This window comes from Sarcophilus harrisii, chromosome 3 (genome assembly GCF_902635505.1).
Source record: "Sarcophilus harrisii chromosome 3, mSarHar1.11, whole genome shotgun sequence".
NCBI lineage: Eukaryota > Metazoa > Chordata > Mammalia > Dasyuromorphia > Dasyuridae > Sarcophilus > Sarcophilus harrisii.
Window position 1 is genome coordinate 434,236,215 of NC_045428.1, and position 72,089 is coordinate 434,308,303.

The following is a 72,089-nucleotide window of genomic DNA, read 5'->3' on the forward strand; positions in this document are numbered from 1 at the left end:
TATCAACAAGCAAGATACATACCAACTTTTCTGCCTCTACAAAATCTTTTAAAAAAAATAACCTTTTATCTATGGAATACACATTTGAAGGGCAACTAGGACTTGCAGTGGATAGAGTGCCAGGCCTGCAGTTGGTAGGACTCATTTTCATAAATTCAAATCTGGTCTTAGACATTTACTGGCTGTGTGACCCTGGGCAGATCATTTAACCCTATGTTTCCTCATCTATAAAATGAGCTGGGAAAGTAAATAGCGAATCACTCCAGTATTTTTGCCAAGAAATCTTAAATGGTGTCCCTACACACCATTTTGTGTACAAAAAGTCACAACTGAACAACAACATGAAGTACATCTGTAATGAGAAAGGAAGGGTATAGGCCTTTTCAGGGGGTCTAATACCTCTCAAGTGAGAGCTTACTGAGACTTTTTTTGACCTGATCATCCATTTTTGGTGTTCACCTCTCACTCAACTCTTACTTGTGGCTCCAAGAAGCTATAGTATGCACACCTGCACTGCCTCTCAGCAGACAGACTAAAGCAGGTTGAGGGTAACCAATAGACTTCAAACCCATCAGTGAATTAAGGAGATGTCTATATGAAGATTTCCCCCAGTAGAGAGCAAATGAGAACAATCCTGTTCCAACAGCCATGAAAGTGGTGGGAACACGTACTCAAAAAGGGTTTATAGCTTGGTCAGATACTAAAGATGCAAAAGTCATCCACTGCATTACGGGCCATTTCCAGCAATGTTCTGACTTTTGACCTGTCACTGGACTTTGATGACTCTGGAAGAACAAGACTGACAATTTTATGCATGTCTGCCTTGCTTAAATCCAATTCACAAGCCATGATGTCATTAGTTCATTCCAAAAAATGAAGGTTGAACAATGAGAAGGAGACAGACACGTTTTTGCAAAAGATATCACATAATGGACTTGGTTCTTTTCAACAATAAGTGATTCAAGCCAATTCCAATAGACTATGATGGAAAGAGCCATCTGTGTCCGAAAAAAGGACTAGGGAAGTTAAATGTGGATTACAACATAGTATTTTCACCTTTTTTGTTGTGGTTTGCCTGCTTTTTTTTCTTTTTCAATTTTTTTCCTTTTTTATCTGATTTTTTTGTGCAGCATACTAAATGTGGAAATTAGAAGAATTGCACATGTTTAACCTATATTGGATTACTTGCTATCTAGAAGAGGGAGGTAGGGGAAGGGAGGGATAAAAACACAAGGTTTTGCAGGGATGAATATTGAAAACTATCTTTGCATGTAATTTGAAAATAAAAGGCTATTATCAAAAAACCAAAAGATATCACATAGCAAATTACATCATTCCAGTCACACAACTAGTTGAAAGATGTAGAAAATAGGAAACCCATTGGTTAAATTATTGATTATAAAAAAAAAGTATTTCATTCAGTTAAGTAAAAAGATTACTAGAAATGTTGTTATTCAGTTGTTTCAGTCATGTACAATTCTTTTTTACCCTATTTGAGATTTTCTTGGCAAAGATACTAGAGTGGTTTGCCATTTCCTTATCCAGCTCATTTTATAGATGAAGAACTGAGCCAAACAAGGTAAGGGACTTGCTCAGGGTCACACAACTAATAAATGTTGAGACTAGATTTGAACACAGGAAGATGAGTCATCCAACTCTGAGGTAACATTTCACTTTCAGACTGGCTAAGATGACAGGAAAAGATGATGATAAATGTTGGAGGGAATGTAGGAAAACTGGGACACTAATGCACTGTTGGTGGAGTTGTGAACTGATCCAACCATTCTGGAGAGCAACTTGGAACTATGCCCAAAAGGCTATCAGAACTGTGCATACCCTTTGATCCAGAAATGTCATTATTGGGTTTGTATCCCAAAGAGATCATTAAAGAGGGGAAAAGGACCCACATGTGCAAAAATGTTTGTAGCAGCTTTTTTTGTAGTGGCAAGGAACTGGAAATAAGCAGATGTTCATCAGTTGGAGAATGGCTGAATAAGTTATGGGATATAATGGTAATGGAGCAGTCTGATTTCAGAAAAGCCTAGAAAGACCTACATTAACTGATGCTGAGCGAAGTAAGTAGAATCAGGAAAACATAGTACACAATAACAGCAAGATTGCGATTATTAACTATGATAGACTTGGCTCCTCTCAGAAATTCAGTGACTCAAAACAATTGCAATAGACTTGTGATGGAAAGTGACATCCAGATCCAGAGAGAGAACTATGGAGATCGAATATGAATCAAAGCAAGTATTTTCACCTTTATTTTTTGCTTGTTTTTTTTTTCTTTCTGGTCTGATTTTTCTTGCATGATATGACAAATATGGAAATATGTTTAAAAGGATTGAACATATTTAACCTAATCAGATTGCTTGTTCTTGGGGAGGGGGAAAGCAAAGGAGAGAAGGAGAAAAAATTGTAACACAAAGTATTACAAAAATGAATGTTGAAAACTATCTTTACATGTAATTGGAAAAAATAAAATATTATTGAGAAAAAAAGAAGATGAGTCTTTCTGACTCCAGGCCTGGTACTCTGTTCCACCTGGCTGTCCACTATAACTATTATCATCCAATAAAGAGTCCCCCATGAATATGATGAAATCATACTAACCCTTAAAAGATGTAAGAACCAAAATAATTTTATTAATTAGTAACATCAAGTCAATATTCAACTTAGAGGACTGATCCACTAGTAAATATACCTTAGACAGTTGTTATAGATGGACAATAAAAATGCACCCAGAGGTAAATAGGAGACAGAGAGTAGGTTGGATTGTCTTTGGGAAATTATGCTTTTAATGTCTTTTAATCACCTTAAGACTCTTCCTGAAGCAAAAGTCCATCTTTTCAACATTGCTATTCTTCTAGTGTTGTTCTTTGGTTTCACATCCATGTAATGTCAAAATCTAAAAGAGTTAAAGTGACAGATCACCCAAAAGACATTGGAGAATGGCATGGTGGCTATGAGTCACTGTCATGTCTTACCACAAAGGATTTAACAAGAAAAGAGGTATAAAGCAATAGTTTTAACTCGAGACCAAGTGATACATAAGGATTTCTGCTGGCTACATATTAACTTAGAAAACCACACATTGGCATTATTTATGTTTTATCATATTTTTTATTTATTTTGTTAGATATTTCCCAATTATACTTAGGAGTGTTGTCAGCTTTAGTTTGATATCTCTCATGAAAAGAACAGTGGTTTAGGAATTGGAAGACTATTTAACTAATTGCATCATTAGCAGCTGACAGGCTGACATAGAGAAATTGACATAAAGAAATTAATTTCCTTAATATTTAAGGAAATTCTCATCCTCAAGAACAATAATTCTTACTCTACTGGCTTCACATGTCTTTTGTCAGGACAGTGGTTTATAAACTGGAATGTATAATTTTAAGTATGCTTTAATATTATTTTAGGAAAATTGCTCTATAGCTATATAGGGACCAAGTAGACTGAGACCAAGAGTCAGGTTACCAAAAGAAGAAATTCATCTTCTTTACAACTATATTAAAGAATGCTCCAAATCACCAATAATAAGAGAAATGAATTTTAAATCAACTTCAAGATTTCACTTCATACCATCAGACTGGCAAAGATGACAAATGACAAAAATAAGCTGTATTTGAGAGGCTAAGGGATGATAGATACATTAATACATTGTTAGTAGAGCTGTTAATTGGTCCAACTGTTTTGGAAAACAAGTTGGATTTATACTTTAAAAATCTGTATGTTTTACATAACATTTGACCAGGCAATATGAGTTCCAGGAATATACTCCAAGGAAGTCAAAGACAGGGGAAAGACCCCATATATGCAAATGTATGTATAGTAGCACCTTTTTTAGCAGCAAAGTACTGGAAGGAAAATGAGTGTCCATCAACTGAGAAATGACTAAACTAATTGTGAGATATGAATATAATGGAATTTGGGGGAGGGGAATCATAAGAAATGACCAATATAAAAAAACAAAAAATACTTTTTGAACTGAGGCAAAACAAAATAAACTAAACAAGGAGAATAAAGTCATGATGACCAAAATATTGCAAGGGAAAATAATGCTATAAGATCTCAATGTAATATTAGACCAACTATGGTTTCAGAAAACAGATGATGAAACATTTCCCCCTTCTCGAAAAAGGGAAGTGGTGAATCTTAGGTAAGAAATAAGTCATACATTTTCAGACATAACCAATGTGTTGATTTATTTTGACTATGTTTTTTTGTTATGAGGGAGGAAGAGTTCTGTGGTAGCAGGAGAAAGGGAAATCATTAAAAAGTGACAGTAATATAAAAAAGAAAAGAGCATCAATAAAATACTTTTAAAGGAACAAACAAAAAAGAAAATAATCTATTAGAATATTGTCTAACCAGTACAAGGCATCAAAAACTAGAACTATTCAAGATAAACGGGATTGCCCAGTTAGGATAAAATAGAAGTGGTTAAAAATATTCTGGTGCCACAGAGGGTGTCATTGTGGCTTTCTAAATAATCGATGGGCTGTAGACCTGTTGTGAGCAGGTGGGTCTGGATGGTCCAGGAGCTCCTGAGCAGCATCCCCTCAGGGAGTCTGAGTTTGTCCCTGTGTAACTAGCAGGATCCTAAACATATTCTAGAAGACTGGAAGACAGGACCCAGAGTTGTAACTAAGACAGAATGACCAGAGCTTTGCCTCAGAGTACTAGATTTAGAGGAAACAACTCACAGAGCACTAATAGCTTTTGAAGCACAGGAACCAAAGAGCTTAGCACCTAAATAGCAAGATTAATTAGTTAAAATAGGAAGGCACCAGATGGTGGACTGAAGTGAGATCTTCCCCCTTGACTTTTTTATCTCTCTTTCTGCCCTTGTTCCTGTCCCTTCTCAACTGAGGTCATGCTATGTGCCACTTTTCCTGGTTGTGATATGTGACATTTGCCCTAATGCAGAAATTCCTAATTATAGCTCTGGCTGGACCAAAAATGCTCTGATCTCCATCAAAGCTGATTTTTCCTATTCAGAAGAACTAAATCCAGGGCTAAGATGTACTTTCCCATATTCAGCTGATGCAATGCCCACCACCAGCAAGTTCCTGAAGTGGGAATAGGACAGGAGCAGATTATGGGGGTTTTGAGGCTATGAGGGCACCATTGTAAGCAGACAGCCCCTCACTTCCCTTTCTTCCCACCCCAATCTTTACAAATACAGGCCAGTTCCTTCTGCTTGGGTACAAAAGAGCATGGCGTAGAAAGGCATGAGTCAGCCCTCCTCCTGTATGTGACAATTGTACAGTCTGGTTATGATCCAATAGTAAAAGAGTGAGAGAAAACCAGAGAAAGAAGGTACTTTGTTAGAGAGCCATTACCTCTCCAAACAGTTTGTACCTTCTGGCTAAATGCATTTCATACTCATTCAACCCGCTGCCTTCTCCCCAGGGCTCTCATTGCACATTCTGATCCCCTGCAACTAGAATGAACCAAAACACAAGGGATACTCTCAAAATTTGAGCAGTTTTTGGACATGGACTGGTCAGAGCTGAACTTTTTCAGGTACTTGAAGTCATGTCCTCAAGAATTACCCATCTAAGTGACCAAGCAGCAGAGGGGCCTCCCCAGCTATTTTATCTGGCTCTTTTCCCTGCATTGTAGAAAGTATTCTAAGCATGGAAAATGAGCATCCTATAAATAGCGGTGAGAATTTGAATCAAAAAACGCCTTTACTCTTGAGTCCTCTGGATCTAAAAAGGCAAATTCACCCAACTCAAGGACTACTTATTAAAAATAAAATATATGCTGCCGGTCACAATAGAATTTCCATAATGAGAGCATTGGGGTCTCTTCTGTTTTTAACCTCTGGAACAAGTCTTCTTTGTGTTTGTTCAATATTCTTAAAACAAACATCATTTGTGAGTAGTTATTATCACTATCAAGAAACCAGGGCTGCTGCAAACAGTTTATTGTCAGGATAGAAAATGTTGGTTGGTCTATGTAATTGTAGGCATTTCATAGTGCAAACCTGATTTTCTGGTTCTCTTGCGGTTCTCAGCAATCTTGGAAGAAAAATCTAGAAGCAAACACAGCTTAGTCTCACCCTTTTTCCTCACACTGAAATAATTATAGTGCATTTTTAACACATTATGAGAAAGACGCATAGGAGAGGAGTAAGGAGCAAAGCGGCAGGATAGCTAACTTCCAATGACCTTTAACTTCATGGGCTGAGAATTGGCACTAAATTTACAGACTACATCCAATGCCATGACCTTACTGGCACTGCAATGTCCCTGTGTTTACAGCATCCCTTAAAATCATATCACATCACAATTCTGTGCTGAAACTTTCAACACGCCATCATCACATCAAAATGGATCACAGCCCAGGGAAGGCAGATTGTGCCCAGACCAACCCAAAATATGAAGTCAATAAAACTAAAATATATATCAATAAGGGAGATAAGATATAACTTTGTTGATGGATGAGCTCTTCCCATGTGACTTTTCCCCCTATTTAAAAATTTTAATATTAAAAAAATTAAGGAAGTTGTGTGGTAGAGAATCAATGACTCTAAATTCAAATCTCATTCCTGCTATTTGCCTAGTCTGGGGCAAATTACTCAGTCTTATGTAACTTCAGTTTCTTTGTCTGTAAAATGAGTGGAATCGTATTGGATAAGTTCTGATGTCCCATCCCATCACAATTCTATGATCATAAAATTCACATGGGATATGGAATTTATGGAGAAATCCAGTTAGTTAGACATTTAGTAGAGCTCTCAATGTAGACAAGGAACAGGATGGCAGTTTCATTAGTTGCCATCTCACTCTGTTCCTGAGGAATCCTCCCATTGGTGAGTTCTTTCCAGGACTATTATTTTGGGGAAGGTTATTCCTCATTCTTCAGCCTTGAGAACCATGCCTTTACCTGATACCTCTTTTTTGCCTTCTCTACAAATCCCTTCTGTGTTGTCTTCCTCCATTAGGATGTCAGCTCCATGAGGGCAGAATCTGTCTTTCTTTTTTTGTTTATATTTGTACCCCCAGAATTTAGTTCTGGCACATATGAAGGGCTTCAAAAATGCTGGATGACTAGATTGAATAAGCTATTCTGAATCTAATTCTTAAAAATAGAAACAAGTTGTTAAAGTTGAAATGATGGGAATTTTGATGGGGAGGAACTATTCCATTTTAGAATTAATCATCAATATGCATTTATTAAGCCCCTAGTATATACCAGGCACAATGCTAAACTCTAGGGTCCCCAATTCAAAGAAAGATGCAATCCCTATTCTTAAGGGATTTACATTCCAATAGGGAAGACAACAAATATACAAGTTAGTATATTAAAAGGAAATATAAAGAAGAAAATGCAAATAAATACAAAGTAGTTAAACACAAAGTTGTAAGGGAGGGAGGGCACTAGAAATTGTGAAGATCAAGAAGCTCCTAGTAAATTATTTGCTGTCTGTACTCTTCCTGTTTTTTAAGGTTTCCCAATCTTGTCTTCAATTTCTTCTTGTGTCTTCCCTCTCCTTCCTTTCTTTTCTATTTTGTTTCTAATTCTTTCCCCTTTTACTTTCTATTCTTTTCCCAGCCTTTGTGGCCCAAAGGTTGTTTGTTTTTTAATTTTTTTGCCCTGTAGTTTTAGTCCCATCAGACTCTTTTGACACCATTTGAAGTTTTCTTGGCAAATAACAAAGACACTGGAATGCTTTGCTATTTCCTTCTCCTCATTTGACAGATAAAGAAACTGAGGCAAACAGGATGAAGTGAATTGACCAAAGTCACACAGCTAGTAAAGTGTTTGAGGCCAGATTTGAACATATGAAGATGAGACTTCCTGATTCCAAGCCCAGTATTCTAGCTACTGTGCCACATAGCTGCCGAAGGACTATTTAATCTTTCATTCTAAGAGTGCTTCTCTAAAACAGTAATACCTCAGGGACAAGGGCAATTAGAGCAGTAATACCAGAAAAGTCACTTACCCTTTCTTTACCTTAGTTGTCATCTATAACATGAGTATATTAATACCACCCGATCAAATGAAATCATATCATTTTGCAAACCTAAAAGAGATATATAAATGCTCTCTATTCTTATCATACAGACTGAAAATCCCTGGCTGAATATTTTCAGTATGTGAATTACTTAGCATTTCTCCTCTTTTTTTTAATCCTCTTCTATCTTCTCCATTACACTTTCAATTCAATGCTGCAAAATTTATTATGCATCTACTGTGTACAAGGTATTTTGCTTTCCATTAACCCTTCAGGAAAGGGAATGATCACCCAGCCTGCTTTGGGGGGAGAAGGACAGGGGAAAGAGGTTGCAGTGAGGTTCAGGTATTGTCCACAATAACTTTGTTTCCTAATAACCCAGTTAATTAAAATGGAAAAACCTATCCACCTAATCACAAATTTTTTCCCATAGAGTTGTTTTTTCTCTTGCTGAAGATCCACAACCTCATTTTCATGTTAGAAATGATAACAAGCATCCAGCCTCACAAAAGTCAGTCTAATCAGCTGGAACACCTCTTATATGTCACCAAGGCCAGTACACTAATAAGTTTAAATGCAATTAGCTAGGAGAAAAATGTGCCAGCCATCGGAAGCTGCTTCCCAGGTAAGCATACAAATTTCCCATCAGTCGCTGTGGCTTTCTCCTAGTTGCCATAGCACTGGCACTGGAGGACCTGCATAGAACCAGGTTGCTGTCTGCCAAATGCCTGAGCCTTTGCCCTTCTGTTGATTGGCTGAGCAAATGTTTATTAGTTTCAATTCCAAGGAGATTTATGTTTCATTGTGTTCATTCAGTCCTTTCTAGTTTTCCATTTATAGCATTTTCACTTTTGGAGGCAGCCTCTTCAACTACAAATTCTAATTTCCATGCAAACCAAATGGGGAAAAATCATATAAAATGAAAATTAAAGAGAAGTAGGGTGTTTATATTTTACAGACTTGGATTTCAGAGTGCCCTCTCTGCCACTTACTGGTTCCTGGATAAGTCACCCATTCTGTTTAAACTTCATTTTTCTCATCTAGAAAATGGTTATGATAATTCTTATCCTGCCTTCCTCAAGAGATTGGCATGAGGCTCAAAAGAATCAATGAAAGCATAAAACACTCCAGGAAGGTGAGCTCTTGTCATTATCACTGATTTTCCTGAAGTCTATCCAGATCACTTTTAAGTCCTGGTCCTATGACCACATGCTAACAACTTGCAAAAAATATTCTTACAGCCATGGCTTCTATCAATATTTTTGTAAAATAAAAGTATATATATAGCTTCTATCAATATTTTTATAAAATTATATATATACTTATATATAATTATAGATTTCGAACTTAAACCCAGAGAGGTCACTTCATTTGCCTAATATCTCACAGGTACCAAGTAGCAAAGTCAGAATTTGATCCCAAGCAGGGATTTATTGGTAAATATTTAACAACCAGCTTCCCAGAAGAAAAATAAAGCTATACATTGGACACATTTTAAAGTTTAATCAGCATTGTTAGCATTTCCTCCATCACTTTCTTAAGTCTAGACAGCCAAAAAATAATAAATTAACCCCTGATTTTTAGTATTTGCTAATTTCCAAGATGTAAAGGCTTATGCTAAAAATTTAATGATCAGCTCTAGTGAGCCAGTTGTGCAGCACATCCTTGCATCTGCTTCAAATCCAGAATTATATCCACAGCATTATATTGCTTCTGTTTGTAATCACTGGGCACAGCTAGGCAGGGGAGTAGACTAGGTCTCTGAGCCTGGAGTTAGGAAGATCTGAATTTGAATTTCACCTCTGAATCTTCTGGGTTGTGTTTGCTTGGGCAAGTCACTTAAACTGTTTGTGCAGGAGAGAAGGATGAGGCTACCTCCCAGCCTGAAGGTCTACAGATCTGTTGTGATGAGCTCATTGTTATATGCTGTGAATCCCAGACAGTTTTCCAGCACCATCACAAGAAGCAAAATCATTTCCATTTCGTGGCTCTCTTCAACAGTGAAATGATTCGGACCAATGGTCTTGTGTTGGAGAGAGTCATCTGCACCCAGAGAGAGGACTGCGGGAACTGAGTGTGGAGCACAACATAATATTGTCACTCTTTTTGTTGTTTGCTTGCATATTGTTTTCTTATTTTTTTTCTGGTTTGATTTGATTTTTCTTGTACAGCAAGATAATTGTATAAATATGTATGCATATATTGGATTTAACATATTTCTACCATGTTTAACATGTATTAGACTACTTGTCATCTAGGGGAAGGGGAAGGGAGAAGGGAGGAAAACTAGAACACAAGCTTTCTCAAGGGCTAATGTTGCAGAATTACCCATGGGTATGTTTTGAAAAATAAAAAAAAAAACTTTAATTTAAAAAAATCTCTTTCATTTGAATTTATCTTTGGAAGATCCTGAAGATCACCTTCAAGATAAGGTACCAGACAATGAAGTATTTTCTTGAACTGAACTGCAAGCATTCAAACTCTACTGTAGAGAGCACAACTCCAGTGGCTGGCCACATTGCTTGAATGCCAAATGTACATTTGTCTGAAAAACTATTCTACACAGAACTCACACAAGTCAAGTGCACATACTGAGGTCAGAAGAAGTGACAAAAGGACCTTCTCAAGATGTCTCCTGTGTGAGACACGGAAGACAATGACTTGTGATCATCCAACATGGGGTACCACACCAAAGGAGGCACTGGGCTCTATGAGCTCAAAAGAAACATGAGATGCATCAATGGACACATGTCCTTCCCAAAGGACTATTTGTGCCTGCCCTGTGGTTGAGCCTTCTGAGCTCGGGTAGCATGACCAGCCATAGATAGACCCACTGTTCATTGATCCTGATATCATGACGTCCTTTTGGTCTTCTTCAGGAGGAAAGGGCAAATAACAATCTGGCTCACTTTCCACAATAGCACCTACCTCCCAGAGTTATTGAGGAAAACAAATATCTGTAAAATACTTAGCACAGTGTCTGGTACATAACAAAGGCATCGTAGACATGCTAGATATTATTAATTATTATTACATTTGTCTGTAACTATTTTTTAAGAACCTAGACTTTCCTTAAATTTTCTCATGAGAGTCAGAGAGAACTGGGGGGAAGGAGTAAGGACCATGGCCTGAGTATCTCACCTTGAGTTTTCCTGTCAAGGCAAAGGGAACCACAGCCTCCAAGGGCATTTACTTTATAATGTTTACCACCACAGCATCTGAGTATTTAGGCAATGAGTGCAAGGAAAAAGGAGAATAAACTTCTCTTGGGAACTGGGGTCTAGCCAGATTTTTAATTTGGAGAACAGCTCTGCAGAATTGAACAGAAACACCTTATCTAAACATTTTGATAAGAATAAAGCCCTAAGCTAATACGCAGTGGAGTGCTTGGCTTTCTGGTGATTCCATTTATAAAACAGCTCCACAAGCTGTTTCTCTGTACACATATGCAGATAACCTTAGTCTCTAGGGTGACAGGGAAAATGATATTTTAATAACACTACATAACCGTGATCAGAAATACTGAAAGAAACCCGAAATGATCACATGGTAATCTTCAAACTATTAATTACTTGGCTTGCTTAGGCAAGACCAGTTTGTTTGTCTGTATTCATGTTCTGAAGCATGCTTCTCAATGTTGGAAACAGGAAATTATACTCCAAAGTGAGTGACTGAACCAGTGCTTCTCAGTTATTGCTGATATAAGGACATATTGCTAGAGAGCTGACTATCCAGGACTGTATGCATTTCCACTATCATGGTATATGGTCACACACACACATGCAAACACAACCATACAAGGACTAAAGCAGAATTATATGAATGAGTTACATTGTCCCAAAGATTATGTCAAAACTCTGAGGGAAGCTCATAGCAGTGATAATCCCAAGACAGTGATATCTGTGTGTATCTTTTGCAGATTGGGGAGTAACCTATATGTCAGGTTGAATTTCAGTTATCCCTTTCACACCATAGGAGTTAAGAGTACAGGGCCCCTGTGATCTGGAAAATCTGTGTAAAAATTTTAGGATCTTCCTTTGTACATAAGAAGAAGTGTGACTTTTTTCTTTTCCTTTTGTGGAGTATTTATAGTATCTTATTATAAAATTTGGGTCAAGTATTTGGTCATAGACTCTGGGTCTTCCATTGGCTTTCTCATGTCACCTGTGGCTTCCACAAAACTCTCAAAAAATTCTTATTTAATTTCTTATGCCAACCTACAGTATATTGAACCACAATGGGGAAAATGGATCCCTCCCATAATGTGGAAGGGATAACTGTATTATGATTTTTGAGGGGACATGCCCTGCTAGAGTTGTTTTCATTCACAATGAGTTAGCAAAGAAATTATGAGAAGAGTATCCAAAGACCTACCTTTCTGTCAGAAGCCTGGGATGAAAAGATGAGACCAAGGGCAGACAGTGCTTCCTTCAGCAGCCCTAGGAAGAAGAATCCCCAAATGGGGGATAAGGAGAAGAAAAAGGAAGAGCAATTCTGATAATATGGTATAATTAATAGAGTATTGAACTTTGAAGAAGAAGACCAGTGTTCAAACCCCACATCAATTACCTTTCTGTTAAGTAATAAAAGGTATTCCTTCTGTACATGACTTAGATGAGATAGCCATTGAGATCCCTTCTCTCTCAAATTCTGTGATTCTGACAGTAAGTCACTTAAACTTTCTAAATTTCAGTTGTTTTTTTTTTCCTCTATAAAAAGAAGAGGTTGGACTAGATGGTCCCTAAGGGCCATTTCTTTCACCTCTAGATCTATGATTCTGACTATGTGGTCAAGGACATAGTAGGGGATTGCCGGCTTAGAAAAACTAATGAGCTATCCTAGACATGGGTCACTTTAGTTAAAGACTAGGCTAGAAAGCTTAGGTGCCATTCAGTCTGAGACTGGGTAGATTAAGAAATCTAATTAACTGACCCTGCAGTATTATTACATCTGAATTTGTATATGCTTTGGATTTTTTTTTCCCTTATGAATAAATCTAGGGAAAAATACGTGTCTGGATTACATGGAGATGGGGATAAAAGAGAAAGCAGAGGCTAGAATTGGCTACCATCGCTTTGTGACAATAGCAAGTTAAAATGGCAAGTAGAAAGGGACCTTAAATACCATATCATCTAACACCTTTATTTTACAGGTAAGGAAACTCAGATCCAAAAGTGATTAAGTGGCTTGCCCAAGACACACAATTGGCAAGAAGCAAAGCCCAAGATTTAAGGCTATATGTCAGAAGGTCAGACAGGTTCAGGAGCCACGAAAAGGCTGGAGTTTAATAATCAATTAATAATCAAAAAGTTTTACAAAATAGCATGAAAACGAAAACTCTGAAGCCAAAAGCAAAGAAAGACTCCTAGACTATTTCCAAGAGTTTATGGCTATAAAAACAGTACATCTCCCACCCTATAGAATTATCTTCTTATTCTCATCCTAAACCAACACCCTCATGTTTTTGTTGTTGAGTCGTTTCAAACATTTGTGACTCTTTCTTGGCAAAGATACTGGAGTAGTTTGCCATTTCCTTCTTCAGCTCGTTTTACAGATTAGAAAATTGAGTCAGTCAGGACTAAGTGATTTACTTAGGGTCACATAGCTAGCAAGTGTCTGAGGAAAAGCAGTCTTCCTGATTCCAAACCTAGTGCTCTACCCTCTGGGCCATCTAACTGCCCAACGTACCACACAACCATGCTAAAGTAGCCATATTTCAGATGAACCAATACAAGTTTGGGTTTTGAACTAGGGAAGGATTATTTCTCTCATCATCAGATTTAGCTTTTTCTTCATGAAGTTATATATATTTAAAACCAATCAATTAATCAATTAACATTTATTAAAAATTCTCTAAGTGCTGAGGGTGCTTTACTAGCTTACTAGAGACAAAAGATAGTTCCTGCTCTCAATTTAGTACTTACTTAGTACTTCGTACTTTAATACGTAGAGCTTACAATTTAGTACTCTACAAAATTCAACCTAAGGATCATAGATTCTTCCTTACCACCAAAGCCATCAGTCTCCTTGGGACTAAAGAGACATTCTCTGTTGTGGCCAGAAATTGTTCCCTGTCTTAAAAGGCCTGAAGTTAAGCTACTTTTCTCCTTTATGGATATAGAACTTCTAGACCTCTAAGTTTCTCTGCCCCTAATACTATCATCCACTTCTAATATAACCATATCAAATTTGACCTAAGATATTTAGCTCCCTTAATTAATACTTAACCAGCCAATTTTAGGTGCTCATGCTTATAACTCACCCCTCTAGATAATTACCTATTGGAATCCTTACAAAGTGTTAAGTCATTAGAATTGATAGAGACAACAATTACCTAATTTAGCTGGGTTCAGTATGATTGATCTGATCCTACAAGGAGATGTTATGAGCCAGAACTTGAAACAAGTTACTAAGTGGAATTGAGGAGACAATGTTTAAATCTAGTTTAGCATTGATTTAATCCTACAACAAATAATGATGTCCCAGAGATATAATGATTGGTGTATACTCAGTATACAGCATATAAGCAAGAAGCTCTCAGGACCAGACACAGAAGCCTACTCTTGGAGGCAGAGCCAGATTCATCATCCCATCTCACACCACCATGGTGGCAGGCTCTCCTTCACTTCTCCACTGAAACCAAGAGTCAGGAGAGTGCAGTTGGAAAAGATTGAGAGGGGAGCATCAGTTGGAGATTGAGAAGCCACAAGTTGGAGTTGAACTAGAGGCAGAAGCTGAAGAGCTAAAAGACAAGCTGCAAGAGCTCTTGGAACCAAGGAGGGAGAGAGGCCTCTAAGAAAGCTAATCGGGCCCAAGGAAAGAGACAAAACTTGGAAGGAGAAAATAAACGTTTGGATTTTATCAGCTGACTGTGTTTGAAGTGATTATTACTTTGAACTAAAACTAAGGTTGCCTCTAGAAAACTTCCCCAAGAAACTTGCTCTCAGAGAGAACCATCATATATTATACAAAAGAAGAGAACACCACATTTTGGCGTCCAAACGTGCGGCTGACAGGACCCTGATTCCAGTGGAAAAGCTCCAATCCTGATCCAGTGGGTTGTACCAGGAAGACCTCTGTTCTATCCCAAGTCTTCTTTGGTCTTCACCAGATTCTGTTCACTCTGAGGTGCAAATTTGTTCTGTTTGTGGGAGAAATTGGGAGAACTTGAGATTTTCCAACCTACTCCATCATTTTCCCAGAATTCTTCTCTTCAGTTCTTCTTAAATCTTCTTTGAGTTGTCTTCAAATCATGGAGTTTCTTCACATTTTGAGAACTTCCAGCTTCCAGAAAAAAAATTGAAAATACCAGCCTCTCTGAAAGAAAAAATTTTAGGGACATGATAGAAATTTCCAATCCCTATCATGTCTTCAAAGAGTCTTTTTCTTCAGCAACCTGAAATGGGATTGGTATCTCCCTTTTATTCTCAAACCTGGAAGTGTCTGAAATCCAGACCCTGGAAACTCAAAGACATGTCAAAGAAGATTTGAAGAAGACTGAATCTCTCTGATCTCTGTTTCTCTGTCTCTGTCTCTTTCTTTTTTTTCCTCTCTCTGTCTGTCTGTCTCTGTCTCTGTCTGTCTCTCTCCCTTTCTCTCCCTCTCTCTCTGTCCCTCTCTGTCTTTCTCTACCTTTCTGTGTCTCTCTGTCTTTCTCTCTGTGTCTCTCTCTGTCTCTGTTGCACTCTCTCTTTCTCTGTGTATGTGTGTGTATGTGTGTCTTTCTTCCTGTCTTTCTGTCTCTGTCTTTCTCTGTCTGTGTGTCTCTCTCTGTCTTTCTCTGTGTCTCTGTTGCTCTTTCTCTCTCTCTCTCTCTCTCTCTGGATGTGTGTGTGTGTCTTTCTCCCTGTCTTTCTCTCTCTCTGTCTCTGTCTTTCTCTGTCTCTCGGTGTGTCTCTGTCTCTGTCTCTGTCTTTCTCTGTGTCTCTGTTGCGCTCTCTCTCTCTGGCTCTGTATTTCTCTATGTGTATGTCTCTTTCTGTCTGTCTCTTTGTCACTCTCCCTGTCTCTATCTGTTTCTCTCCCTGTCTCTCTCTGTTTCTTTCTGTCTCTGTCTCTGCCTCTCTGTCTCTTTATCTGCACTGAAGTTGTTGTCCTCACGGAATTTATATTTTAATGACAGAAAATCACATAAAAAGGGGGACTGAAAAGTTGAGGGGGATAGGAGGTAGAATTGAAGAAATGTATGGGAACATGGATTTTGAAATCCAGGGAAAGTCTGGAATGGGATTGAGAGGAGTGAGTCAAATGTTTATGTAATGATAAAGCCTAATCTTTAAATAGAAGAAAGATAAAGGAATACACTTATTTCCTTTCACAAGGGAAACTGAGGGACTTTCGGTAAGGAAGTTAGTAGATGCAGTCACAACATGAAAGGAAGGGCACCCTATGGTAGGAAAGGGAAAAGGAGGTGGAACAGCTAAAGAAACCTAAAATGAATAACTTACATAATGACCATAAAACCCCCAAAAAAATGTTGAGAAAGGAAGAAATTTATTTTCAGTGGAAATCTGGGCATATGTAATAAAGTTGAGAAAGATATAACAAATTTGGATTATTATTAATAATAATGAAATATTATATTTTGGCATTTAAAGAAAATGGAAATAATGGCAGCAGCAATATATAAGCAAGCATCACTATTACAGTATTGTTGAGTCAGGATGGAACTGTAATTGTGTTCAGTCATATATCAAGCTGACCAATTACCTTAAGCCAAGTCTATGTTAAAAATACAAAATATTCAGGTTAGATATTTTGGGACAAGAACCAAGAAATCTCTTGTTATGAGTTAAGAAGGTCATACCTGGGATTGTTTTGTTGAAACAGGAAATGATCAAACCTTGGAAAGTTAATTAGCATGTTGGATGACAGAGTCAGAATCCAAAAAAAAGATCTTGACAAGTTAGAATTATATGCCAGGTCTAACAAGATACAAACACAGATCAACATGAAATCTTATATAGGTTCAAAAAATTATCTGCACAATGACAGAATAAAGTGGGACTAGACAGATTTGGGTGAAAAATATCTGGGGGGTTTATTAACCTCTAAGTTTAGTAAGTCATGACATCCCCTCAAAACTCCATGACTTTACATTTTATTCATAGAAGCATGATGCAAAGACCATGAGGAGTCAGAATTCCACTGCATCGTTTCCTAGTTAGGAAATATTTGAAGTACTACATCTAATTCTGAGTAGCACATTCCAGGAAAAGCATTGATAAAATAGAATCCATCTAGAGGAAAGTAAAAAAGCTGGAGGCCATGCTACATAATGATCATTTGAAAGAAATGAGGATCTTTGGCTTAAGGAGGAAAATGCATGAGATTGCCTTCAAAAATTTAATGTTCCATCACATAAAAGATGGATTAGATAAATTCTTCCTGTATATGAATGGCAAAAGTAGGAACAATGAACAGCATTGAATGGAGTCTTCCAATGAAGTAGCAAAGTCAGATTTGGAGTAACATAAAGAAAACATCGGAATAACAGATACTATGTAAGAATAAAATGGGAGCTACTAAAGGAACATTTGTGAGGGGGATATAGAGAGGATATTCCAGTATAGGTTCAGCCTCTGGGGCTCCCTTCCAAATCTCAGATTTCATGGTTCTCTTTTTTAAATATATAATTTTAAATATATATATATATATATATATATACATGTATATATATATGTGTGTATATATATACACATGTATACACACATGCATATGCTTATATATTGTGTTTGTATCTTTATATATATGTATATGATACATATACACAAAAGATGTGTTTTAATGCAGATGTCACATTAATTTACACCTACATTTCCACCTATGTTGATCCCTCTGCTCCCAAATAAATGATCTTGTTAAGACAATGGGTTTGAGTTCTGGGTTCAAAATTAAACAAGCCTTACCTCATACTACTAAATGTAGTTGTATGATTATAGTTCTGAGTAATCTCAAGTTAATTAGCTTATTATTAATGGTGCCAAAGTAACATATTAGAGTACTGAATCTGGAGTTAGGAAAATTTGAGACCAAAGCTAGCCTCTGATACATACAAGCTGTGTGACAGCTTAACCTCTGTCTATCTCAGTTTCCTCACTTGTTAAAATGGGGATGATAACAGCACATTCCTAAATGCGCTGCTGTGGGAATAAAAGGAGATTTTGATAAATACTTTGCAAACTTTAACTATAATGGTGGGAGGTGGTGGGGGGGAACACAGCAGAATGGGGGTCAGATACAGTGACATTAAGATAAAAACTTCCAAATCCTCAAGGGTACTCCTAGAATCCCGATTGGCTTATATAGCCAGTCAGCCCTTTAGGACTTCAACTTCAACTCCTCAGAGTTCATGAGGGTTATAAATAAATGGATAGGAAAGTTTTGATCCTTAATTATGGGTACATTTATTATATGTTAATTAAGCATTGCTTATACAAATTAAAAAATGAACAATCCCTTTCTTCAAGGAATTTTCATTCTAAATGGAGGAGACAAAACATACTGGAAAGTTCATCTTCATGGTGGACAGAAAGACCTGTTGATCCTTGGTGTTCAATGGCAAGGCAGATAATAATGTCCAAGTGCTTGGAGGGCAGAGAGGCAAAAGAGGTGGTAAGACTCAGTGACTTCTCTACCTTCTTGGATCACCAATCATCCAAATTCGAGTGACTACGTGCAACCTGAAGGGAAAGGGGGGACTAAATGGGTATAGGACATGGCCACCAAGAAGGGTAGAAGGAGCTCTTAAGGGACTTCTGAATTCCTGCTTATGGAGATGACAATGGGGAGGGGGCTGGTGTTTCATTGGTAGAAAGGTTTGGAGGAAGGGATCCCCAAAGGGTTGGTGAAGGGGAAGATTTACCCTGCTAGGCTTTCTGGTGCTTACTTGGGCAATGAGCAAAATGAGACCTTTCTTTTCCAGGTCCTATGTCCTATGAACTCTCCAATGTTGCGTATGTGCTCAAAGATAAAACTCAACCACCAAATATGAATGTGTCTCATTTTATTAAAGAAAACATGCTGGTGACACAATATTCCTTAGAGCAGAGATCAGAGAGCAAGGTAATTCAAAGACTCAAACGGGCACCATTCTCTAAGTGTGGAGCTGATTCTAAATTCTTTTCTTCCATGAAAAGGATGGTGACCTCAAACCAGGAAGCCCAGGAAGTTATCTGCTTTATAACCATAGAAAGAGGGGAGGAGTCCCTTAAAGGGTTGATTCCCTGTGGTTTCTATATATCTTTTAGCTGAGACCACCTACTACTTCCTCAGGGTAAAATTAGGGAATGAGAAGCAGTGGGGAGATGGTTGTAGTTATTGTCTTTATGTAGTTTTCAAAGTCACTTCCAAAAAAGAGGACGAGGAAATAATTAAGGATGCCGGCAACAGACATGAGGAAGAGGAACAATATGATGCGTTTCCCAAAAATGTAGCCAGGAGTGCTGGAAAAGAGAGAGAGAGAAATGTGGATGAAGAACCAATATAACCAATTCAACAATGCATATTTGACTTGGAGGTGTCTGGGATTTAAATTTTAGTTCGTTTCCCTAAAGAATCTTTGATTTGATTCATATGAAAGATGCTTGCGTCCCAGGAATCATTACTTAATGATTGCATTTTAAGAGAAAAGTCAAGAAACTGACCTTGTGTTTGTCTGGGTTGGGTTCCCCATTTCCCAAATGAATGTTCCTGCAAAATTATTATGTTTTGAATACTATTGAACTGACTTATTTTTGTGCCTCCCACCTTCTATTATCCTGTTGCTTTCTTAACATTGCATGGAACAAAGAAGGCGTGGGTTCACAATGCCAGACATCTTCTGGTAATCAGGTATCCTTATTGGAGATTAGAAACACAATTACCTTTTTAAGGTCCTTTCTCTTTCTCAAGGAAAGCCAATAAGGATGGCCCTGGCATCTACATGTATCATGCAATACTTTAAGTACCTCTGTGTTATAACTGATGGCTTAAATGAGCCAATAAAGCTCGTTAAGACTAAAAGGTGCTCCAGCATCTAAGGGGCTAATCTATTCTCCTCTGGCTGCACAGGAATAACTCATGTTCCCATTAATGAGGGCTGGGCACACATCACTGGCAGAATAGACCCTTCCACTATAAATGTGCAGTGAGAGAGAGATTTTAGTACATCCATATACCTCTTAGCAGGACTATAAATCTCAGACTGTCCACGCAGAGCATCAGGCTGGGTCAGGAAGAAATCTCCCACTAACGTATGATTGCATAATTGGGTTACTGAGACTGCTCTAGCCACATTTATTCCTTTTTTCCAAACCCATCTGTGGTTATCTTTAACCATGTCTGTATCTAGCTGTTCCCACCTTTACCAAAAGGTTAAACCCATTTGTAGCATCCACTTGGATCTGCCTTTGAAAGGGTTTAACATTGCCAATCAGTCCTTGGGCAAATGGTCTTTTGTTTTCGTCTTTCCAACAGCCCTCTAATTTTTTTATAAATCCAATTCTTTTTAAAATAAGTTTTATTGATGCTTTTCATTTAACATCACAGTGACTTCCAACCATATCCTTTACTTATTCTTTACCAAGTAAGCCTTCCCAGGGCAGTTAGGGTACACCAGTGTGCATAAAGCACTGGTCCAGGAGTCAGAAACATATGACTTCAAGACCAGCCTTAGACATTTAGTAGCTGTATAACCCTAGCAAACCGGTCATTCTCTGTCTGTCTCAGTTTTCCCATCTGTAAAAGGAAAGGGCTGGAGTTATACTACCTACTTCTCAGGGTTGTTGTGAAGATAATATTTGTAAAGCTCTTTGCAATTCTTAATACTTTCTATAAATGTTAGCTAATATTTCTAATAAGGAAAAACAAGTTAAGTTCTTTGTTTCTAATAGATAAACTATTATTTTAAATATTTGATTATTTGATTGATTCTTAATTGACTAATTTAAAAGTAATTGTATTTTCATTATTTGATTGCTAATTTATTATTTCTAATAAACAAATAAATCTGTATTATTTCTGATAAAAAAAAATGTTAAGCAAACTAGGGATCACAGTGATAGCAAATGAAAGGAGGGAGGATCAGGGCAGCTAGGTGGCACAGTAGATAAGAGCATCAGCCCTGAAGGCAGGAGGACCTGAGTTCAAATGTGACCTCAGACACTTAACACTTCCTGGCTGTGTAACCCTGGGCAAATCGCTTAACCCCAATTGTCTTAGCAAAAAAAAAGGAGGGAGGATGAGAAGGAAGACAGAAGGAGGAAGAGAGAAAGGGAGGAAAGAAACAAGCATGTACTAATCAATAAACATTTTTAAGTACTTACTATGTGTCAAGCACTGGAGATATAAAAGAAGGTAAGAGAAAGTATCTGTCATAAAGAACCTTACAGTCTAATGCAGGAAAACAACATGCAAACAAATAGTCCTGGTAAAGAGAATAAGTCCACTTCATCAGGTGAATGAAACAGAGGTGAAGGAGGAAAGTGTCAAAAAAAAACACCTGAGTGATAGAAAAGAAGGAAAAGGGGAAAAGAAAGGCTTTAATTGATTTTTTTTGTAAACTATAAAATTATTCATCTGAGAGAGTAGGGGGAAGGGGAGCCATGGGAAGTTTGAGGAGAGAAGGTTTGGAAGAGTCGCTGTGGAGAATAGAATGGTAAATTGATAAGATATCTATAGTAGAATTGCCTAGCGGCAGTGAGGGCCCAGTTGAGGCTTAGTAACATAAATTTGTAGGGGACCCGATCAGAGTAATTGCATGATATTCTCTAACTTTATTCAGCAGCTCATGTTTTGGCATGAAGACAATGAAGGGTGGAAGTGATCCAAGGCTGGGTATAATCAGCAATATGATAAGGGGGTTAAGGATTCAAGAGAGCAGCATAATGTGAAGCTGAAATGGTTCACCAATATGGTGAAAAGAGGCTGGAGAAGAGGAGATAATCTTGGAGAGAACTGAAGGTCCTGGTGTCTGAAGGTCACAGTGCAGGCAAAGAGAAGGGTTGTGTAAGAAAAGGCAGAGGGAGAGGTGAAAAGCCAACCGATTCTGGTCAGATAAAGGGATTTTATTTGTGGGTGATGGCAAGATCAAGAGTATGACCATCAAGGATGTGGCTGAGGTAGGGTGGAGGAGTAGTCATGGAAGCTGAGTAGGTTGAGGAACTAAGTGGTGAGGGTATCTGAGGGAGAATCAATCTGTAGATTGAAGTTCCCTAGTATGAGGGCAGGAGCTGAGGAGGAGAGAAAAAAAAATGTAAGCTCTTTGCAAACTCATTGAGAAAGGAAGGGGAGTAGACAACAGCTTCCCCCATTTGGACCAGATGGTAAATGTGAACAGCATGGAGCTCATAGGAGTGATGGTATAAGGGAAGAACCTGGAAGTGGCAATTGCTGGCAAAAAAGTATCCTAACTCCCTCCACCTGGCCATGAGTGATGGTGCAGAAAGGGTGGCTAGGGAGGGAGAGGCGGGATTCAGGGACTGCTAGAAGGAAGGAGAAGACAAGGGAAAGATCCAAGATGAAGGCAAGTTTGTCGCCTGTAGAATAGATATCCCAGAGAGAAAGGTGAAAGGGCTGGGCGAATTTAGGATAAAACTTGGGAGTGGGAAGGTTGAGAGGGTGGGAAGGAAGAATTGGGTAGTAGGGAATGAGGAGTGGGGTTTGAATAATGATTTACAGGAATTCATTATCACTGGAATGTGATGTAATCACATGTGATAATGTTCATCTCTGAATGGAGTTACCATTTCCAAGGACAGAAGCAGGAGATGGGAGACCTGAAGTGTAAGGGGGGAGATTCTTCTTTACCCTGGGGGACTGCTGCATCTGAGCTGGGAGACTGGGCTGGTACAGAGAGAAGTGATTGCTTTGGTTTGATGGAAGATGCCCAGTCTGGCTCTGAGCAGCCTTCCTCAGAGACCATGCTGTGCCCAGCAGGAGCTGAATGTCTCCGGGCACTAGTAACCTGAGGTCTGAGGGTATGAGAACCTACTGTGTTCCAAACATTGTGTTAAGCCCTTTAGAAATATATCTCCCTGGAGGCTCACAACAACCTTGTGAAGTAGGAACTGTTATTGTCCCCATTTTATAGTTGAAGAAACTGAGGTGGACAGAAGTTAAGTGGCTTTTGTAGTATCACAAACAAAGTGTCTGAGGCAGGCCTTCCTGATTCCAGTTCCAGCACTCTGTCTCTGACCACCTAGCTATCTCTGACAGTAGACACGATTTTTAAAATTTTGCCCAGCTTCTTTCAACAATGAGGTGATTCGAGGCAATTCCAATAGACTTGGGATGGAAAGTGCCATTTGCATCCAGAGAAAGAACTATGGAGCCTGAATGTGGACCAAAGCATAGTATTTTCACCTTTTTTGTTGTTGCTATTGTTTGTTCGCTTGTTTTTTTTTCTTTCTCATTTTTTTCTCTTTTGGTCTGATTTTTCTCACCTAGCATGATAAATATGGAAATATATTTAGAATTGCACAGTTAACCTATTATTGGATTACTTGCTATCTAGGGGAGGGGGAAAAGGAGAGGAAGAGAGAAAATTTGGAGCACAAGGTGTGAATATTGAAAACTATCTTTGCTTGTATTTGGAAAAATAAAAAACTATTGTGTAAGTAAATGAATGAATAATTAAATGAATGAAAGAATGAATAGATGAATTTTTCTCAGGAAGCACAGATACCTTGTGATCCCCTCTCTGGCTTCAGGGAGTCAAGTTCTTGAAATCTCTTTTAGACTACAGAGTCTTTGAGTTATTAGGTTTGTGATAGATGTATCAAATGCCTTACTTTTAACTGTGCATGGAACACAAAATTCCAAAATGCATTTAGAAATATGGATTCAGGTTAGTTTGATTCTCACTCTCCAACAGTATTGGTTCTAAACGAAGGTAGGATAGCATAATGGAAAAGTACCTGAACTAGAAATCAAGAAATCTGGGTTCTAATCACAGGTCTCCCACTAATTTGAACAAGCCACTTAATCTCTCCAGATCTGTTTCCAGCTATATTAGATTACCTTTAAAGTCTCTTCCAGCTCTAACATTCTATTCAATTCTAATTAGGAAAAGGTCACATGAGTATGGTGACTAGTTCTGCAAGGTAAACAGCCAGACTAATGAAGGCAGATTTTCTATGGATGTCTCCCCAAGGAGGGGAATCAGCAGCTTCTTCACACACACACACACACACACACACACACACACACACACACACACACACACACACACACACCCCTACGTACACTTACACTCTTTCTCCTTCTCTCTCTCTTCTTCTCTCTCTTCCCCTGCCTTCTCTCTCTGTCTCTCTCTGTGTCTCTGTCTCTCTGTCTGAGTCTCTGTCTCTCTCTTTCTCTGCTTCTCTGTCTCTGTCTCTGTCTGTCTGTCTGTCTGTCTCTTTCCCTCTCTCTCTGTTTCTCTCTCTGTCTCTCTCTGTCTCTGTCTCTCTTTCCTTCTGTCTCTGTCTCTGTCTCTGTATCTCTTTCTCTCTCACACACACACCCATTACATATGAACACACAGAGAGACTACAAAAGGAGGTACATTTATCCCATAAAGCTCAGAAAGTCATATCATAGTCCAAACATTGAAAATCCAGGGGTTGGGTGTAAGAAAAAGTAAAATTCAATATAGTAATAATAGTTCACATTTACAAAATACTTCGTTTACCAAGAACTTTCCTCCCTGACAACCTTGGGAGCCAGAATAGATAAGCATTATTATTCTCAGCTTACACAGGAGAAAAATGATGCTTAGAAAAACTACATATGTGATTTGTCCAAAGTTACACAGCTAGTGAATGGAAGTCCCAGGCTTAGAATCCTTCCACTTCCACACTGCTTCACTTCTCTGGAAAAAGTCCAACACGCTCTAATAGCTGCAGTTGAAGGCTACTATCTGAACACATAATTATATTGACTTTAGTGGAGTGATGCTACCAGAGAACACAGATAAGAGGAATGAGAGAGGGAAAGAGACAAAGCAATAGTGTGAAAAGATAGTCTCAACAAAAAAGGACGGAGGCTTTCTCTGCATCCCTGTAACTTATTCCTTGACAGATGCTTCTGATTGCTAAGGGCTGCCTCTTGGGGTATTTTTTTTTAACCCTTGCAGATAGTACAATAATCATTTGTTCTATGAAGTCAAGTCACTTAACCCTGTTTGTCTCAGTTTCCTCAGCTGTAAAGCTGGAGAAGGAAATGGCAAAAAGTTGAAGTATCTTTGCCAAGAAAACCCCAAATGCCACTAAGTTCTAAGTAGACTAAGCCCAATTGTGATGAGAGTAATTGCACCTTTTAGATTTCACATCTGCTTTGGTCTATAAATAATATGTGTGCAGAATAGTACAGTGAGCAGTGTGATGTTATTGAAAAGAGTGCTGGATTTGAAAAGAGAAGTCCTTAAGTTCAAGTCTCACATCTGCCATCTACCAGGTATGTGACCTTGGTCAATAACCTGGACTAATCTAGATCTCAGTTTCCTCGTTTGTAAAAAGGGGGTAATTATATTTGTATTACCTACTTCACAAGGTGATTGTGATGATTCAATGAGATAGTAAAAGTTCTTTATGACTAGAGAGCCTCATATTATTTTAGGTTTTTATAACTATCCTTCCTCACTGATTATTACTGTGGCTTCCACGCAGCTCATTCCCTGAAGAACTATTACTAAAATGAATCGAGCACAAATGGCGTGCTTTGGCTCTCGTTGCACTCTCTGAGCTCAAGAGAAATCCTTGGAAACGCCAGGCACAATGGAGCTACAAAGCACACAGCATACATTCCATCATTTCATCCTCACAACAACCCCCTGTAGGCTATATATTTTTACCCCCATTTTATAATTGAGAAAACCTGGGCTCAGTGAAGTTGCTTGCCCAAGGCCGTGATGAGGACAGGGAGGAAGCAGCAAAGCTAGAATCTAAATCTAGGATTTAAGACTACATACACTTTTCCCTTTACCACTATCCTTCCCACAAAAGAAGAATCAGGTAACTGATTCTTAGAGGGCAGTGGAAGAAGGTATTAAGTGAGAGGGAATAATTATATCCCAAAGAGCACTTCAAAACTTTCTACCTGATCATACCCACTCAGAATTGGAAAAGACCTTCCAGGTCTTTACACCAATTACACACCTGAAGAATTCCCTCTGGAGCATCCCTGACAAGTAGTTGACCAGCTTCCTCCTGGAGACTGTGGAACAATCCTAATATCTTTAAATTTTCTATACATCAGGTCTAAATTTGTCTCTTTGCAACTGTCACCTGTTGATCCTAGTTCTGCCCCTGTGGGGGCAAGTAGAGCAAATACAATCATGAATTTAGAATTGAAAGGGACCTTGGAAATAATATTAATCAAGTCTGATTGGACCTCTCATTGCACTCCATTTTTCAGGTCTCTAATACATTTAAATAATACTCTGCCATATAATTATCTAGATTTGAGATTGAGCCTCCTTCTAGACTGTAAGCTTCATGAGGGCAGGTGTATATTTAGTACCTAAACTTAATATCTTCTTTGGCACTTAGTACAATACTCTACACATAAGAGAGGTAGGATTTAAAACCAAATCTTTAGACTCCAAATCCTGCACACTTTCTGCTGCCTACATTTGAAGATTGGAAAGGAAGGAAGGAAGGAAGGAGGAAAGGAAGGAAGGAAGGAAGGAGGGAGGGAGGGAAGGAGGGAGGGAGGGAGGGAGGGAGGAAGGGAAGAAAACTTATATAGCATCTTCTATGTGTTCCAGGCACTATGCTAAGTACTTTGCAAATATTATCTCATTTGATCCTCACAACAACCCTGCAAAGCAGATGCTATTATTATCCTCATTTTACTGTTGATGAAACTAAGGCAGACAGTGAAAGTGTAGAGCCCAGAGTCACATACTTAGAAGTGCCTGAGGTCAGACTTAAACTCAGGTTCTCTTAAGTCCAATTCTCTATTTACCTCCCTACCTAGCTGCCTTTACTGCCCTATTAGCACCTAGTAGATGATTATTAATGAGTCAGCTAGGTGGTGCAATACATAGAGCACTGGGTGTGGAGAGAAATTTTGAGTTCTAATCTGGCTTCAGACACTTACTAGCTACATGACTCTAGGCAAGTCATTTCACCTAATTTGCCTCTGTTTCCTCATCTAAACAATGAACTAGAGAAGAAAATGACAAATTGCTCCAGTATCTCTGCCAAGAAAACCTCACATGGGGTCATAAAGAGTACTATAATTGAACAGCAATAACAGGTGATTAATAAAGGTTTGAAAATTTTAGAAACAGTAATCCAATTCAATCACTCAATTTATGTGTTTTCAGGTCTTGTACAGGGTAGTGGTCCCAGCTGAGAACCTTTGAGAATTACCACCAACCCAACATTAATCACTCCAGTGACTACTAACCATTCCCAGTGACCTACCTTTGCGTCCTCTCTCCTAGATAACCCACAAAGTATTTTTGCCTCACAAACAGGTACATCAGCCCAGCAAAGGCAGCAGGAACTAAATAGAAAAAAGAAATTTAAAAAATCATTATATTAGTAAATGCTCTTTTGTTAAATACTTTGAGCCAATCCTGAGAAGAAAGGTATCCTGCTAATATAAAATCAGTGTTTCACAATGCAATGGACAAGAACTGTGGTAGTCTCTGTCAAAAAATGTCTTGTAGAAAAAGAAAGTTGTGGGCCTGAAAACAAGAATTTCAGATGCTCCAAAAATTTGTCACTCTCTTTTTAAGCAATAACCTAAATAACCAAATTATCCTGGGTGGACTTTAGGGACCGTTAGAGAAGGAGATATTATAAGTAGCCTTGACCAATGTTGAAAACTCTGTTAGAGATTGACCCTAAAGTGGAATCCAACTTGATTGCTAAGTGCTTTTTTCCCAAGCCTAAAAATTCTACAATAAATTAACCCACATGCATATGATACTTTAAGATTTTAAAAGCACCAGAAAGTACTCTCATCTATGACCTAAGAGATATAAAGTATTGCTACACACTAAGGTTTTAAATAGAGCAGTGTTTGTCCAGTAATCATAGATTCTTAGTCTCATCAATTTGGAAGATAATTCCAAAAGTCATGTAGTCCAACCCAAACCCAAAGTGTGACTCTATTGGACAACATCCCAGATGAGTTCATTTAGTCTCTACTTAACCTCTGTGACAGTGAGATCGTCATGTCCTGGGGCAGCTTGTTCTACTTTCAGATAGTTTTAATTGTTAAAAAGTTTTTGAGTTTTTTTTCTTCAGACTGAGCTGAAATATGACTCTCTGGAAAACTTCCCATTGGGTCTAGTTCTGCCCTCCAGGGCCAAATATAACAAATCTAACCCCTTCTTCCATATGACAACCCTTAAAATATTCAAAGAGAATCCCAACATCAGGAGCCCCACTTGGGTACTATATAATTATTCTTGGTCCACTTACTTTGACAATTTCCATGGACCCACAATCTCATCAGTATATGGAATCCCTCCATCCAGGCAGATCCCAACCCATCCATGACTTCCAATCTTGAATAAATGTTGACTGTGTCCTTTAACAAGTCCTCTTCAGGGATTCTATCTAGTGCATTGAGAGGTCTTTATTTTTTATTTTGACATTCTTTGATTTATAACCACTTGAAAAAAGAGAGTCAGGACTCCTAGCTTTGTCATCATTTGTGCTACGATGCTGGTCAGGGTATCTAATTTAGTGTAAGAAAGGGGAAAGCAGCTTAGGAGGGCCTATCAGCAACCACCATGAGAGCTGGATGAGAATTAATGAAATGGTACCTGAAAAGTCCTTTAGGTTTTTTCTCTGAGTACCATGAGGGGCAGGTGTGGGCAACCATCACTTGGCTAAATAGTACAACTCAAGCTTGTGCCAAACCTCAGCCAGACATGGTTTTGATCATTAACAAGACTATGAAGTGTTGTAATCTTGGAAAGGAATCCAAAAAAAATCACTCTGGTTTCTGTTTAATTTTAAATCAACTCATTATAGAGTTGTTCTGTTCCTCCAGCTCACTGGAATCAAAACCGGGAGCCGCTGATAACCTGGAGAAAGGCTGATGTGCTGTAAGACAACCCCCCTATCACTGACATACATATGCACAATGAGGGGAAACAGCTGGAAACTTATTAACAGAAGAACTGAGTGACAGCAGTCCTAGAATATCTCCCTCTGGCACTCTCATTTATAATGCCCTTGTATCCCAGCTCACTCTGCAAATGGATTCTGAGTCACATTTAGCCTTAAACCATCCTTGTCGGACTGCGGCTCCCCACCAGCCATCAGGGAGCAAGCATTAGCAATGCATTATCACAGCCCACTCCCTTCTCCAGTACAAAGTGCCTGGACGCGTGATCTCAGAGTGTTCTTAAGTCTGGAGGGCTTCAAACATCAGAACTGGAGGACTGGACTCGGCTGGGAGAGGGCGGGTGGAGGGGACCTCCGCTCTGAACATGTGCAGAAGCAGACAGACATAAATAATGAAAAAGAAGTAAATCCAAAACATAAATATTACCTTGGCTGCAAAGTAGTCCTGCACTCCAAAGCATGACAAGAAATGTGGGATAGGCATCTATGCAATTTTGGCTAGAAAAGAAGAAAAATATTCACTTTGAAATGATCAAACTTGATTTTTAACCTCCAAATGAACAATTACCATCTCATAGCATAAACAATGAAAAACAGGCTCACGCTCATAATTCCCCTACATCTGTCCCATAAGAAGTGGCAGCCAGCCACCAAATTGGAAACAGGCAGGGGTATAAAATGAACACATGTATGAAACTCATTTATTCTGCTCCTTCGATGAAATCTATCTGGTGCAGGGTTTCCTGATGGACTCCTCTGGCCCTTTTCCTAGTGGAAACTGTGCCAGGAAATTCATTAGAAGTGAAAAGTGAACTATGCAAACAAGAGGGGCAAGGCAGAAGACTAACCCTGAATCTAGCCTTGTAAACCTACAGGCTGTGAGTCTGAGAAGGAAGAGACTATCAAACACAGAACAAATCTGTGTTGTTTTATGGAAAGAGCACCAGGTTTGAGGTCAGAAGAGCAGAGTCCAAATCTAGACCTTGTTACTTTACAAGATAGTAGAGATGGAGTTAGACAACTGGTCAGCTTAAAAAGATTTGGGGGGCTTAGTGGATGGCAAGCTTGATAAGTCAACAGTGAACTTTTCAGTCAAAAGAGCTAACATATTGGCTCTCTCCATTAAATAAAGTATAGGATCCAGAATGAGAGCAGTGATGGTCTTCTATTTCCTTCTCTACTTAGATGACATCTGGAGTATTTTATTCAATTCTGGGTAGCACATTTTGGGAGGGATGTTGCTAAACTGGAAATAATTCAGAAAAAAGGGGTGTCCAGAATGGTAGGAAGCCTTAAAACTATGTAGGAAAAGTGGTTGAAGGGACTGGAAGGATTTCACCTGAAAAGAGAAGAGTTTGGCAGAATATTTATTTATTTGAAGTTTCTCTCAGTTGAAAAGAAATCAAATTTATTTTGCTTTGCCCCAGAGGGCAGGTCTAGGAGCCATATGCTGAAGCTGTAAAGAGACAGATTTCTTTTTATTTGGCATAAGGAAGAACTTCTTAACAATTAGAGCTATTCAAAAAATAATGGACTATGGGTCAAGGAAGGCAAGATAGCAGAGTAAGGACTCTATGAGTCAAAAAAAGATTTGGGTACATATTCTAGTTGTCTCTGTTCTCTGTATGATTTTAGACAATTCACTTTAACATTTTCTGTGTTATAGATAAGTTATAGATAAGTAAAGATACTTATCTATAAAAAGAGGGACTGATCAGGTTACAGTCTTTGGAGATTGCCTCAGGCACTAAAACATAAAGCAATTTGTCCAGGATCACAAAACCAATATTTGTCAGAGGCAACACTTGAACCCAGTTTTCCCCATGATTAAGTATACAATGATTTGACGCTATACTGTTTCTTCTATCTTAATATGGTTAAAAACAAAAGCAAAAAAAAAAAAAAAAAAAAAAAAAAACTAGTTAAGTGTCAAACAAATTTGTTAGGCACTTAACAGAGATTTTTTTCTTTACCTACTGGTTAGACCAAATGAAGAATACCCTACTTTTTGCACTAAAACCATATTTAACATATAACATAATCATAGTAATAGTCCTTTGGTGACTGAACAAGGCAAGCCTGCAAGAGAAACAAAGATCCCAGAAATCAAGCTGATCTTAGGGTATGTTCAGTTTCAATTAAATTAAACAAAAAATTTACTAAATGCTTATATTCTAGGCACCGTGGTAGATACTACAGATATAATACTATAAAAATGGCATAGAGACTTCAAGAGACTTACAATCTACTAGGGTTTCTTGGAGCAGTTGATAGTATATCTCTTAAAGAAATTTCCATCAAAAAAGCAGACACTAATCATGTTTCCACAAAAAAAAACAAACATTTTTATGTTTATTAATCATATAAGTAGTGTGGTACAGTCCTGGAGGAGAGATCTAGCCTTATCTTTGCCATTAACTCTGTATGACATCAGTGTCTAACACATAATAAGTACTTAATAAATGCTTATTGATTTGATTTGCTTATTGAATTGTCTTATTGGATATATTGAATATGGATTGCTGTATTCATATCCTGCCTTCTTGTCCCCAGGCTGGGTCCTGATAACTTCCCCCTTCTCTTATCAAAAATAATAGGAAATTCCCTAACTATGAGTTCAATGTCATAGGATCAGAAACTTACAGCAGGAAGTAACCCTAAAAATTAACTAGTCCAACTTTCTCCATTTTACAGCTAAGGAAACTGAGGAGGAATTAATTGATTTGCCCAAGGTCACACTGATTCAAATTAAAACTTCTCATTTCAAATCCTATATTTTTTTCAATGAACATATGATATGATTGTGGCTATGTTAAATTCAAGTGGTTCCTAGTCACTGAATCAATCAGATTCACTGTCACATCAGGGTTTCACTCTGCTTTTCCCCAGACTAATTTACATACATGAAATTCTCTTGTCACTGACAAATTTACGATTATTTAGAATCCTCTTCCAAGGAAAATTTTGTACCATTATTTCTGCAAGATTCAGCTGTTATTTTTATGACTAAATATGAATTGTTAAACAAATTATTGTATCAGTTACTTTCATTCTATTCTTTTGGTGCTATACATGAGTCACCAATGTTTGCTTCCTAGAGAAAAATCTTAATTCTTTTTGCTATTTCTTCCTCTTATTTTCCTGGGTCTCTCAGAGTGATTTGAAATCAGCCAAATGTAGAAATGCATAAGTAAAGGTTTAAATTATGGCTTTGGCTCCTTTGGTATAACAGATAATAAATGTCATTAGATAATAGCAGTTGCTAGCTATATTTGACACCTATTTGACTCTAGCCTCTTCAAAAAAATTTATGTAAGGGTTTCTTATTTTCAAGAGTTCTTCTCACCAATGAGATCCATGACCCCGGAAAAGAAGTCAGCCTACTAAGCCACAGGAAAAGCCAAACTGAAAAAGAAGGCTTATTGCCCTATAATCTATAATGTGCCATTGGATGGGGACTCCACTGAGTCGATCCGGGAGTACACATACATGTCATGGACAGGCATTGTAAATGGCTGAGTTGGATCTAAAATTTAATAAGAGGAAGAGAGGTGGATGCACTGCATTTGTGAAGCTACAGAGTACTTTCAATGGTCTCAAGCAATTACCTGTCACAAAAGTTCATTTTTTGAAAACACCAATGTTTTTCTGATGATGCTATATAGCTGAGTCGTGAAATTTATGAAGTACTTACAATGTAAGTGCTACAGATAAAAAGAAAGGCAAAAAATAATTCCCTGTTTCCAAAGAGCTCACATTCTAATAGGGAAGGCAACAGGCAATGATCAAAGGAGGTCAACATTAAGGGAGACTGAGAAAGGCTTCTGGTAGAAGATGGAATTTTAGGACTTAAAAGAAGCAAGAAGAGATATTTAAGATAAGAAAACACATGAGAAAGAGAAAAAGAGACAGAGACAGAAAGAGAGAGAATGTTTTGAAAACTACCTAGTACTGACAGAAAATTAAAATACCTGGCAAAAAGCCTATACTACCTCAGATACATCCTCTGCAAAGAATTTATAGGAGAAAATGGACAAGAAGAATCAATGATCAGAAGGTATAAGTGAATTACAATTTGAAATATTGGAGACAGTATCTACATCACTGAGGTCTTGACATTATTGAAGTATTGGAATAAATCTAGCTAGAGGGATGAGGGAGGAGAATTGCAAGGAGACTCCATGTATTTTGTATTTTGTACAAAGTACAAAATCATCTGCACTTGAAATGCAGCATTGATGCATTTAATGTTTATTTATCTCTTATTTCAGACTTTCTACTAAAATGAAGATTTTGGCCATGTGAGAAATGAGTATTTCTTATATTTAATAACTAATTATTATATTAGGACCAAATTTTTCTCCTATTCTGTTTGCTCTTCCAGAAACCAACCAGTGTGAGAAATCTCTCTTAAAGATTTACCCAGGCCAAGATCTAATCAGACAGTTAAAGAAATTCTAAGTTTGGGATGCATTCTTGCTCATTGTATTTGCTGGGAAGGTGTTCATTCTCCCTTTTGTTAGAAAGATGACACTGAAATTGATGTCTCTTTGACCAAGATTTGGGTGACCCAAATCATGTACCTCAAAATCCTCATTGTAATATGACCCAGTCTCTCACCATAATGTTCATTTTCTAATTACTTCTTAACAATCAGAGTTGATTGCCATCCTTCAGAAACACCTACTCTTTGAAGGCCTATATTGGCCATGTGAAAAATGAGTATTTTTTATATTTAACAACTAATTATTATATTAGGACCAAGTTTTTCTCCTATTCTGTTTTCTCTTCCAGAAACCAACCAGTATGAGAAATCTCTCTTAAAGAATTACCCAGGCCAAGATCTAATCAGACAGTAAAAGAAACTCTAAGTTTAGGATGCATTCTTGATCACTGCTTAAAAATCTCCATGGAAGAGAAATCTACTACCTCTGAAGAGAAAGCATTCTTTTTTTTGAAGACTCTAATTGTTAAAAAAAAATTAATAATAATAATAATAATTTTCCTTACATAGAGCTGAAGTTTATTTCTCTGCTGATTACATTCATTGTGAATACAATAGTATTAGTGACTAGCATTTATTTATATAGTGCTCACTATGTGCCAGACACTGCTAAGCCTTTTACAAATATCTCACTTGATCTTCACAGCTCTGGAAGGTAGGTGCTATTATAACCCCCATTTTACAAAGGAAGAAACTGAGGCAGAGATTAAGTGGCTTTCCCAGGGTCACACAACTAATAAATGTCAGAAGCCAGATGTGAATCCAGTTTATTACTAGTTCTGCCTGAGGGTCTTCCCCTCTCAAATTCATTCATTTATTTTTTTTCCTTTTTTGAACAAAGTGGAGAGGAGATTCTTTGTCCCAATTGCTATCTAGCCTTAATCACTGAGTGGGTGCAGCTTCAGACAAACTGAAACCTGTTGAAAACCTTAGCTTAAAAAGGCCAAGATCTCCCACTGCATCCAGGGTCATCTCCAGTCATCCTGATCTATACCTGGCCACTGGACTCAGATGGCTCAGGGGGGCAAAGTGAGGCAGGTGACCTTGCACAGCCATCCCTCCCTTAAATCCAATTCATTTGCATGTCATGGCATCTCATCCTTAATGTCATGGTTCTCTTCAAAAACTAAGAACAAACAACAAAACAACAGCCTTCTACAAGCAAGAGAAAAATGTTAATCCTTCTTCCAAATAAAAGCCCTTAAAACACCTGAAGAAAAATGTCATGATCACCTGTTCTCCTTTTCTCTTACCATCTCCCCTTAAAAAATTATTTTTCCCATGCAACTCATCCATATTCTTTCAAATGAGATGGTCTTTAGTTCCCCCAGCATTCTTGTTGATCTCTTCTAGGCAGGTACCAATTTTTCCATTAATATTCCTAAAATATGTGATCAAAAACCAAACACTCTAAATGTGAACAGTGAAAAGTACAGCAGGACTCTCACCTCACTTATTCTCTAAACTATGTAACTCAAATTTTTAATTTCCAAAATCATAAAAATCAATCACAACAATATCAAAGAATTCATTAATGGCAATCAATCGATTACAAGTTGAAGTTCATGATCTTGCTGTAAAAACAAAAGGAAGAGCCTTAATTTCTAGCCTCTAAAAGACCTTCTGGGCAATAATGTTAGCAGTCTAAGATGATGCTCCCTTGCTTGGCTACCAAGTCCAATTGCTGTCTCATTGAGCTTGCAGGCCCATTTATTTTTCATTTGAACTGTTTCCTAAACATCTTTTCCCAGTCCTGTACTTGTATAAATGGTGTTTTGAATCTATTTGTGGGATTTTATATTTGTGCTGATTAACTTTCATAATAATAGATTTAGTCCATTGTTCCAGCCTTTCTCCGCCAAACTCTTTGAAATATTTTAAGTCAATCTTTGGTTAATTTGATTAGAAAAAGGAAAGATGAAAACCAAATTATCAGTATCAAAAATGAAAAGGATGAATTTACCACCAATAAAGAGGAAATTATAGCAATAATCAGGAGTTATTTTGCCCACTTGTAAAACAGTAAATCTGACAATCTAGTTGAAATAAATGAATATTTGGAAAAATATAAATTACCCAGATTAACAAAATAAAATACTTAAATTATCTTATTTTAGAAAAAGAAATTAAACAAGCCAACAATGAACTGTTTCTGTAATCTAACAGATTAGCAATTCCTCTCAACATTGCAATCTGAAGTTTCAATAAGTATGACTTTGTTAATGTCATTAATAAGAATGCTGGGTTGCGTTGAAGTTGAGGGGAAGTTTCTCAGGCCTTCCACTAGATACCACACTCTAAGTTGGCCACAATTTACTAATGACTACTTTTTAGATCTTATCATTCTAATGATTCCGAATACATTTAAGTGTACTATCAGCTAACATTCTCCTGGCCAAACATCTTCAATGGATCTCATTTTGATGGCAATATAAAATTCCATCCTAATATTAATATTATTCTACTACATGCCAACCACAGCAGTTAACAAGACAAACATCAAAAAAAAATTGGGGGAGGTTTGGTGTGGGCAGTTTTGTTTCCATAATTAATTGACTTGGTCCTCATGATTTGAAATCACTGAGGACAGTTGAATGTTCTTTTACTTTGTCTCAGGGTGTGAGTATTCTCTTTCTTACTGGGTTCAGAACACTTCTTTTTATTTGCTGACTGACAAGTTAATTTAACTGGCTAGGATTTGGGGGATTCCAGATAAACAGGAAAAAAAGATGGAGTGTTTTTTTTCATAAAGAGGGAAAAAGGAAGAAAGGGAGGGAGGGAGGGAAGGAGGAAGGGAAAAGAGAGGGAGGAAGGAAGGAGAATGGAGTCTTAAAATAAAATAAACTTAAAACTTAATTTACTTCAGAAATTGACCTTGATCTGTGTGCCTATGCCTCAAATTAGAAACTGAGGAAGAAAACTAAAGCTTTACACCATTCAATGAAAAAAGAACGGCAGAAGGTAAAACCCTGAATATGAATTCCACTGACCCTCCTCTTTTCGAGAAAATCTAGAGTAATATAAATTAAAATCCTGACCAAATGAGGTGCTGAGAAAAGGTCCACTTCACGTGCTAAAGCCCACACAGAAAGTTTAATTCACTAAAAAGCAAACAACAATATTTGTTATGTCTGTATTTCCAAAGCAGCTCCTGCTGGGCCATGAGGGCATCCCATCAAGTCTTCTCTTCACTCTCTTCAATTTGAATTCTCTCTTCTTTGTTTATTTACATTATTCTTGAGATTCCCATAGTGGTTTTCCAAGATGGCCTTGGTTTCCCCCTTTTGCATTATCTTTGGGAACATTAAAGTCATGGCTGTATTGAATAAGTGAAAGCTAGCTAGTTAGAAAGTTCAATTAATATCTGCCTAGTGTGTCTGGGGTGGGATGAGAAGTTGGAATACAGTAGGAGAAGGAAGAAACTTTGCTAATGGATCCTTTAGACCTTGCAGAAGCAAGCAAATAAGTAGGTGCCCCAAAACCTTTATTTAAATTCAGCACAAAAGAAAAATATTTAATTTGAATAACATCCATTTGAATTTACTTCCCTAGCTTCACCTATCTCTTACACTACTCAAATCATGGGTTTTCCAACAATTCCTTTTACATAAAATGAAAAAAGGGGAGAAGAAAGTTGTGAGAAGCATTTTAGAATTTTTCCACTATTGTTTTATAAACACAAAGAAATTGAAATCTCTCAGCTTCCCCCATCGATAGAGATAAGTGGGTGTATAAGGAAGAGGTTGGTACAAAGCTGGGTACCGGTTTTTTGGAGGCTTTGGTGATGAGTAAGGGCCAGTTTCCATGACAGCAGCACTGGACTAACCTCACAGGAAGTTGGGTGACTGCCCTCACTAGTGGACTAACCCACAGTTTTCCGGTACAGGGAGTACGCTGGTGACTGCCCCTACCCCTCTCTAACCCCTCTCTTTCACAACATCATGTGGGATGGAGTTAGGCTCCAAAGCCTTCCCTCTCAAAGAATCATCTTTTGGACACTGCACTTAATCATCCCAGCATAGTGAAAACTGGCCGGTCTCCTAAACAGATCCACGTGACTTACACAGATTAACAGTTACGGTATACAGCATGCTTGTCCTGCCAGCTCCCTTCCCTCTTTTAAATAGCATGTGAAGACTCACTTGGCAGTGTAGACACGCTCAAAGGCAAAGGTCCCAGTCCGCTGGAAGCTCCTGACATTTTGGCACCGACTTTCATGCTCTACTTTGTGTGCGAAGAATCCTGGGGGAGATCAAGATTTGAGTTTAGAATTGAATAGGTTTCTGAGATCCTACATTCTCTTTCCACAATTCACCAGTCCCTGAAATGAACGTCAAAAAAGGGCTAATTCTCCTGTACGTTTTATTTCCTTCCATCCGATATTCACTTAAAATATAGGGAGAAAGGTGGCTGCTTCATGTGCTCTCAAAGTAGTGAAGGAGTCAGCAGGGACACAGATTTGGGACAGACACAAGGTTAGGCCCCAGGCAAAACTATCCATCACTCCTCTCTCTGAAAAAGAGCATTTTCCTGCTCTTGAGAATAGGACCTGTATCACCTTCTGCAGGGGATACAGGTGGGAGGAATCCAAAATAGGAGAAGAGGAAACAGTAACACATGTCAGGTAGAGACTGCCAGTCAAGCTCAGAGGACTTGCAAGTGGGTGAAAATATAACCCAAGGGCTGTAGAACTCATATAGTCAGAATTTCAGTTTTGACAACCTGAGTCGGATGAGGTGAATGAAGATAATAGAGCCAAAACTAACAATCTTTGCATTTGGGGCAAGTAGCAAAAGATATACCTTTAATATACCTGAGGTGGTGTAAGGGGTATGGTGACAGAGACCCTAAAAGGCTACTGCTGGAAATTTCAAAGGGAAGGGTAAGGCAGGCTAGGAAGAAACTCACTTGGGGAGGGGCTGGGGTGTAGCCACTGAGAGGAAGAAAAAAAATATTCATCATCTGGAAGCTTCCTATTTTAACTAATAGTTCTTGCTAACTAGGCACAAAGTTCATTGTCTTTATGCAGCTGAAGGCCTGCAAGTGCTGTCCACATGTTCCAAATGCTGTCAGCTGGAATCAAAGACCTGTCACCCTGCTCTAGTTACAACTCTGATGGAACCATCTAAAAATGAAGTTCTGACTACACAATTGGGAAATTTTCAAAATGAGAAAGAAAAGGCCACTGCAAACTTAAAAGAGCTTCAACAGTCATTTAGCCCAATCCATCACTTCATCAGAATTCTCTTTAACAAGCCACCAAGAAATAACCAACCAGACACTGGAACATGGGATATATAGAATGTCAGAAACACTAACCCTGAAAAATAGAAGACCTTGTTTTGAATCCTGACTCAGGAACTTGTCAAATATGTGAAATGAGAAAAGATTCTTCCCCTTCTGGGCCTGTTTCCTAATTTGTAAAATGGAGATAGTAATACTTTCACTGTGAGCTACAGAGTTGTGAGAGAAGAGCTTTGTCAATCTTGAAGCATCATGTGAATTTTAACTATTGTTATTTTGGTTTCCATCTGCAAAATAGAAGAGTGGGATGAGAGCATCTCAAAAGTCCTTTCCAATTCATTCATCTTGGAGCCTCTGAGTCTCTAGAGTCTAGACAGTCATATGTCTGAAGAGACCAATGTAGATCAACAGGAAGTTTTCTGATTAGATAAGACAAAAGGTACCCATACACCTAAAAAAACAAAACCACAGAGAATGAAACTAAGAATAGAAAAAAAAGAACTAACATCAAGAATTAGGTTTCTCACAAAAAATTCAAAATACAATATAGATTTTAAATTATGTTTTGGGGAAAAAATATTGAGTAAGAAAAATCAAATGTTTGAGAAAGATGGTATAATAACAGAGTTGAGTAAGGGCAGAAATACTCAACACCCATTTTGCTTCCATTTTCACCTACAGCTCCTTCTTTTTCCCTCCTCCTCATCTTACATCATCTCTCAGATGACTTCTACCATTATCTCCTTCATTTCTTTAACATCTATTCTAGATCCCATCTTATCTTCTCTAACAGACTGTCTCCTCTATCATCCCTACTATTTTTCTACTATTATTATTAGACTACTGTTAATCTTTCCCAATCTACGGGCTCCTGCCCTATTGCCTACAAATGCATCCCTACAAAAAACCTGATTTGATCTTACAATCCATTCTGTTTTCACCTATCTCTCATCCCCTTCTTGGCTAAGAAATCATCTAAAATTGGTATCTCCATTCACTTTCACTAAATTTTAAATCTTCAGTCTGGCTTCCATCCTTATCTTTTGACTAAAATTAATCTCTCCAAAGTCACCAGAGATTGCCAAAGCTTTTGGACTTCTCTCTTTGAATATCCTATAGGCATCTCAAACAACTTGTCCAAAACTCAGCTTATTTCCTCTCAACCTTTTTTTTGTATATGTCTGCTTCTCTCTATTCACATAGCTGCCACCAAAATACAGACTCTCATCATCTCTTGCCTAGATTATTTCAGCAGGCTTTGGGTTTATTTTTCCACTTTAAGTATCTCTTTATTCCTGTGCATTTTCTACACAACTGACAAATTAATTTTCCTAAAGTTCAAGTCTAATCATGTCATCTCCCACCAACCCACTCCATAAATTCCAGTGGCTCCCTACTACCTCCAGGATGAGATATAAATTTCTCCTTTTGGTAGTTAGAACCCTTCAACTTTGGCTCCTTCCTATCTTTTCAGTGTTCTTACATTTTACTGTCTTCCACATCCAGCAATAGCTGCCTTCATGCTGTTCCTTGCAATTTCCCAGTTCCTTGCCTTTTCAATGGATGCCCCTCATACCTGTAATACTCTTCCTTCTAGCCTCCAAGACTCAACTCAAATTCTACTTGTTCCAATTACCTTCTATTTGAGATTTTCCACCATCTCCTCTGTGTTTATCTTGTGTGTATATAGATATTTGAATAGTTACCATTATTAGAATGTCATGCAAAATATAATTGTTTGTCCTTCTATTTCAAAGAGAACCAATGAGATCTTGATGTCTTGATCTGGGTGTGAATTGGATTTAAGTGAGACAGAATCACACAAAGTCATCAGCATCGCTCTTCCAGTATCATCAAAATCCAGTGGCAAGACAAAAATCATGATGACTGGCAAGGGCCCAGGATGCAGTAGATAATCTTGGCATCTTTGATGTCTGACCAAGCCCTAAGGGCTCCACAGTGCCTGCTTTAGCTGAATTTGTGGCCAATGGGACAGATTGTATCATCTACCCAGTTTCACCAGGGAAAGTCTTTAGTCCTAACTCACCAACAAATTGGAAGCTTGTCAATCTGTGTTAGCACACTGGCTGAGAGATTCTACCAGAGTGTGACCACTGTGCATGCTACAGCTTCTTGGAGCCACAGGTCAGAATTGGAGGCAGATGACCGCTAAAGTTGGATGAGCAGCTCTGAAAAGAGCTCAGCAAGCCCTCACATAGGGGTGCTAGTCCTCCATGAATCCCCCATACACTCCATGCAAAACATCTTTCCATTTTCACCATTCAACAACTATTTTGGCTTTGTTTTCTCTGCTAAGAAAAATATGAAACTGGAAAAGATAAAGGAAAAATCTGACTAAGGAGGGATTGAAATGTGTACCTGAGAAGATAGCTGCCCTCAATGACCTAAAGTGATCAAGTGTAGATAAAACATCCCCTAAGGATACCAAAAGCTCAGGAGATGGGACTGTTTTGTTAGTGATCCTCAAAAAAAAAATCCTACAAAATAAGAGATACAAGGTATAAAGTACCTGAGAAGCCATGCAGTCCAACATCCTCATTTGACAGATAACACAAATAACACAGGACTGATTTTCAAAAAGAAAATTGTTTCCTTGAAACTATAAGCAACTGAAATTAGATATCAATTCTTGCAAAATTCTATAACAAATTCTTAAAAGAATGGTTTGTGAGCACTTTGAAAGGGAAGTGACAGTCCGGACAAACCACCACAGATATACCAGAACAAGTCATACCAGTCTAATTTCATTTCCTCTTTTTTTTCAGTTACTTGACTGGTAGGTAGATGGATGATGATATCTTTGTGGAAAAGATAGGGAGAATTAGGTTAGATAATAATACAGTTAGGTAGATCTGAATTTAGTGGAGCAACTGAACCAACAGGGAGGTTTCTAATGAAGGGCTCTGTCCTTGTCCAATTTCTGTTCAATGTTTTATCAATATCTTGGATAGAAGCATAGAGGCTGTATTTATGAGATTTGCATATGAAATAAAACTGAAAGGGATAACTAATATATGAGATGACAGAATTGGAATCCAAAAGAATTGCAACAGGCCAACGAAGCAGAACATCTATGATAAGATGAAATTCAGCGTAGTTAAATGGAACAATGGAAAGAGCATCAGTCCTGGAGTCCTGGAGCTCAGAAGGATCTGAGCTCAAATACAGCCTTAGACACTTAATTCTTATTACCTGTGTGAACCTGGTTAAATCACTTAAGCCCAAATTGCCTTGCCAAAAAAATAGATAAAATCCATAAGAATAAAGGGAAATTTTTGCACTTGGGTTCCAAAACTCTACTACATAGATGAATAAAACATGTGAGACAGCATTATGTAGTAGAAAGACAGTTGCAAGAGTCAGAATAGCTCAATTCACATCCCAGTTCTGTTATTTGCCACTTGTATAATTCTGGGCAAGTCACTCAAGGCTCTAAATCTCAGTTTTCTCATCTGCAAAAGGAGGGGTTAAGACTGGATGACCCCTAAGTCCTATCTTTAGCATCTTATGATACAGCTAGATGAAAGTTCTTGTGAAAAGAACCTAGAAATCTAGGGAAATAACAAACTTAATATGAGTCAACAGTATGATGTGGCAACTAAGTGATAGGAGCAAAGCTAATGTGGACTTAAATTGCATTCATAGAAGTTCAGGGTCCACAATGAAAAATGTTATCAATTCTTTATACTCCGTCTTGATCAGACTACATTCTAGACCCCACATTTTAGGAAGAACATTAACAAGTTAACGGCACCTCTGAGAAAGGATGAATGTGTTAGTGAAAGAACTAGAAAATGTACTATGTGGGGACTGATCAAAGAAACTAAAATGAAGACAATTTTGTGGAGACATGAATAAAAGGTCATCATCAGAGACACTGGACTTTTCTTCCTGTCCTAAAAGATAGAATTAGAATTAGTGGGTGATTATTAGTTTAACCTGCATATCATTTAACTCTGGATTCATGCAGATTTCTGGGTTAAATGTGCCTCTTTCAACATAAAACCCCATTCAATGTCTAGCACAGTTCCTAGAACATAGTAGGCACTTAACAAATGTTTGCTAATTGACAAATTCAGCTCATTTGGGAATCTTTTAGTTTGTACCAGGTGAGCAGATCAAACAAGCAATATACACTTAATAGGGAATAAAATAATTAATAAAGAAATAGGAGACTATTCTCAGCACAAATGCTGAAGCATTTGTTAGTAAGGGGTTAGTAACTCATCCTTTAGCAAACAGCAGGAAAACATTATCTTTCTTTCATCACTCAATCCTCACTGAAGGTTTGGAAATTTCATTCATTTGAATTCACTATTTGAATCTCTGCTTACTATGCCTTCCAATTTCAACTAAATCAATCACACCAAAAGGTTTTCTCTCTCTCCTCTCTCATTTGTATTGATCAACATGCTACATGTACCTATTTTTTTGGTAAAGGAGACTGTAGATACCCCATTTTCTTCGATGGCCTTTGAAATCAATATTCATGACCTGGACTAGTACTGAGCATTATTAAAGACTAAGTATTTGTTACCTGAGGGAGAACAACAAATAGGATATAGAAAGAATACCAGTGGAAATATCCAGCTATTAATAGAAGAAAATAACAAGGAGAAAGGACTGAGATTATTATGGAGCTCAGATTTCTCCCCGGTAAGATGTTTGGACTGGATGACCTTTCTGAAATCATTTTCAACTCTTATGTCTATAAACACTGGGCTAAGAAGTCTGTGAGGCCTATGCCTCCAGATATTGCTAGGAGATGTCTCCATCAGGATGCAGCTCCCAGTCAGAGATGGATGTTTCCCAAAGGACTTCCAATCCTGAGGTATCATAATACCAATCACAACTGGCTTTATAACCCAGATGGATTAGCCAGGACAGAAGTGAAGGAAGACATCAGAACATGGAAAGCAACAAAATTAGAGGTAAAAAGGAGTAAAAAAAAAATAAAGAGACTTGGCAGTAATAGAGTGAGATGGACTAGCCAAGCTACAATCATAGGGATGGTCCCATAATTCCCTAGACTTTGTGAGGATGCTATTCAGCTCATGAGAATGAGCAGAGTCAGAACAGCTCAGGGAGCCAGAAGGTAGAGCGGCCAGCAGTCCTGCAGCTGTCAGTGTTGGGTAGAGCAGCCTTTTGTCCAGTCCAGTACAGACAAAGTGATGGAACAACTTCTTATTAGCAGGTGCTGATTGCTTTCTCAAGACCCGAAAGGGAGCAAGTAGGAAGTAAGCCTTCATCCTGGTGGTGAAAGGAGGGAGAGCCGAGATTTGCTACAGTTTCTGGTACTATTGATGATATTATCAAGTCTTTACTAATCTAATTAATGTGTTTGTTTAAGTATGACATTGAGAGTGAATGATAATAGCTTGAGACTACCCAAGGGAACCTGGTAGGTAGGAGTTTGCCAGTGATTGACAGATAATGCCTACACAGGCCCTAAGAGGGGCAGAGTGCTAGGAGATTGCTGTAGAAAACATTGTTTCCGCTGCCCTGTGCCCTGTTGCATGAAGTATGTATCCAGGATGTTATATATCTGTACATATCAAATGAGTAATAAAGTGACTTGGGCATTCTAATGCAAGGATGAAAATTCAATTATATAAAATTTGTTTATATTGTTTATTATTAAATTATATTAGTTATATGTTATATATCAATGACATTAAGTACTATTCAATTAAGTATATATGTGTGTGTGTTTATTTTTTCCAAAAGAGATGATTATAAGAAGTCCTAATCTTTCAATCCTCCAAAGTTCAAAAGGATATCCTCTAGTCCAGTTGTTCTCAAAACTTTTGTTCATTATCTTTATACTATTAAAAATTATTGAGGATCTGTTCAGTTTTTGTTTATGTGAGTTATATTTATAAATATTTACCATATTAGAAATAAAAACTAATTTTGAATTTGTAGACCTTCTGAAAGGGTTTCAGAGACCCCCCCAGGATTCACTAGACCATCTTTTAAAAACTGCTTCTCTTAGAAGTTGGGGAGAGAGTCAAAGAGACTCCTGCCCCCTCTTCCTCCTCCATGATTCCCTCTCAGGATCTTTGTTGGAACTGCTCTCAGGCAATAAGTCAGACATTGCATTGAGCCCTGGGAATATCAAGAAAGGCAAAAATTTTAATGGGGCAAGCAATAGGCAAATAACTATTTCAAGATATATACAGTGCAAATAGAAGATCATCTCAGAACTATGGTTCTGGGAGTAGATGTTTGGGGGACTCTGGGAAAAGCCTTCTGCAGAAAGTAGAATGTAAGTTCTCTGTGCTAGTATACTAGACAATTAAATGCTAATTTCTGAACTAGCTTGCTGTTTTTATAGGAGCACCACTGAGCATGATTGAGTCTCTCAAACCAATTCCAACACTCTTCCTATATAGCATCATTTCATCTCTCCAATGTCTAGAAGCATTCCACAACTTCTTTATTTGATTCACTTAGTTTACTACCTTTTATTATTAATTGATCCATTCAGTAGAAATGTCTATACTTTTTCATGCCTAGTTTATACCATTGATTAAGAAAGTCCAAGCCCTCTTTAATTATTGATGCAGGATTATGGAACACAATGGAAAGTCAATGCTTCAGGGGCTGCAGGAAATCAAATGTAGTAACACACAGATGGGGAAGAAATTGTTCTGAAAAATAATTTGAAATTATTAGATAAAATTTGCTACATTGTTCAAAGCCTTCAAGCCAGCAAAATTCCATTTCTGAGTAAATGTCCCCAAGGAAGTCAAAGACAAAAAAAGGTCCAATATGTATCAAAACATTCATAATAGCACTTTGTGTGGTTGTCAAAAACTGGAAGTAAAGTGAATGTCCATCAGTTAAGGTATAGTTGAATAAATTGTGATACATATTATATTATATATTATATTATTATACTATAGTATAATATATTATAGTATTATTGCACTATAAGAAATGACAATTATGGGAACTCAGAAAACATGGAAAGAATTAAATGAATTTAAATGTATACCTATTAAAATAATATTAAGAAAAGAAGCACAAAAATTTAACTAAATTCACAGTAAATACATTAATAATAAATCCATCTTAGATAAGAATAGATGACAAATGTGGCAGATGTGAGCAGATACAGTTGCTGTATTAGGTTTGTTTAACTTTTTTTCATTTTTATTATAAGGGATGGTTCTGGGTGGTAGGGGAATGGTATATAAGGAAATGATTAAAATGTAAAAAACACAAAGAAATTAATAAAAATTTTAAATTAAAAACGTACTTTGTCTATAATAAGTATCAAATACTTGTTGAATGAAAAGATGACAGAATTGATATTTAAAATGTTTTAAATAAGATGAGTTTGAATCAAGATTAAATGTGGGGATAAATGCTAACTCTTGCATAAAGTGTTTTTTTTTTTAATTTGCACAAGTAAAAAAAAGAGGAGATATTTCTTGGCAATAACTTATGTGAAAACTATTTCAGAATTTTTGGTGACCACAAAGTTAACATGAGCCAGTAGAGAGGGAGAAATGCTTTAAAGACTAACAGAAGCTCAAGTTATGTTAATAGAGAGAGAGTATACAGATTACAAAAAGTAATAGTCCTACCTGGTGAGATGATATCTGAAACAGTTATTCAATTCTGGGCAGAGGTATAAACTGCAGTAGTGAAAGCTCCACATGCAGCCAAATTTAAAGGGTACCAAACTAGCCTCAAAGGCATTTGGAAGGAAGGGTGACTACTGAGAGGAATCAATTAAGGGAAGAATAAAGAGAAAATAGACCCTATGTGGAATATAGTTGTTCACCAAGCCCCTTTACGAATGTCTGAGGAACTCAGATCCAGTTGCCTCCCAACCCTTCCCATTCATAAATCCTCTCTACCTCCATCTGGGAGACAGGGACCATGAATGAACCAAACATAACCCTTCTACACCACCTCCATCCTTCCTATCACCCATATACATATACACACACAGGAGGTGCAATCACTCAGGCACAAATCTACTTGTCTTAGTTTGAGAGTTAAACTCTCAGTCTAACTTTGCTGCCTTCAAAGAAGATCCTAGTCTTTTACCATTAAGGAAAATATGGATGATAGGGTTTGCATCTGCATATGAATAGGAGTAATGGTAGAAATTGAGAAGACAGTTGAGTAGGGAAGGAAATATCTTCCATTTATCCCACACCTGCTGACCTGAAATTGCCAGACATTTCTTAAGTAAGACCTAGCTTCAAAGAATAACAAGTTGAAATGGAAAGTTATATGGGTTCTCCATTTCACAAAAAAATTAACTGCTCTTTACTTATACTTCTTTTCCCTCTCATTTCTAAGATCTTGTCCTCTGACTTCCAACCGTATCAAGCCTTATCCGACATACAATTAAGAATAAAGAACCAATAATTACATGTAAACCGTGAAAGCCAGTTGCTACAAAGAATGTTGATCCGTAAATCCCATCAGAGATAGTAAAAGGGGCTTCTTAATATTCTGTAGTTTGTAAGATTGTGAAATACAAGCCTAAAGCAATAGTAGTTGTTAAGGCTTGGATTATTTGTTTGCGGTTGCCTTCTATTAGGCTATGGTGAACTCAGGTAATGGAAACGCCTGAAGCTAGAAGAATGGCTGTGTTAAATAATGGTACTTCTAGTGGATTAAGAGGATGAAATCCTACAGGAGGTCAGCAGCCTCCTAATTCTAGACCTGGGGACAGGCTTGAATGGTAGAAAGCTCAGAAAAAGCCTAGGAAAAAGAAAACTTCTTATGTAATGAAAAGGACTATGCCATAGCGCAGGCCTTTTTGGACTACAGGGGTATGATGTCCTTGATAGGTTCCTTCCCGTACGATATCTCATCTCCCCCTACTCAAGTCTCTAAACCTAGATTATAAATTCATTGAAAGCAGGAACTATTTTTCCTGTTGTCTTCTATATTTCCAGTGCCAAGTAGACACTTGATAAATGCTACTTGGATCTATTAAATTGGAAGCTACCAGATGATCAAAAGGGACAAGCTCCTCCCCACCTCCTAAACCAGTGTCCCTGTGTTCCCCCTTCCCCCCCAATTAAAGATAATAGGAAAAGTATGTAGGAAATATTCGAATTTCTGAAAGGAAGAAGTGTCCAACTGAGAATATCTTTACCCTCTTGTCCCAGGTGCAAAAATTCCTAGTCCTCAGTTTCTGGGCACTGTTGTTTTTTAATAAAACTTTATTGATATATTTTTGTTTTTATGTCAACTACATGTCCCAATTTATCCCTCTACATCTATCTCCAAGAGAGCCAGTACATTATGATGAAGTTGTTAAAGTGAGATCTTATTGAAGAGAAGGGAAATTACAGCAAAACTAACCAACATATCAAAAAACAAAGAGAGAGAGAGAGAGAGAGAGAGAGAGAGAGAGAGAGAGAGAGAGAAATCTGACTTTATATGAAGAGATTCAAGAGAATGCAGGCTATAGAATCAGTTCTTCTGGTTGATGAAGTGATGATACACATCTGATGTCTGGTATATTTCTATATACCAACTAGTACCTCTGTGAGTAGATTCCCCTGCCATTTAGACACATCTGTTTCACTTTCACAAAGCCAGGTTTTTGTCAACACAACTTCATTTCCTTCTCTCTTTCTTTTCCTTCATCCTTGTCTCCCCTTTTCGATTAGCTGGTTTCCTAAGAAAAGTTCTCTCTTTGGGTCTGTGTTTCCTGGCTTTCTCTTCCTGTCAAAAGCAGCTGGCAACTTTGCAGGATCAATTCAAAGCTTCCTGGCTCCCTGTATCCAAGCAATGTATTTCTCTTTCTTGGAAAAGAAACCAGGTTTTACAGGCTTACAGGTTTGATTCTTGGAATCAAGGGTTTTCAACTTGTTCTGAATTGAGGTTTTGGTTAGGTTTTTTTCCCGAGAGAATTGTGATTTTTATATATTGGTAGAGAGATGTTTGCTACAAGTTTAAAAATCTTGATGACCAAAGAAAATTTGAAAGCAAGAAAAGGGAAGTGAAGTCAAGTGGGCCTGATGTTTTTCTTCCTCTAGGGCTGTCCTTATTTGGATAGAGAACTGACATCACTGAATGAAAACCTGAGATAAGTAATCCCTGAGGATGGTCATGGGATATAAACAGCACAATTTTTCATTGCTGAGAACCACAGCAAGAATGGAGGCTCTGGTAACAAAATGCAAATTTTAAAAATAATACACCAACAGAAAAGGAACATGGGGGAAAAAACCATCATTTTTGCATGCTTCTCCTATTATTTTCAATGAGCCAATGAATGGGACATTGGTTTCCACATGATTACAAAGAAATGCTTTTAGATATCATAGAATCATATAGGATTGATATCAGGGAAATATAAAGGTCATATAGGTCCATCTGATTATTTCATTTTACAGATGAAAAGACTGAGACCCACAGAGATTAAGGGACTTGTTGTTGGTCACACATGTAAAGAAGATAGAATTTAAGATTCGATCTTAGATTCCCTGAGTCCAAATCTGATCCTCTTTCTACTACACTACTACAGAATTGTTCAACAGCCCTAAGAGTTTCCTCTGGGTTTCATCTTAATTTCTGAGTGCCAAGAGGGAGTCTAGCTCACTTCCTGCAGAGGAGATTGGCTGGTCCTCAAACCAGACAGGGAAATAAAAGGTGTTCCTCTGTGAGTCTATGTGGGCAATGAATAATCATCTCTCTCCTGTCCAGATGGAGCAGTAATGTCATGTCACATTTCCTATTCTCTGCTTCAAGAGCTGAGACTTCAAAGGGGAGTAACAGCATGAGGTTAGAGAGAGGATAAGCAGGACTGAAGGAGGCAAGATTGTTGTAAGGTAGCAAAAACAGTCAAGTCACTCTTTATTTTTATGGAAAGCAGTACTTTGTTAGGTGCTTTAGGAACAAAATATTAGGTGCATTTAGAGGCGAAATATTTGTTTGAATTTATAACTCAAAATTGAGAAGACAAATTGACAAATAGTATATACACTTAAATTTCATTATCTATAGGTGGTGTGATGGGTTAGTCCTTGACATGGAGTCAATGAGATCTGAATTCAAATCCCATGTCAGATACCTACTACATAGATGAACCTGGACAAATCACTTAATTTATGTCCTCCCTGGACATAAACTTAAGTTTCCTCATCTGTTTAATGGGCAAAATAAGGGCACCTACTTCACAGGATTATTGTAAGGATAAAATGAGATAATTCTAACATGCTTTGCAAACCTTAAAGTACTATATAAATGTTAGCTATTATTATTAGCAAATTTTCCTGATACTATTCCTTTTTATTGGCTTACATTTACTGACTCTCCCATGGCTCATACATACACATACACACACACACACACACACACACACACATTGCTGTAAGACATTTGTATTTCTATATCAAAAGGAGTGGGGGGAAAAATAGATCAACGAAACAGGAGGTAAGCAAGACATAATAGTCAATGACTATAGTGAATTTACTGTTTGATAAACTCAGACTTCAGCTTCTGGGATAAGAACTCACTATTTGACAAAAATTGCTGGGAAAATTGGAAAATAGTATGATAAATACTAGGCATAGATCAACATCTCATACCCTCCCCCAAGATAAAGTCAAAATGGGTTCATGATTTAGACATTAAAGGGTAATATTAGAAGCAAGTTAAGAGAGCAAGGAATGGCCTACCTGTCAGATCTTTGGGAAAGGGAGGAATTATGACCAAAGAAGAACTAGAGAACATTATGAAATGCAAAATGGATAATTTCGATTATATTAAATTTAAAAGTTTTTAATTAATTAATCAAAAATCCATGCAGCCAAGATTAGAAGGGAAACCAAAAGCTGGGAAACAATTTTTATAGACAGTGTTTCTGATAAAGGCCTCATTTCTAAAATATAGAGAAGACTGAGTCAAATTTATAAGAATATAAGCCATTCCCCAATTGATAAATGGTCAAATGATATGAATAGAAAATTTTCAGATAGGGAAATTAAGTCCACTTAGAGTCATATGAAAAAATATTCTAAGTCATTAGAGAAATACACACTAAGACAACTCTGAGGTACCACTTCACACCTACCTAGTTGACTAAGATGACAAGAAAAGATAATGATAAATACTGCACGGGATGTGGGAAAACTGGGACACTAATGCATTGGTGTGGAATTAAGAAATGATCCAACCATTCCAGAGAGTGATTTGGAACTATGCCCAAAGAGCTCTATAACTGCATATCCTTTGATCCAGCAGTGCCCCCATTGTTCACAAACAACAAAAATCCTAAAGAGGGAAAAGGACCCACATGTGCAAAAATATTTGTAGCAGCTCTGTTGGTAGTGGCAAGGAATTAGAAATTGAGTAGATGCCCATCAGTTGGGGAATGGCTGAATATGTTATAGTATATAAATGTAATGGAATATTATTGTTCTAAAAAAACTGATGAGTATGTTCATTTCAAAAAAGCATGAAAAGACTTACATGAACTGATGCTAAATGAAGTGAATAGAACCAAGAGAACACTGCACCCAACAACGATAAGATTATGTGATGATCAGCTGTGATAGACTTAGTTCTTCTCAACAATGTAGTGATCCAAGGCAATTCCAATAGACTTGTAATGGAAAGAGCCATATGCATCCCAAGAGAGAACTATGGAGACTGAATGTGGATTGAAGCATATTATTTTCACCTTTTTTTTGTTTGCTTACTTTTTCTTTCTCATGTTTTTTTCCCTTTTGATCTAATTTTTCTAGCACAACATGACAAATATGGAAATATGTTTAAAAGTATTGTACATGTATAACTTATATGACATTACTGGCTTTGAAATGAGGGAGGAAAGGGAAGGAGGGAGAGAAAATTTGAAACACAAAATCTTAAAAAAATGGATGTTGAAAACTCTCTTTACATGTATTTGGAAAAATAAAATACCATTGAGGGAAAAAGTGGAGGAAGTCTAGCTTAAAAACATATATAGCTTTTAGAAGGGTGATTTAGTGACATGTCGATGAACAAATTGGCAAAACTAACATTGTGTCACATGGGCTTCTTTCCCTCATGATCTTCCTTTTCCATCCCCCAAGCAAAACATTTAGCTCGAGGTCATTAAGTCTACAAAAATATTTTGTTTTGATTTGGTTTGGTTTGCCAAGTTGACTACTAGGTAATGAATTATTTGAGCTGCAGTAATTTATAAACCACCTATTGAACAGGTGTGGAGAAGTTGGGAAGTATAAGATGGAAGAGGAGGAGCAAAAGGGAATATTAAGAACTCTGGAATCACAAAGTAATGCCTAGTGGAACAGAAACTTATTTTCTATCTGCTTTAGAAATTATTGGTCATTTCCAGGGCTTACTCTCCACTATAATAAGTGAGGTAAGGAACCTGCCATCTCAAATCAGCAATATCTGAAATCCACCAGGCATTTCAGCTAAAAGGATGAGAAGAAATAAGCACTCTTACCAGGCAGCTCTGAGCTGAGAACATTTTTAAGATCAATTCAGCACTGAGTTTGGAATCCTAGGACCTGAATTTCAATCCCTGTTCTCCCACTTAACTGCCTTTGGTCAAATCACTTAATCTCTGTGCCTTATCTATAAAATGAGGGTTTTGCACCAGATGACAAATGGGGTCCCTTCCAGCTCCAGATCTATGACTGAATCTTGCCCCTTCCAGAATCATCTGAGTGGGCTATGCTCTTGTTCTCTCAACCCAGAGGTGAGATGGATTCCCTTGCCTACTAATGCTCATTGTTGCTTTTGCTCAGTTATGTTGGATTCTTTGGGATTTTCTAGGCAAAGATGTGGATTGATTTGCCATTTCTTTCTCCAACTCATTTTACAGATGAGGAAACTTGAGGCGGAGTTAAGTGTCTTGCCCAGGGTCACTCTAATAATAATAATAATAATAATAATAATAAGTATCTGAGGTCAGATTTGAATTTATTTCTTCCTGACAAGATTATAAAAGAGGAGAAAGGACTAATGCCTAATAATAAACCCATTAGATGTAAATGGAAAAAAATCCCAGTACAGAACTAAATAAAGACTCCTATCCAACTAGGAATTGCAAGGAAGTTTCAAAAGGACTTGACTACCAACCACTATCTTCCCTGAGGAGAGAAATAGTTTTTCCTGGCTTTAGTTAGCCTTTACTGATGACTATGCTAGCTAAACCTAGGAGTGTTTTAGGTATGAAGATAAATCAAAAAAAGCAAATTCTCTTCACTGAGCTATAATCTCTGCATCATATAGACTCACCAGAAGGAAAAAAAAAGTTTAGACCCAAAGTGGCAAATGGTTAGGAACTGAATTCTTTTAAGTGTATGTAGTCACGAGTCCCTTATAGAGGGCAATGTGGCTGTAGGCTAGCAGGGTGTGTACCCTTATGTTGCAGGATGTAGGTTTCTCCGGGGGTAGGGAGATCCTTCTCTTTGATCAGGAAATAAGAGAGCATACAACCACAAAAGAGTGTCCAGACTTGATCAAGTGCTTCACAGCTTTTCAATACCAATGTAGCTAAATGTTTAATGATAGTTATTAAATCATATCGAGTCATTTTTAATAGTGACTCTTTAATTCAGAATCCTCTTGGATTTTTTTTTTCTCTTATACATGCATGAATCATAGATTTGACGCAGGAAGACACCTTCAAGGTAATCAAATCCAACTCTCCCATATTACATGAGGCAGGATTTGAACCTAGGTTTTCCAGACTTCAAGTTCAGTACTTTATGAATTACATCATACCACAAGAAAAAGCTGAACTCACAAGAAACATTTATTGTGTTTAGCCAAAACTCTACCAATTTGAGATTTAACAAATTTAGCAAAGCCTATTTCCAAATGCAATTTTTAAAAATGAGATACTGTATCTAAAGTACCTTACAGACCTGGAAGTATAATATAATAAATAGGAGCAATCATCAGTATTTTCAATTCTAGGGCATTTTTAGAATCTTATCAAAGAAACTTTAAAATTTCCCACCTGCATACTGGCCAGAAAAAATTTCAGATATCTATCTATAGAGATATAAATATAGAAAGCACCAAATTAATCTGTCAATTAGTCAACCTGAAAACTGTCAAACAATAGAGTTATACAGAGGTATTATGAACACAGACTAGTTATTAAGTCTCTCAAGAAGAAAACAAATAAGAAAACTAATCTCCAGGTAAATTTTGGGAAGCCAAAGTTAAGCTCTCTGGAATTCAACTGGTCTTAGGTGCACTAAAGACAAAACTAATGAAATTTCAGTGGCAGAGGGAAAGCTGGTTCTTTGTTCCATTCTAATCTGACTTCTCTTCCTCATTGTCATATACACCATTGGATCAATAAGCATTGAGAGTATTACTCCTTTGCTAAATACTTTGAAACAATTCCTGGGCTATGGACACAGCTTGACAAACATGATTAACCATCATGATTAAAATCAAAGGGGAAAGGGATCAGGAACAGGGGAAAAACCTGAACTCCAACACCCCCATACAACTGAATAACCTAAGGAAACATAAACATACATGAATATTTGCAAACACAAAGAGAGGCACACACACACACATTCTACTTCACAAACCTTAACTAACTACTGACTTCTAAATTCTCTCTACCTCTTTTAAAAAGAACATTTATCATTCTGAATCAAGGGTCTTCCCTTACCGTTCTGGACAGCACTGATGAGGGTGACAATTACCAGAAAAACAATATTTCCCACTGTTTCATGGTCCATATTCACTGTAGTCTCAAGAAAGAGGATTGTACAGTCTTCTCTCCCCACCCAGCCCTGCAATGCATAAGAAGGGGAAGTGACCTGTCCTTACTTCATCATTAGAATTTCCTGAGAGTTCCTAGCATGATCACACATGTGTCTTTTTTTTTAATTTTAATATGAGCCATCAAGTCTTCTCATCAGGTTTACTGAGATTCCACCAATCAGAGCAAGCTTCAAGAGGGATAGATCTAATGAACTCTACCCCAGTGTTTGTCAGAAGAAGATCGTTTCTCAGGCACCAGAAAAGTCTGAGGTCTTGCCTTGCAGAACTCTGGGAGGACACAAAGGATGGGATTCCCATATCCCTCCTGTTCCTGGAAAAGGAAGGGAAAGGGTAGAGAAGGAGTGAATAAAATCTTATTTTTATCTTTATGCTATCAGCAAATTTTATATCTTAAGTGCTTTCCATCTTGTCCTAAAGTCCTTGGGGAGGATGAGAAACAGAGGGGAAGGAAGGGAAGGAAGAACAGGAAGTGAATGCAAACTGAAGAATTATTTTAGAAATGAAAATGGGCTTTATTCACAGGAGAAGGGATTTAGATCATCTCTAAGGATGTCTGTCTTGACAGGGAAGATTGTTAAATCCAGGCCCACTGAGATTTCCCTGACTTCTGAGAGCAATTACAGAAACCCTTACAGCATAGATAAATGATTGTTGTTGAATGAAGAAAGGAAGGCAAGAATGATCTAGTCCATCATTTGCTTCCAAGCAGAACTGATCTTAAACTTTCCCAACAGATGAATATCTATAATATTATTATTAAGTGAAGTTGAAACTCATTTATTAAAAATCTCTATATGCTAGGCTCTAAGCTATGTGTTGAGGATACAAAGAAATACCTAAAACAAACAAAAAACCCAATTCCTGATCTCAAGAGACTCAATCTATTATTATTGTTGTTGTTATTTATTATTTGTATGATGTAGACATCCATCTATGGGTAGCTACGTGGTTGCAGTGGACAGAGAGCCAGACCTGGAATCAGGAAGATACTTTTTCCTGAGTTCAAATCTGGCCTCAAACACTTATTAGCTCAGTGTGACCCTGAGCAAGTCATTTAATCCTGTTTGCCTCAGTTTCCTCATCTGTAAAATGAACTGGAGAAGGAAATACCCAAGTATTCCAGTATCTTTGGCAAGCAATCGCCAAAAGGAGGAGAGGGAAGGGGAGAGATGAAAACTGAAAAATTGAAAACAGTTGAACAAAGACATATTATAACTGTCAAAAAAAGTAAGAGTCGTCTTGTTTACAGGCAAGGGATGAACTATATCATTTTTTATTTATTCAACAGATATGTATTTATTAAGTGCCTACTATTCCAATATGTTGTAAAAGGCATGGAATGAGGAAGAAGAAAATAGAAGAAAAAAATAAGGCATGGTCCCTGCCCTTCAAGAGATATCAAATTAGTAGGAATGGTAAAAGAATACTATGAAAATTAGAATATTATTCTGTATGGCAGATTTCTCACAATATATGCTGAAACTTCTGGGGAAGTCAGTCAGTTATTTCATTCATCAATCAACAAACATTCATTTAGCACATGCTATGTGTCAAGCCCCATGCTGGGTATACAAAGACAAAAAGAGACACTTCTTACCCTCAAGGAGCTTATATTCTATCAAGGGGAATGTGACATATTCTATAATCTATAGTATACATATTCTATAATATGTATATATTATGTATACATCTATACATATCTAATCTATACATATTCTATAATCTATAAATATAGGGCAGTGAGGTGATACAGTGGATAGAGCACTGGGCCTAAAATCAGGAAGACTTTAAGTTCATGAATTCAAATGTGACCTCAGACACTTATTAGCTGAGTTACCCTAGACAAAAACTCTGTTCTCCTCAATTGTTTATCTATAAAATACCAGGTCTTGAAAAAACAAAGAAAAGTAAAATCATAGCCCCTGCCCTCAGGGAGCTTACTCTCTAATGGAGATCACAACATACAAATAACTAAATACATGTAGGTGTAAATGGTAGGTGATATCAAAGGGAAGGCATTAATATTAGGAGGGAGGGGAGGGATGTGCTAGTGTTTTAAGAGAGAAGGGAAATCCTAAAACGGCCATTTGCAGAAAGTGGGATAGAAATGTCTTCAAAGTAGTCAAAGAAACTAAAAGGTAGAGGGAAGGAGGGGAGAACATTTGCCCTATGAGGCCAACCAGTGAAAAAGTCAAGAAAAAAATTCAAAGTGCTTGTGGGAGCAGAACCAGGAATACATTGTAAACAATGACAAGAAGAATATGCAATGATTAACTATGAAAAGCGTGGTTCTTCTCAGTAGTTCAGTGATCCAAAGCAATCCCAATAGACTATGGAAAGAAAATGCCATCTGCAACCAGAAAAAGAACTAAGGAGACTGAATATAAATCAACACATGCTATGTTTACTTCTTTTTTCTGTTTTTTTTTTTTATCTCTCTCATAGTTTTTCCCTTTTGCTCTGATTTTTCTCTCCCAACATAATTCACAAAACAATGTGTATTTAAAAAATAAAATAAAATATTTTTTTAAAAAAAGTACTTGTGGAAATCTGAGTTGTAGAAGCAAATGGCAGCTTAGAAGAACCAGTGGTTAAAAACTTCTCTTCTATGATGGAGATTACTTCAGCTCCCCACCTTCCCCTTCATCACAGAGTCAAGAAAGAAAGAAAGAAAGAAAGAAAGAAAGAAAGAAAGAAAGAAAGAAAGAAAGAAAGAAAGAAAGAAAGAAAGAAAGAAAGAAAGAAAGAAAGAAAGGAAGGAAGAAAGAAAGAAAGAAAGAAAGAAAGAAAGAAAGGAAGGAAAGAAAGAAAGAAAGAAAGGAAGGAAGGAAGGAAAGAAGGAAGGAAGGAAAGAAGGAAGGAAAAGAAAGAGTCCCTATTCTCAAGGAGTTTGATTAAGGTTGTGTCCCTTGGTGCAAGTTTCCATGTAAATAATATTATCTGCATAGATCTCCTAGGAATTGAACATAAATGATTTAATTCCATTTCTAATGAATTTTCTACTTCACCCAAAAGGCATTCAACACCCTTTCCTACTATCTTCCTTCTTTTCCTACCTACCCTTTTCCTAATACCTAATATTGTGTTCAACACAATAAGATAATAATGGCTTTGAACTTGAGGGTCAAGTTTTGAAACTTACCTCTAACATGTTTAATGATCTTAGGTAAGTCACCTCCAATTCCCCTTCCTCCAAAAAGGAGAAAGGGAAAACTTAATCTTAGCCCTTTACAAGTTGAAAAGTACTGAGGAAAGAGAGAGGATCAATGACAGAAGTTCTTATGAGCCTTAAGTAAGATATTGTCAATAAACATTTATTAAGTACTGTGCTAAGCATTGGGAATACAAAGAGGCAAAAGACAGCCCTTGCTCTCTAATGGGCAGTCTGCAAAGGTCCTTAGAAACTATAAAGCCCTGTATATAAATCTTATCTATTGTCTTCACAACTGCCTCTTGAAACCCTTTTTTGTATTCTAGGCTCAGCCTGAAGGCCATCTTCTTCAAGAGGACTTTCCTAATTCTCACAGTTTTTAATGTCTCCCCAATCTCAATGTATTTATTTTGCATAAATCCAATATTTGTTATTGTAATTTTTTCAGTCATATCTGATTCTTCATGATTCTGGAATGGTTTGAACTTTCTTTCTCCAGTTCATTTTACAGATGGGGAACTGAGGCAAACAGGATTAAGTGTCTTGCCAGGTCACACATTTAATAAGTATCTAAAGTCACATTTGAACTCAAGAGGAGTTCCTGATTTCAAATCCAGAACTCTATTCATTGCCCCAAACAGCTGCCTTGTATTTACTGAACTGTGACTATATCGCAGTCCATCTAATAGAATATAAGCTACTTGAGAATAAGAGGTGTCACACTTTTATCTTTGTATGCCCAGCACAGTGCCTGACACTGTTAAATTAATGTTTAGTGAATTATCTTCATTCTTCCATTATTTGCCCAAATAATAGTAGCTAGTATTTATGGAGTGCTTTAACGGTTTGCAAAGTGCCATGAATAAATTACTTCATACCAGCCCAGTAAGGGATGTGGTAATATTATCTCCATTTTGTGGATGAAGAAACTGTTGATGAAAAAAATTAAGTGATTTGTCCAGAGTTGCATAACTAGTGTCTGAGATAGCATTTGAACTCAGGCATTCCTAAATCTAAGTGCAATAATTCACACTGCCTGTAGTCAGTTGCAAATCCCAAATTAAAGAGAAGGTTCTTTTTGCTCAATATTTTTCCCTTTCCATCTTATAATCACTGATATTCCCAATCTGTAAGTATTCATGCACTTTTTTCATGAGTCTCCAGAAACCTCATTCTCACCATAAAGTCCATAAATTTCTTCCCATTACAACACCATCCACCAGCCTCTGACTTTGATGTGTAACTGTTTTTTTTTGTGAAATAGGTAATGACTAAAGTGGATATCAGAAAATTGCATGTAGGGAACAAAATCAGGTGCCCCTGATGCTCTAAAAATTGACTATATTTCAAATAATTAAACTGCAAAGTAAAGATCTGTTGATCCCTCAGTTATGTTCACCCACATACAGCAGGAATGGATGGGATGCACACCTCAGCACAAAAAGTGAGGGGCAGCTCTTTTTTTATCTTCTTGATTCAGCTTTTGCTAGAAAAAAAAGGTAATTTTTTATGTAGAAAGCTTTCTCTCATATCTCTTTTTAAGAACAGAATAAATAAAACTATAGAAAACATTATAATATTCTACTTCTCGAGTAATTAAGAACAAAGAATGCATAAATTATAAGTTATTTTCCTTGATGGAATTTTTTCTTGCCACCCCCCACCCCATTCATACTCTTTCCTATCTCCCCATTTCTTTTTTTTTTAATAACTGGGTGATTAAAAAAAAAAAAACATATGGAGAAGGCAACTAGGTGGGGCAGTGGATAGAGCAGCAGCTCTGAAGTCAGGAGGACCTGAGCTCAAATCTGGTCTCAGATACTTAACACTTCCTAGTTGTGTGACCCTGATCAAGTCACTTAATCCCAATTGCCTAAAGAAAGAAAGAAAGAAAGAAAGAGAAAGAAAGAAAGAAAGAAAGAAAGAAAGAAAGAAAGAAAGGAAGAGAGAGAGAGAGAGAGAGAGAGAGAGAGAGAGAGACAAAGAGAGAGAGAAAGAGAGAAAGAAAGAAAAAAAGAAAGAAAGAGAAAGAGAAAAGAGAGAAAGGAAGGAAGGAAGGAAGGAAGAAATTAACAAAGAAAGAAAGATATATGGGTGGTATTTTGCACAAGAGCTAATATGAACTTGAATTCAATATGACTTTAGACACTAGCTATGTCATCCTTGCAAAGTCACAGCCTCTGCCAGTCTCAGCTTTCACATCTGTAAAATGGGGAACATAATAACACTTTCCTCTCAGGATTGTTGTGAGCTTCAAATGAGATAATCTTTCTAAAGCTTTTAGTAATATTCATTCTTCATCTTCCCTTTTCCTGGCTAAACATGACAACTTCAACTGCTCTTCATAAGGTACAGCCCCCTCACTATGCATTAAATACTGCAAAACTCCATCTACATCTCATCTCCTGGGACACTTTTCCATTTTTTCCTGGAAACTTTAAGGCAGAGGTTACCCAAGAATAGCACAGTGCCTTGAGGGTAGGACTTGCAGTCAGGAAGACTCATCTTCCTAAATTCAAATCTGGCCTCAGACATTACCACCTGGGTGACCCTGTGCAGGTAATTTAATCCTATTTGCCTCAGTTTCCTCACCTGTAAAGTGAACTGGAGGAGAAAATGCTAAACTTTTCCAGTATCTTTGCCAAGAAAACCCCAAAATGGGTAATGAAGAATCTGACACCACGGAAAAATGAATGAACAACAACTACCCACCACACTGGGAACTTTAATCTCCATCTTTTAATCGTTGTATGGGTGTTATGGGCCAGAACTCTGAAACAAGGATTCTTACAAGTTGTTAAGTTAGTGGAATTGATAAAAACAATGGTTATCTAGTTTAGCATGGTGCTTAGTAGTTCTCTAAGTTCAGCATAATTGATTTAATCTTACAACACATAATGGTTTCCTAGTGATATAATGATTGGTTTATACTCAGTGTAGAGCATATAAACTGGGAGCCATATTCATTCAGAGCTAGAGAAGACAAAGGACTGGAGGCAGGAGTTCAAGCTCTGGGAGCGAAGGAGAGAGATTCATTCCATCTTCAGCCACTCCTGGTGGCTCTTCTGGGGGACTGAGAGACAGATTCATTCACTCCATCTCACACCCTGTGGTGGCAGGCTCTCTTCCTGCATTCTCTCCACTGAAACCAAGTCCCCTCTGAAAGCCCCGAGAAAGCTAGCTGAGAACCAGGCAAAGGAGACAATAAAGACTTTTTGACTTTAACACCTGGATATTCTCGTGATGATTATTCTGCTGAAAGGAAGACTCTCCAAGACCTCCAAAAAACCAAACAAAGAACATTACACATGGGTATCACCAAAACATCAGCAAAACCCACTGATCCTCTCTGACTGTTGCTGCATAGCCAACCCACCTTTTTTTCTGGTTGCACATTTCTTTGATATTATGTTTTCTGCTATTCTTCCTGAACAATTTTTATTGGCAATATTCTGGATTGTTTCAAAAATTCAATAGGAGCAGCTTAGGGTCCCATTGCCAGTGATTTCAGCACTCTACAATGGAGTTTGTTTACCTGGACCAGATGACTTGAACTTGTTTAGATGGCAGCTAAATTCTGCCTGACCAACTTCTCACTTAGACTGATTTTTCTCTCTGCTAAGATTACAATTCTACTCTTCCCAATACAGATAACATTTTCTCTAAAAGAAAAAAAAAATTGAAGCAAGATAAGAATTGAATGATTCAACCCTCTCAGCTTCATCTATTATCAGTATCCCATCCACCCTGACCAACAATCCTATCCTTTTTCTGATCCTCTTCTTGCCCTTCACACAGCTAAAAATAATATTTTTATTTCCTCAGTTCTTTCAGGGCTACTGATAACAATTGTTATGGAATTGTGTTACTCTTTTACATTCATCCTCAGTTAATTTCCTTTGCTTACATTTTCTATACAGGTGTTGGGTTTTGGTTTGGTTTGTTTTGTTTGGAGTCAGAGGTCTTCAAAGAGTTCTGGGTTCATACACATTAGTCACATCAAACAGCTCACCTTTTTTCCTTCTCATTAGAATTATTTCTACTTATGGGTACAAAATTTCAGAGAATTTCAGAGTGGGGTGAAAGCTCAGAGGTCTCCTAGGCCAACACATGCTTTGAATAAAAATCTTCTCTATTCCTAACAGTCATTGTGAAGGGGGGTCCATTAGCTTCTAAGGCAGCCTATTCCAATTTTGAAGAGTGCTAATTATCAATCTAGAATTTTTTTCCTAATATCAAATTTAATATTATACTTCTTTCACTCCTATCCCTCTTGGATCTGTTTCCACTACAAAATATTAGGTACTGGGAATGGAATGAGTATTTATATTGTACCTACTACATGCTACTGGTACTGTGCAAAGCATTTTTTTACAAATATCTCATTTGATCCTTACAATAACCCTTGGGAGGCAGATGTTGCTATTAAATGCATTTTTCATTTAAGTAAATTGAAGCAAAGAGAGCTTAGTCACTTAAGTGTTAAGAGTTATGGGTTAAGTGTTAAATTAAGTGTAACTAGGTCACACAATTAGTAAATGTCTGAGACTCCATATGATTTCAGGTGCAGTTAAGTGGCACAATGAACAGAACACTGGATGTGGAATCAGGAAAATGTGAATTCAAATCCAGTCTCAAAAACTTTCTACCTGTGTGATCCAGTAGCGGTGTTCCGGTCTTTGTGAAAAGGTTATATTTCCTTATTTTAAGGCATGATACAAAAATCATATTCTCAGACCTTTATTTTCGTATCTATGTATTCATGTAACCCCCAAAGTCTTTCGTTTGTGCCTAAATCTCAAACTTTCCTATTTTTTTTCTGGTGGTATCATTTATCCCCACACAAGACAACAATCAAAGATTGCAGTCACCAAGTCTGACAATTCTTATAAGCTATCTCCATGAAGTCCCAATTGAGAGGACCTTCCTATTGTTCCATCTACATCTTCATAACCTTGAATTGCTTCCAGAGATGATCCAACTCCAGGATTTCCATAAAAATCCTCATGCTTGTTATAAAGCCCCAATTGTTCTTTTCCTTCTCAGTGTCACATTCTTCCACCTTTCAAATGGCAGAAAGAAAGAAAGAAAGAAAGAAAGAAAGAAAGAAAGAAAGAAAGAAAGAAAGAAAGAAAGAAAGAAAGAAAGAAAGAAAGAAGGAAGGAAGGAAGGAAGGAAGGAAGGAAGGAAGGAAGGAAGGAAGGAAGGAAGGAAAGAAAGAAAGAAAAAGATTACCAAACTTGTAGAATCATAATAATTTTCCACATTGAAAAAATTCAATCTATACTGCACAGTTGAACTACCATGAAATATTCTTTATAAATCACAAGGAGATAAATGAAGTGTCAATATAGGGTTGAGTGCAAAGGGTAATCCCACACAACCTAATTCATCTCCTCTTTTCCCATTTTGTCCTTGTCTGTGGGGCTTGCTAAAACATCCTGTGCACACATGCATGCATATATTACAAGTACATAAATATGTATGTATAGGTGTATACCTAAATATATAATGCATACCTGTGTGTGCAGTCTAGGGAATAAAGGTTAAGATCTTTTTCCCGCCTCTTCTGTCCATCTCTCTGTCTCTGCCTTTGTCTCTCTCTGTTTTTCTTTCTCCCTCTCTCTCTCTCCTCTTATTTTTCCTTCTTTATTATCTAAGCCTGAACAAGGGTCCTATGTTCTCAGGTAACATCTGTCTAGAGCCAATACCACCACAAAGGTACCTCTCCATTTTCAAGCCTCACACTGGCACTAGATGGGTTTATTACAAGCAAACAAGGATTAAGAAAACACTAAATTTTCTTTTACCTAGCACCAGTTATCTATTATTTTTTTAATGGTCAGAAACCTCTGGGGAGGAGAGGGAAGAAATAGACCACTGGCAGCAGATATTGACTAAACAAGGCCTGTTATTATAGAATGATTAAATTTATAGAAAGAAACGATCCACCTGCTCCAAAGGAACAGGGCCACTAAGGAGAGCTCAGAGCTATAGAAGATGATTATATTTGGAAAAGCAAAGGTAATTTCACCAGCCTGACTGGTCTCCCCACTCATTGGTCACAGTTATACTCTCCCTGCCCCACTCCCCAGATGCACAACTCCTCAGCTGGCTACCATGATCCACTTCTTTCAGTCTTTAAAGAGGAGGGTAGAAAAACATAAATCCATGCTGAGTGTTTGACTCTACAAAATCCACACATGGCCTCAGGATGGAAAGGCTTGATCGAATACATTCATTCACAGCTTCTTCCAGTGCCTTTTCCCCAGAACTCTCTGTGAAATCAGTCCCAATCACCTTCACTCACAGTGTCCCAGATTCAATCTGTTCCAAAATGTGTTGCTGTGCATCCTGGGATTGGTATACCACACAAGACAAGGCTACATATACACAGTGTTTAAATGCTTTAAAAATCAAAAATAGGTTTATTCTCTCATTTACAAGTGATTTTACCATTTTAATTTTGTATTTTAAGATGGAAATATATCAGTGAGCCATTAATGCTGCTCTATTAGATTACAAATTATAAAAGAAAAACCAGATTCCAAAAATGCAAAAACTATATCATTGTAAATTAATTGCAGCTTTAACAAATTTAAAAAAAACTAAGAAAAAGAATTTGAAAAAGGCTGATGATGATCACTAAATAGAATTTTTAAAACCTAAAAAAATGTATTTTTGCCAATAACTTGAGGTTATCATTAAGAAGAATAGCTAGAATTTATGAAGTACTTGCAAAGATTTGCAAAATACTTTACAAATATTATTTCTTTCTTCTCAATAATCCTGAGAGGTGAATGCTGATATCATTCATATTTTTCAGTTGAGGAAACTAAGGCAAGGAGAGAGGTAAAACAAGGCAGATAGATAGACCCAAGACTTTCCTGGGGAAATACAGTTAGTAAGTGTCTGAAGCTGAATTTGAACTCAGGTTTTCCGGTGTCCAGGTGTGTCACTTTATATACTGAAAGCTTTTATTAACAATGGCAACATTAAATGCCCTGTTGGGATGCATGATTTGAAGGAGCAGACCAAATGTTGAAATTGTATTACTACCAGGCTGACCATAGCTACCAAGGACATTTACTACTGAACATAGATACTGTGCCTATCTGAAGATCCATAGCCCAAAGATAGCGGAAGGACGAAAGGATGGGGTGGGATCAGTCTGCCTCAGCCACCATAAAAGCAAGAACTTAACAATACTTTCTGCTGCTTTGTTTTTGCAACCTTCTGCACCACTTTTATTGGGATGACTGCCCGGATCCACACACACCAAAGCAGGCCACAAATGGTCAAAACAATTTGCCAGCCAAAAGACCCCTGGAAAAGTAATCCCAAGGACTGGATTGGTGTTATAAACTAGTGTATAAACAAAGGAAACTCTTGAGCAGTCTTGCAAAATCATCTCTATACACAAAAGGGGAAGAGACCCATGAAGGGAAAGATCAATAGCCATGGCTTCTTGCACTGGACCCCAGTGAGGCTCTCTTGAGTTGCCCTGTCAGTTCTGCTAAAATGAAGATCTATTCTTCAGGGTGGAGCAAAGGAGTGCTTAAAGTGGCCAGTTTTAATAGTCAGCTGAGCTAACCATTAAATTAGAGTGCAGCACATTCAGATTCCATCTGCAGCTGCAGAAGAACACTTATCAGAGATGAAGTCGCTGGAAATGCCATTTATCTCAATAGAGAGCTGCCAGGATGGAACAAAAAGACAAGAGGCAGCGGGCAAATAGTGGGGAGCTGAAGGGCTGAGGGGAAAGAGCTCAGATTTCACCCTGTACTCACATGCAACAACAAAATGGTTTCCCCTCTCTGCAGCAAACTCCTTGGATTGTATTGCTGTTGTGGACCTGAAGTAGTCCCAGAATTCTGAGTGTCCAGAGTACTTGTCAGCAATTCCCTTGCATTGCAAAATAGTGAATTTACAATCTTTCATATCTGCCCAACTCATGTCAGATCAAAGTCTTGGACCCATACTCCTCAGTAACAAAAAAAGTTATTATAAAAAGAAAAACAACCCAAAATGTATTCCCTAAGCAAATATATATTCAATAGGAAATTATCCTATCCCACAAAATAAAGAATGTGGAAATAATCATAATAATTTGCCTTTATATGACTCTTTTAGGTTTGGAAAGCACCCATTTTCCCTTACAACAACCATGGAAGAGGGGTGCTATTTGTATCTCCATTTTACAGAAAAGGACACTGAAGCAGTAAAGGATAGATGACTTGTCTAGGGTCTCACAGTTAATACGTGTCTGAGGTCAGCTTTGAATTCAGGTCTTCGTAATTCTAGGTCCACTGTTCTATCCACTGAGTCACCTAGCATGGAATTTGGAGTCAGAAAACCCTAGTTCAATGTTCTGTTACTTCAGTTGAGGAAACTAAGGCAGAGAGGTGAAAGTGCATCAGATAAATAAACCATAGACTTGCCTGAGGAAATACAGCTAATAAGTGTCTAAGGCTGAATTTGAACTCAGGTCTTCCTGTCTCCAAGTGTATCACTCTACATACTGAAAGCTTCCATTAATGGCAACATTAAATGCCCTATTGGAATTCATGATTTGAAGGAACAGAACAGATGTTGAAATTGTATCACTACCAGGCAGACCATAACTACTAAGGACATTTACTACTACAGAACATAGATACTGTGTCTATCTGGAGTCCCCACCAGTGCATTTACTTTAACCATCAGCCAGTAGACACAAGTAGCTCAAAGCAAAGGCTTTTACTAAAATGGAATAGAAAGAGCAGAAAAACTGGGAAACACTCTCCCACAGACATACACAGCCCCTGTGAGAAGAATGAGTAAAAATTTAGAGTATAAGAGCAGTAAAGGGGATATATACATCTAGAGCAATTCCTAATTCCAATACTACCGGACCCTCTATGCCCTTTCTCTCCTTATAGAGCCTTTATATTGTCCTTCCACAATAGCACCATTTTTGCTGTATAAATCTCAGTTGAGTTCCCTGAATCAACTCTTCTCCAGAGCTATTCTCAACTATCAGGGCTCCATCTCTTCAGAATCCATAGACATCTCTCTTCTCTGCTGCCAAAGACCTTACTCCTTGAACCTGCTTTCTGCCTTGAAAACTGTCTTTCTATGTTTGAGTATATTTTAGAATGTTTTTCTTGGCTCTTCTCAAACTGCTCAATTGTCTGAACTGTTGGATATAGTTTGTCCTGCTAGGCAAGAAGCCTGCAGTTAAATGCCATGGTCAAATGAAGGGGAGGGAGAGGACAAGAGATAATCCCCTTTCCTCCTGCTGCCCTCTGTCAGAGGGGCAAGGGTCACCTCCACAAAGCCAATCTCTGTCTTGAATAACTTGAATTCTCAAACTATCTCAAAGCTGTCAAACTTTCCTCTTAAGGGCCACCTGGACCATGGCTAATTTTTATATAGCCAATGCCATGTTCCCCCTGATTCAAAAAGAGAACATTTTAAAGTGATTCAAGCCAGTTCTAAGAGACTTGTGATAAAGACATCTGCATCCAGAAAAAGGGAACTGAATGTGGATCAAAATATTTTCACCTTTTTGTTGTTGTTTGCTTGGGTTTTGTTTTCTTTCTCATTTTTTCCCTTTTTGATCTGATTTTTCTTGTACAGCATGATAATTGTGGAAATATATATAGAAGGATTGCACATGTTTAACATATATTGGATTACTTGCTGTCTAGGAATGGGGTTGGGGGTAAGGAAGGGAGAAAATTTGGAACACAAGATTTTGCAAGAGTGAATGTTGAAAACTATCTTTGCAAATATTTTGAAAATAAAAACCTAATTTTAAAAAAAACATTTTTTTATTATTTGAAAAAGGCTAAGAGTGTGTTGACATGCTTTATACTTTATTGGAATATCAGTATCCTAACATCTTTGCTATCTGACCATTACTTTCTATGATTACATTATGCTGGGCAGGGGAACTAAAGCTTTCTACTCCTACTGCATTTGTTACAAGATGGGCTAAGATCTCACAAACTGGGGAGAATTAGCACAGTCCTTCAGGAACAAGTCATTGGTAGTGTAATTAATGGATAATTTGTTTTTAGCTGAAGACCAGACCTACACTATCCGAGATGTGACTCATGAAAGGAAGCAGGCAGAAAGAAAAAGACCCGAGGCTTCTATGGATGTAGAATCAGCACGTCATGGACAGGAATGGTAGTGGCTGCCTGGCAACCATGTTTCCTAGCTGCTTCCCCCACACAAACCAGAGCCTGCATGTGATCCTTTTGTGGTATCTTCTCTCCTTTTCACCCTTTACAGCTGTTCTTGATGCTCTTTCTAATCCAATTGCATAAATAATTCAATAAAAGCAGACTTGGACCAAACTGCAGCAGCTGACTTGTCCTTACACCCATATGTCCCCTCAACAAGGGGTATTCCTAGAAACACTCTGTCCCCTCAATTCAAATTAGCCCCAACATTTAAATACAGGCTATGTTTGCAGTCACAAAATGAGGCAATGGGGTATACTGCTGGACTCAGAAGGAACTTACTTTCAAATCTTACCTCTGACATTATTATCTTTGAGACTTTATGCAAATAATTTGGTCTAAGTTTCAAGCTTCTCATTTATAAAATAATAACTGTTAAGTCTACCTAGCAGAATTGCTGTGAGGCTTAACTGCGATAATGCATTATAAAACACTTTCTAAACTTTAAGATGATATAAATATCAGTTAAAACTGATCCAATTAATCTAAGCTATTTTGATCATTGGTTTGAAACTCCACAATTGAGTCAGCAGCGAGAACTACCAACCCATATTGATTCTGAAGGTCTGATTTGTTAGAATTTAGAGATTATCCTAGGCCTAAAATAAAGTGAAAATCCCGGGTTAAAATGCAAATGTAATCCCCACTCCATAGAGTTCCTTGAAAGTATCTTCCCTACCATAGTTTATAAGAGTAATCAAAAGCCCCACTCACTGATGTGCTCTGACTAGTGCACACTCCTTGGGAGCATATCTAGGGGTACCATGTATTTTCCTTCGTTCGTCCCCCACCCTTGCTTTTCATCTGTCTTTTATGTGTTAGCTTCTCCCATTAAAATATATGCTTTTTGAGGCAGAAACTGTCTGTCTTTCTTTTGCTTGTATTTGTATCCTCAGTACCTAGCCCTTATGCCTGATATATGGTAAGTGCTTAATGCATGCTTGTTTCTTTAATTTCTTTTTTTCTTCTTTTCTTTGTAAGCATAGGTGACTGGATAAAGATTGTAAGATGGAAGATTCTAGCCTTTGAGACAAATTTATGAGTTTTAAGTGTCTTCAAAAGGAACTTTCTGCAACTATATCCTCTTTGGAGAAGATAACTACTGGCAGAAGAATAAGTTCAAGTTTTGACCTGGCTTGTCAGAAGATATGAATGAGCCTTGGGAAGTTGTTTAGAAACAGAGGTGATGGTAAGATGGCTGTTCACTAATAGTATTAAATGTTTCAGGTTTTTATATTTTTTAAGTATCAGTCTCCTAGGAGAATATAATAGAACTTGTAAGTTATTGTTTCCCATTTTAAAATCTGTTTCAATGTCTGGTTTTGTGTTTTAAGCATTCTTTTTGCGTAGAAAAAGTGAATAACTATTATTAAACAAATAGTCATATATCTGATCTACATTACAAATTGAATCCACTTTTGATCTCTTTGTTGGGAAACTCTAGACAAAGCTAAGAAAATTTCCCCAGGTTTTTCTAGAGAAAGAGAAGAAAGAGGCAGAGACATATTAGATTTGAATGGAATGGAATGAATGAATATTAACTAGTCTATCTATTTTGTAGAAAGAAAATAATAGTAACATCTTGTATCTGCATGGCATTTTGCACTTTTCAAAGCCTTTCACATATATAATATCAATTAAACTTCACAAATAGACAGGATTATAAGTATCATTCCCATTGCCCATGGGCAATGACTTGTCCAAGGTTATTTGGTCAGTGAATAGTGAATCCAGAACTAGAGTCCAAGCCTTTCACCTACTAATTCAATATTTTTCTTACTTATTCTACAGCTAGTACCTTTTTCTTATCCTGTTATCAAATACTAAGAGTGTTCAGAGCTTCCAGTCTTTAGAGCCCTCATCTTTCTATGTGCTACCTACATATGATCTAGACCCTCTAATGGATATAGTATATTGAGTAGACCCAATCCACTTTAAGTAATATTGAGCACTATGTGCCCAGCATTGGTTGGGTTCTGTGGAACACATGGGAAAACTTCTACTTCTAAATCTATAATCTTATGTTCCAATGTTCCTAATCTAAAAGCTCAGTCTAGTTAGAGAAACAAACCTCCAACACACAAAACGTTGTAGAATATACCATAATATTTTCCTGATGCAGGCATAAGAATTTGGGGAGATAAAGAAGGGAGGAGGGACTAATGTTAGCTGAGACAAATACCAGAAGATAAAAAATTTTTTCAAAGCTATAAATTCATTAGAGATAGAGAATTATGATTCAGAGAATTTGGTCTACTCTGGTTCCATACAAACATCTTGTATAGATATAGATATAGATATAACTCCTGTCTGATAGGAGCTCTGGATTTTAAAAGAATCTATTGGTTCAAACAAACATGTAGGACATTTAGATGGCATGGTGGATAGAGCATTGGATCTGGAGTCAGGAAGACTTTTCTTCCTGTGTTCAAATCCTGCTTCAGATATTGTATGATCCTGGGCAAGTCCTCTAATGCTGTTTGCCTCAGTGTCCTCATCTGTAAAATGAGCTAGAGAAGGAAATGGCAAACCATTCCAGTATCTTTGCCAAAAAAAAAAAACTCAAAACCCAAAAGAAGTGATGAAGTTTTTAATATGACTAGAAAACAACTCAACAACAATAAAAATAAACATATAGGAGGGGAAACCCACGCACACTTAAGCCACCAAAACAGCTGACAGCATAGAACTAAGTGTTCTTCCCATCATTCCCTAAAGCCTTACACATACCTCATCCACATATGCACACAGTATACAGACTAGAGTATGTCTAGCTTAATGCATTTTTTTGAAAAAGAATAAGTAAGTCATTAGGTAGGCAAGAAAAACTGTCATCCAGTGGGTTAGAGACAAAACAAAGATGAGAGGCTGTATCCCTTGAGACTCAGTTATTCCTGCTTTGTTGTCTTTCTAAAAGGCGATAAGCTCAAAGATGTTTTTTAAAAATCCTCTATTGAGAAAATTTAATTCTAAAAAGGCTAGAGTTTGTGTTTCTGAGCTTGCTTGGTAGTTTGTTTTACATCTGGGGTCAACGCCAGCTTCATCGGAACATACTGTCAAACCCTTTGCTTAAGAGACCTTCACTGATGGAATTTATAGCATGTAAATTGCAGGGAGTTCAGGGTTAGGGACGGCATGTACTTGCTTTGCCTTTCAAATAGCTTGAAAATGCAATCAGCCTGAAAACATCTTCACCCATCTTTCCCACACACATCAGTGGCAATGCCTGAGTGCCTTATATAGTCTGCTCTTTATTAAAAATCTTACATGCTGGCTTTCAGTTCATTTGCATAGTTATTTGGCATGATGACAGACCCATATTGGTCATCTAAGACCTTAAGATAAGTCCAGAAAGATGGCTGAAATTGTCCCATACAGGAACTTACATGGATGGCCACTAAAAATTCTGAGTTGGAGACACTGGGAAGAAAACTGGCTCTAGAGTTAAAGGACCTAATTTCAAATCCCACCTGATACCACCTATGGGGTATATCAAGTCATTAACTTTTCTTCAATTTCATTTTTGTCAGCTGTAAAATTTTTCGATTGAACTAGATAGTCTCGAAGATCCTTTCCATTTCTAAATCTCTAATACTATGATTCTGGCTCCTGTCAGAAGCTACCTATTCTGAGAAGGAAATCCAACCTTTTTCCAGAAAAGTAGGTAAAAGGACAGAAGTCAGAAGAAGGAGAAAGAAGGCAACCAAAAATAAGCCAATCAGGGAATAGATAGGTGTCCATCTGCCTTGCAGAGATTTGGGGAAGGGAGTTGCCTATTCCAGGATTCCCAAGATGAATGGGAAACATCACCAACAACGCTGACTCAAGGGAAATGGGCACTAAGCAAGAGAAAAAACCCATTATCTAATATAGGCCTGAGGAAGAAGAACAACTAGATGATATGGTTGATAGAGTGCCAGTCCTGGAGTCAGAAGAACCTGAGTTCAAATAGACTTCAGACATTTACCAGATGTGTGGTAAAATAAGCTAGCCAAGTAAATGTCAAAGCACTGCAGTATCTTTGCTAAGCAAACCCCAAATTGGGGCACAAAGACACACACACAACTGAACAACAACAAAAGAAGAAGAAATAAGTTTCAAATTCTACAAGTTTTAGCTGACCCTGTGGCAAAAATTCATCATAATCTCATTC

At 37.5% G+C, this 72,089-nt stretch overlaps 1 protein-coding gene across 1 annotated transcript; it reads right to left on the reverse strand.

The window, feature by feature from the left end:
* Window positions 1-18,966: 18,966 nt before the first annotated feature.
* On the reverse strand, window positions 18,967-54,589 carry ALOX5AP (arachidonate 5-lipoxygenase activating protein). The gene is made up of 5 exons (XM_003764494.4): window positions 54,438-54,589; window positions 37,678-37,777; window positions 29,459-29,529; window positions 27,370-27,451; window positions 18,967-19,422 (listed from the first exon to the last, which is right to left on the reverse strand). Exons 1-5 carry the CDS (start codon window positions 54,505-54,507, stop codon window positions 19,260-19,262), a joined length of 486 nt encoding a protein of 161 aa, XP_003764542.1. The 5' UTR covers window positions 54,508-54,589; the 3' UTR covers window positions 18,967-19,259.
* Window positions 54,590-72,089: the final 17,500 nt, after the last annotated feature.

Excerpts from the sequence above, each read along its gene's own strand:
- ALOX5AP (XM_003764494.4), bottom strand. The coding sequence starts at position 54,507 with ATGGACCATGAAACAGTGGGAAATATTGTTTTTCTGGTAATTGTCACC. Across the intron at positions 27,452-29,458 it reads AGGACTACTTTGCAGCCAAG|TTCCTGCTGCCTTTGCTGGG; the intron begins GTAATATTTATG and ends TTTTCTATTTAG. Across the intron at positions 19,423-27,369 it reads CTAGGAGAGAGGACGCAAAG|CACTCCTGGCTACATTTTTG; the intron begins GTAGGTCACTGG and ends TCTCTTTTCCAG.